Source organism: Archocentrus centrarchus, chromosome 12 (assembly GCF_007364275.1).
Source record: "Archocentrus centrarchus isolate MPI-CPG fArcCen1 chromosome 12, fArcCen1, whole genome shotgun sequence".
Lineage (NCBI taxonomy): Eukaryota > Metazoa > Chordata > Actinopteri > Cichliformes > Cichlidae > Archocentrus > Archocentrus centrarchus.
This window is the reverse complement of record NC_044357.1, coordinates 13473854-13540987: the sequence shown is the minus strand read 5'-3', so window position 1 is coordinate 13540987 and position 67134 is coordinate 13473854. Positions and strand designations below refer to the sequence as shown.

Genomic DNA, 67134 nt, shown 5'->3' with positions numbered 1-67134 from the left:
GAAAAAGACAAAAATAAAAGGTTTTCAACGGTGTATACTGCTTCTGTAAATTTATTCAACTTTTCTCCATCATGGTTTATTCATTATAAACATAGTGGATCTACATATGTAGGATGCTCGAAGTGAAACAGGTAAAATAAAAAGTGAAAATACTGGCTTTAAGAACCCACTGCAAATGGCTTATAGATGACAGGCACATACATCAATATATAAATAAATGCATACAATTTAAACAAAAAAAAAGGTATAGAAAGCATAAGGATTTAAAATCCGTATCAACACCTACTGACATGCAAGGGTGTTTCCATACGCACATATCACAGGCGCTTATAGAAGCAAACACGTAAACAGGCTCCCCCACACACATTCACTTGCATGCACACACACATTTACTGTTTAATCTATTTAATTGAATCTGACTTTGAATAACTAAACAAATGAGGAAATTCACAAGGGGCACTTGATCCCTTCTTGGATAATGGATTGGAGATTCCTTTCCCATAGGGGCATTTGGGCAAACAAGACCCAGTAATCTCTGAATTGATGGGTTGACTGCATCAAATTTCTCCACTAAAGAGCTGTTGAACCCCTGATACAGTGTTGGTAGTTAGCCAGATACTCAATTTGCAGACACAGGCAGAACTGCAGGCTTGCTCTGGTTTCACAGTCACTGTGGCGATATGTACTATAGATATGCTAGATATAAGATAGATGCTGCTGCAGGTAAGATGAATAAAAGGTGATACTTCATTTGTTAGTTCTTATTTCTTTGCTTTGACAATAATTTTTCAAGTGCTTAAAATAACTTAAAATGTGTCCAAAATATAATTAAATTTTATCTTCAGTTTTTTTTTTGTTTTTTTTTTTTAATCTTCCAAATAACCTTTTATACACTTTACTCAGTTACTTTTATGAGCACTCATTATTCTTTTGGTCTCATAATGTATGATGCACCATTTTGTAGAGCAACCAAAAAGGACTGAATTCCATTTTGATTTAGGTGACAAATTTATTAAAGTCCTGTCATTTAATTAGGAATCATCATCATCATCATCATTACCAGACAGAATAAATAAGACATAAAACATTGTTTTTTCCACAGAAACAAACATATACATCAGACCCCGGGTACTACAGTTCTTCCTTGGGGTGTTTTCCAGTAGAATGAAACGAACGAGATACATCTGAGAACACACAAATGCATAGAAGTAATTGGATCCCTAGGTACCATTTAAGACAACATCTACATTTTTGCCTATATCCCTGTTCAAGAATGTACAAAGTCCTCATATGCAGGTTCTTATTCATGTCCAAGAAGGGGTTTGTATAAAAATAAAGTCTCCACAATGATAAACCATTATATATATTTATATAGACATTTGGCAACAACCAGACATTTAAAGACTTTGAATGTCTAACTGAATTCTGCACCTACCACACTGTAGTTATCAAAAAGCAGTGGGAGGAGTGGGAGAGTGGGTAAAGCAAACAAAAGGTTGATGTCTAAATTTTCTGAGTGTGCCTGTGGTCTCTATATTGTTCTTAAAGAGAGATGTATGAAAATGGAGAATTTGTGAACTCCTTACTTTGCATACAGTCTTACTACTGAAGGATAATTGTTAGGCCAAGTGCTTAAAATGAGGGACATTTTCTTCCTTACTTTCATCCAGACAACATACACTGAATCAGCTATTGGTGAGATCCAAGGACAGCGTTCCCTTTCTTCCTTTCCTTACACAATCACTGTCCTGTGTGACTATTTTCCAAATCTTAAAATCCAACAGAAGACACAAAAATGCAGAAAAAAAGCTCAAATTTCTTGTTGTTGACCAATCAAAACTGCCCGTGGTCCACTTCATCTAACCAGGAGGCAGGACTGGCGGGAAAATCTGGGTATCCACCGCTGCTGCCAGTGGAGAGGTCTGAGCTGGGGCCGTTAGCTGCACCCATGGAAACCCTTACAGCAGGGTTGATCCCAGGTCCACTGCCTTGGGTCATGATAGATATGCCAGAGTCAGGGTAGACTAGGTTGGAGATCAGAGGCTGGTGTCTGGGTAGCGCCTGAAGTGACCCCGGCGATTGAGGAAGGCTGTAAGGGCTGTTGGAGCGGATGTCGTGGAACTGGTCCTGAGAGGGGAGGACGCCATGCTCAAGGGGGAAAGAGTTGTGGTTGTTGCCCGCTTGGCGGCCTCCCATAGCTGGAGAGGACTCACTCAGGCTGCTGTAAATGCCATTAGTGTGGCCAAGCTCTGACATGGGTGGTTCATCTGTCCAACATGGAAAAGAAGATAAAGTAGTATTTGAGATTAATATCTTCCATATTTATCCCATAGCAGCCATTACAAGAGTACTTAAAATTTGCAGAGTTGATGTAACAGAGTTGGTGCAGTGCACAAATTAAACTTTGTGCACTGCCTCCTGATTGAGGTAACATTTTTTAGCTTGGTAACTGATCAGCAAGCCTTTCTTGAGTGAAATAATCTACTAAATATACTAAACCCATAAAAAAAAAAAAAAAAATACCAAAGGAGAGAATATACTATATGTCACAGCTCAGCAAAACCTGCAAGTGGCTTGGGGAGGTTATCATAGCAGCTTGTGTTGCACACTTGTTAGCTAATGTGCTTGTTTTCCAATTACAACATCCAGTCAAACTGATGCTTTACTACAGCACTTTCTGATGTGGCTGGACTATTATACATTAGATTCTTACTGAATATCACCACCGCTTGAGGAAGGAAATTTTGAAAAAGCAGATTATTTTAGTACATAAGTAAGTAAATAAAATTTATGGATGGAGCCATCTTTATGTTAGTAGTAACAGCTCTGCTTTTCTTACGTCACATGTAAAACTGGCTGCCTGATCTCTTAATTATTTGGTTGTTGACTCTACCTGTGAAGGACACCTCTGCATCACTGTCCATGCCCTCCTCCTGGATGCTGTCCTTGTCAGATTTGGAGCTTCCCCTTGACCTCTTCATATTGCGGAAGTACTGCCCCCATCTTTGCCGCCCGGCGTCTTTCTTCAGCCTTTTTTCTTTAGCTCGTCTGTTCTGAAACCATACCTGGAGGGAAGAAGAAGAAGAAGAAGAAGAAGAAGAAGAAGAAGAAGAAGAAGAAGAAGAAGAAGAAGAAGAAGAAGAAGAAGAAGAAGAAGAAGAATTTTTAGGCCAAGTTGTGATTATTTATCAGAAATGTATTAGATACAAATAAAGTGTCTGAATAATAAAAAAAACCCTAGAATTAAAAAACAATTATTTTAAATTTATTTTTAGAAGACAGTCTAATAAAAATAAATACATTTCAGCTTGATTTGGTTGCCTAATTTACTTGGTTTTCTCAGTGTAGTGAACTTTAAACAAATAGTGAGCGTTATTTCATCGTTGTGACTCTTACAGAAGTCAAAGTCTCCTACAGCTGATGTCCTCTGCTCCTTACGTGATGCACATACTATGCTTTAAAACATTAAAACAAAATTAATGTTCAAAGACTGTCTGGATACCACTTTGCACCCACTTCAGTGCAAGTGGGAGACTTGAGCAGTGACACCGAACAGTAATCCTGTTCGGTGTCACTGCTAGTGTCCCCTACACCAGATTTATCATGCATTTAATTAACTTCATGACAGCTACAAGTTGTCCTCATCTGAGGGAGCAGACTCACTTGGAACTTCAAATATTTGAAATTTTGTAGGTTTGCTTTTGATCTGGTCTAACGCTGGCTTACAGACTGCAGTATATGTGCAGCTGGTGGTCTTAATTTGTCTGTAATCTCACTGCCTTCTGGTGTCTGTGAAGTCTGATACTAAATGCAAAAATGTATTTTTTTTTTCTCATCAATTTTATCTTGCGCACAAAATTTATTCGTTTTAGCCACAAGCACAGAAAGCAGTTTTACATTCTCTTTAATGAGATGCCACCCTGAGTGAACCCTCTTCACCCTTTCCTTTTCAGTGAATAATGAGGAGCATTTTAGTGGCTTCTGTCTCTACTTTTGTCCTTGCAAATAAAACAATATATATGACCACCACCCAGCAACCAGGATGAGGCTCCTCAGCAGCAGACAATATGTGAGGGGCCCTCTTAGCATTGTTAACGAGCTTGCACTTAAACTACGCTGACTTTCATTTGGACTTCATTTTACTCCATCTAGCCGTAAATCCCCCCCACCCTCCTACGCACATGCACACATACGCACAGTTCGTACAGTACACTTGTGCCAGGTCAGCCACAATTGTGCCTTGATAATGAAGTCAGGACACTAATGGAATAGCCTTTAATGGATAATAATATACTCTACCTGCACAACCCGCATATCCAGGCCCGTCTCTGATGACAGCTGCTCTCGCACGTGGCGGGCAGGTTTGGGAGAGTTATTGTAAGCGTTCTTCAGCGTCTCTAACTGTTTTGCAGTGATGGTCGTTCGTGGCCTTTTTGCAGTAGAATCGGCCTCTGTAAGGATACCCAACATACAATGTCAGCACTAGGTAGACCTTATTGAGATGTTACGTGGACCTGAAAGGTGTTTATTTTTGTTCTCACTATATATGGGCTAAAGACATATAAAGACAAATTAAATAATTAAAAGTGTGTTATGCCAAAGCAACTACTATCAATAAAATTTGTAATAAATGAATAAACTCCAGTATAGTCCATGCAGCAAATTTTTTACAGACATCCTGGGTCACCAACATTTAACTCTTTGATAGAAACATATACTTATTACTTACAGCACATAACCTGCTTTATATACAGTTTCCTAATCTTGCATAAATGGATAAATTCCCTTCAGGTCATAAACCCTAAATCTGGAGTGCTGTGCATAACTGCATCATGCCTGCACATCTGTTTGCCAGCACAGCAAAATACAAAACCATCATCCAAATGGATGCTGCCCAAGTAATTGCACCCTGTCATTAGTAAAATAAACGTGTGTGTTTTTGGTGAAAACTTGTGTTAACTCACTGCATAAATCAGCACAGTAAATTCAAACAAACAGATGGGGAGATAAAAATCGGCCATGCCCAGTCTGCCCTATCAGGAACGAGCCTGCTGGGACTTTCAGCAGTGTGAGGTAAAGCATAAAACAGTATCTGGTGAACATGTTTTGGTCTGTTGGCCTGCACCGCATTATATCATTTCAACTATACTATAAGCCAGCTATCCTTTTGAAAACAGTATACAGGCATTAATCTATAAACATTGCATCTAATAGCTAATGACAAACTTGCTTAGTGCCCCCAATATGCATTTGGTGTTCATTAAACTGCCCTCATTAAAACTTTTTTGAACCTATAGTATGTTTTAAGGATAACAGTTTTGGGGGTAAACAGCTATAACTGCATACTTTTATTTTGAAGCACTTTTAGTGGTCTTGGACCTTAATTCATTTTAATCATAGACCTTTTTTTTCCTATTAAAAACTATTATGTTCAGACTTCAATTACAGATAATACACATGAATAAAAGGAAGAAACTATACCTGCAAAACATAAACAGTGAAATGTTTATTTGCAGCATTTCTAACGTAAAAAATCACCTTTAAAACATGTATATATTGAAATAACTGTGGTAGAAAAAATTCTTGAACCTATAGCATGAATAACCATAATAATATATTATTACCGTGCTGTAAATAATAATGAAGACTGCATACAATCATATTTTTTAAGACACACGCATATACTGCTCTCGCGGTCAGATATACATCCAACTATCTCTTATTACGTCTCTACCCAGCCCACCCCGCCCACTATAATAAGAGTTATTGAAAGCTGATCCTTTCACGTGCAGAGTGCAGATGTAATCCTTCTGACCTGCGCTTTATGCAGTTTAGTATCGATTGGTTTGCGGGCAATGGTGCAATTAGCGCAGGCGGGTCAAAGTTTAAGGATGACGTCTGCCATGGCAGGTAACTTAAAACAAGTCAACACAGAAAGTACAACATATCATAGCTTTGAATTTGACAAATGCAATAATAGCTGCAGTTCACCTCTCTGTTTGGCAGTCTCGTAGTCGGCCTTACAGACCAGCCTGCTGTCCTCCATCAGATAGTATTCGTCACCTGTGGCAAGCTGCCGCTTGCATACGATGCAGGCAAAGCAGTGCAGGTGGTAGACGAAGTCCTGCGCTCTCCTCACCACTTGTGTGGGCGGAATCCCCTGCTGACAAGCTGCGCATTTGGTCCCGAATCTCCTTTTGGAAAAATTTGACGGTTGCAATCAGTACACAACTTTCTCAGGAAGACAAAAATGAGGATTCATCATAAGATAATATTTTTTTTTTTCATATATCTGATTAGCATTGACTTAGTTTTTCTGAAAGCTGCTCACTTGAAGAAATCGTCTTTGCAGTAGACACTGTCGCCCCTGGTGAAGCACTTGTCCGCCAGTTGTGCCTGGCAGTCACTGCACTTTAGGCACTTGCTGTGCCAGTGGCGATCAAGCACTTTGAGGATAAAGCGGTCGACAATGTGTTGATTGCAGCCTGCACACACTGGAATTTCTGAAAGAGACAAGATGGAATCACAACAAACATTTTAGTCTTTTAAACTTGCCGTAAAAATCACGAAGGGAAGCGGCCATAGACGAGCAAAATGACAGCTGAGGACGTTTATTGTGCTTAATATGAGGGCATGGGCCAAACTTGGTATAATTATCTCCTAATGGACACAACTGTTTAATGATGCAGCAAGAAGGCGTCACGCTTAATAGATAAAATAAAGCTCGGCAGTGTGAAAACACCGTAATCATAGTGATTAGGTATTTCACTTCACCTGAACCGTGTTTCTTAGCTTTCCCTCCCTCCTCGGTTTGTGTTTCCTTTTCTGTTTCCCGGGTGAGACTTTTTTTTTTTACTGGCCATTTCATTTTGGGAGCGATTTACTTTAAATACTTACGCTTCGATACCACAAAAAATATTTGCACATACACACAAAAATAAATCAATAAAAATAAGTTATGTTGTGTTCATGCTTAAGAAAACACTGGCCATTATATCGCATGGATTTTATTTATACTTTAAAAAAAAAAATCTATATTATAGTAAAACAAAATGGTCAATACTAAATAAATGAATCAGGTTAAAGTTTAATTTGGTAATTAAGATTTCCAATTCTAGGTGTTTAATAGCTGACCTTTTTTTTTTCTTTTCTTTTTTCAAGTGATTAAAAAAACAAAACAAAACATCAGATTATTGCCTTGGGTCAGCACCACACCACAGGTCTGACTGGCTATAGAATAATGCAGCAACTCTTGACATTATACATTTTGATAGCAGCCACAGGAAGAGTAAAAGAAATTAGACTAAAATTTCTCATGCAATAGGTGCTGAAATCTTAATTGAAACCGAATAATTGGGCACATTTAAAGATGGATCCATGAATAGTTAAATTAAAAAACGCGATGAAATCTAAGCTATTAAATAATAAGAAATAGGGTAAATATTTGCATTCGACCAGCATGTAGGCATTTAAAGTGCCTTTTGACGTATACAGTGACAGCAATAATAAGTAAAACACACTAGGTAGGCATATAAAACTGAAGAAAAAAATAATAAACTGGAGAAAAATAATGATCCGAATGCATAAATGTGACACATTCAGTTGTTCACGCACACTAACAGTGATTCGCTGGTTTTCCTGTAAATTTGTCACAGGCCTTACACGACGTAACGCTATACTTCTTTCTAAGTATTTTAATCAAATTCCCTCAGTGCAGCTTCGACGTATTAAGATAGAAAATTCACCGATTTCTGGGATGTTTTAACTTTTTAATATTAAAACAGAAAAAAAAAGGACAGCTGCAATGACAGGCAAAACATCACGAGTCCCCTTTATTATTAATTAAAAGAAGCTCAACCACTTCATATTCCATCCGTTCAAGGAATCGCATTCCTATTGTTCTTGTTGCGGACGATTCATAAAATATGAACGAACTATTTCTTCTGGTATCACCAGCAAGCTGTGCACAAGTGCGGTGGCAGCCACATCAAGAACAGGTGTATCCAGGTTATCATTAATTCAGCGAGCTCTGTAAAACTAGAAAGCTGCGGCCTGTAGCCTCACTGCACACACCAACACGATGTCCAAACAATTTGCTCACCTTGGAGGGCCCACTTCGAATACTAAAATGATACTCGAAGATCCCAATTGAAATTTCTCGTCAATCTCTAGAGGAGGTGAGGTTGCTCGCATCACTTCATCAATCTGATAACCGATCAATATGAACGGTGTGAAATAGCAGTCGTGTATAAAAATAATAATAAAAAAAACTTCTGAATGTTCACAAGAAGTATTAATACCCCAGTTTATGCCCGACTACAAAATGCGCAAAACATATTTCCCAATTCAAACGGTGGATAAATCTGAGTTAAACCGGATTTACCCCCCAAACAGGGCATCAAACGAAATTTGAAAGACAGTTCAGACAGATCAAAGGTTAAAACCTGGTGCTTACGATTGCTATTGCAGATATCTGGAGCAACGAAAATGACACGTTCTCAGTCCTAGAAGGCTTCATTTTCCAAAATAAAAGACTGCAGCTGTGCAGCATCCGTTAATCCAGATACCAGTTATAATAGCACATGCTCAACAGACTGCAATCAGTCCTACAGCCATACATAAAGGCCCGTGTGTATGAACACATGCTACACACACACACACACATACACAAATATGTGCAAAACCAAGAATGCGATCATATTTTGTCTAGGTTACCTTTTCGCAACTCCTCGCTGTGTGACAGCAGAGCGAGCAGCATCTCCGCGTTATTTGGTGCCTCTTTTGCAGAGTTGAACTCACCATGTCCATCCATTGCTCATGATTAACGCTTGCATTAAATCAAACCTGTTTTGCGTTTGTCTATCCACACACACACACACACACACACGCACACAAACATACGCGCGCGCACTGGAGGTGTTGTCAAATTTGTGCTTGCAGGGGCCCCAGATTGAAACACAAACGCGCGAGAGTGCAGGAGAGCTTGCTTTTATGCTTCTCCGTGCTGAAGCCAGGGCTGGATTACGCTGCGCCGTTTCCTAGGCGACAGGGAGATGGATTAACATCACCTACTGAGTACCTTACCCCGGACAGGAATAAACACGAGGTGAGGGGAGAAGCTAATAGATTTTCAGTACTCAGAGAGGCACTATGATGCTGTGGCCTGTTACTTTTACCAAACATTTACTTGCTTTAATTTATCTTTAAATTGCATCACCCGACTGAAACCTGCTTATGTGTCGACTATAAACAATTTTTTATTTAACTCGGTAGTCCCTTTTTCATATGCAAATATATTTCTGAATGATATGATGACAGTAACTCTTCGATTGATCTGTTGTTCATACGTTTTTATGCATTTGAAAAATACCGTAATTAAAGAAATACCTGGCAACTTTGTTTTCATTAGGTAATTCCAATGACGTAACGTCTCAACTATTTAAACTGCTACAGATGCAAACAAACAAACAATGGTGTCATGTATTTATTTGTTTATTTGTTTGTTTGGTTTATGTCCTGCTAATAACGACCGAAAAAGGGATAAATATCACTGTGATTAAAACCTTCACACAATTATGTTGCTGGTTTATTAAAGAAATGTGGTTTCTCACAAGTGTACGCCTCATTTCACATTCCAAAGATTCCAGACATGCGTAACAGAGACTAACAGCTTTTGACGAAAGCTTTTCAATCTATTCACATATTATTATTATTATTATTATTATTATTATTATTATTATTATTATTATTATTATTATTATTGTTGTTGTTGTTGTTGTTGTTGTTGTTGTTGTTGTTATCATCTTCATGGATGAACGACAAACTATGATTCTGAAAGCTGTCTTCGTATATTCTTTTAATCGGTCAGATTAAAAATGGTTTAACTGTCTTTAAATATCTTACAAACTAACGAATATATGTGCAATATGCGCGCATACCCAATCTCCATTTCATGTTATTTGAATGTGTGCTCAAAGACAAGTGTTTATTCAGTGGAGAGACTGGCTGTTCAATAACATGTTGATCGGGCCAGCACCCCAATGAATTTTATTGACACTGATCTTTGGCACAAAAGAGCGCCTGGGGAAATCTCGGGTAGTGCCACAACCGCCAGGAACCGCTGATGAATCTAAAATCAATGTCCCATTTGCCTGCATTTCAGAAGTATATGAAAGACGTTTTGGAGCAAAGTGTGGGGTTCATGTGTGCCCCTCTTACTTTTCAGCTTTGTAATAATATTTATGTCATATTGATCGCTCACTTTTGAGGGGGTGAGCCGACAGTAATGTGGCAACAAAGCCATAAAATGGCCATCAGAGAACAAGTCAGGTAGTCTGAGAAGTTGCAACGATAGCAAAACAAATCCACGTTTTTCATTTGAGTTTTTAAGCATTATTATTTTTTATTATTATTATTTGGTTTGAAATCTGGTGGGAATCTGATTTTAAAACATTTTCAGATTTCGATTATTTATTTCAGACATATCAGTGGTTTAAAATAACACGAACATAGCTTGTGCTAAGTGACCGCTGGTACAATGTTATTACACAACCTCGCGAAATTAAGAAGGCTAGAACATGCAGCTCCCTCGTTTTGGACACTAAATAACACTTCTAGACTACAAGACAGTCACATTTTAATTTTTTAAATTTTATTTCTCTCTCCAGACTTCATAACCATCCTTCAGTGGTGACCTCAGGTGTCCCACCTGTCGGGTCAGGTATGACACCTGTTGAGCATGTTGTGTTCCTGGGTCCGCGGGTGGGAGCGACTTTGTGCGTGCTGGCAGCCTGTCGGGCTGCTATAGCCACAGCGGGTCCGGTGCTCTCCCCATATCCGCTTCCTGCGCCATGCGCACGGGCGGTGTGAAATGACAGCACGCGCATAACATCTGTTCCTGTGAGTCCCCAACAATGAACACTCATTACGGATTCATAACGTCTCCCTCACGCAGTGCACAAGAGGGGCCTCTAAGTAGTCTGTGTGCAACACCATGGGTTGCTCAACAGTCTTCCTGCAACTTTTTATGCAGTAGCCTAAATGTCATATTTGCCCACAATTTATTTAAGATATTTATTTTAAAAAATCTCCACAAGGCTGCACGTATTTTTTTTTCTTCTTCCAGGCGTGTGTTTGCTTTCCCCGTTAAAGTGACTATTTCATGCTTGTTACAGATCACTCGACTAAATCTTAAGTCCTGCTGTGCTCAGTTGCTGCATGTCTATTTACACCGCACCGTGACCAATTCACAGACCCCAAGACGCCCAATTAACGTGTATTCGATAACTGCGTTTCTCCGAAATCGATGCATAATTTATATTCATTGTAAAAGGAAAAAAAAGAAAAGAAGAAAAAAAAAAGCAGTCAAATTGTCTTCTTACCTTGGCCAGAATTGTACCGGGAGAAATTCCCGGTGTTTTGACAGCTTGATCCCGGGTGTTCAAGCAGCATTTTGAAGATGTTCCAATGGAATAAAGCGGGCGTAGTAAGACACGCGTCTGCGATTCAACAAAAACTCTAACAAGCGACTGAGTATGTGGATTCAAACCCGCACTTTCCTGGCGAATTATCCTCTGGAGAGGGACTTGAGGTTTGTTCGATTGTGGAAGAATTTCGGTAAAAAGTTAAAAAGAACTTCCTTCGACCTTTTCCCCTTCGTCAGCCGCCGAGAACGGAAACTTTGAATATTCATCAAGTTGCTCTTTAACGTCGCGTCGATACCCTTGAAATGAGAGGTGGGGAAGTGAGCCTGCACCCTGCAACCTTACTTCAGCTGAAATAATCGGCGGTCGGCGCTGCCTCTGTCCAGGGTGCTGAAAGGGGAGTTTCTCTAAACAGGCTGGAGGGGTGTGTGCCGCTCAAATATCCCCAGAGGCAATCTTTAAGCGCGCTCTCTCACACACACACGCAGACACACTTGCCCTCCCCTCGCTCTCTCTCAGTGTCTATGTTGTGTTGCACGTGTCTGTCTTTCAAGGCGCACAATGGAGCAATTGGGCAATGCTCGGGACATTGTTGTCATGCGTTTGCATCGTTGTCTCTCTCTTTTGTTTGATTAAAAATAGACCGGCACGGCAGGAAGTGGATGGACTGAACATGCCATTATGTTAGCTTGGTGGTCCTATTAAGTTAAACGGATTTTTTTAAATGCTCGAATTACACACATGATTTCTTTTGGGGCGGTTTTACGGAAATTATATACAAATTGCTTAAAAACATTTAAAAGGGGAAAAACACATTTTATATATTTTAATTAGCCGTTTTCCCCCCAGTATAAAATGGTCAAAGGAGGATTGTTAATATGTGAACTTGGAGACTTGAGTTTGAAATCAAAATAATTTATTTCTTAAAATCTGTAAATAATACATTTAAATTAGTGTAACAATTCTGATTCAGGGCGCTTGACCAAAGCTGCGAGGGTGTTCATAGGGTGCTCTGAGACTGTGCCCATTAGCACCATATCAGGCATAACTACTCTGACCTACTCCTACAGCTTTGATTCAATTTTACTTGCCCAGCACGCCAGCCCCATGAGTGGTGTAAGCCAATTAGAATTGCTATGCTGTTCATTAGTCCACTCAGGGCAATTAGTCCACATATCCAAAGATCCAAATAAATCAACAAGTCCAGCCCCCCACCACTAACCGACCACCCTTCTCATCATAACTGAGCAGCTTCACATCCCCTCTAAAGCCATGCAGGAGTTCCACTATAAACATTGGCATTTCTTATTTCATAACATTTTCAAAAACAATGCTTGCTGGATGCTTGTTTTCATGAATTAATTTTTGTGTTTTTGTGGGCGGTAATCTCTGGTCAACAAGGCTGCACGGATCCCTATACAGATTAAGGGAGAACTGTAAATCTGGAAGGAGCTGAACACAGTAACTGGGCTCCTAAAGCCAACCAAGCATCAAAGAAGCTTAGACTACAAGCACAACAACAGGACTGCTTTCCTTTTGCTCTCATCAGGTCTTCTCAGAGTGTGCTCTGCATATTTAAATTGTGTATTGACATACATATACTTTAGGCTCTAAATAGGATCTAAAATACTTCTGTGTAAAGGTTAATTAATAGTCTACAAAGCAACAAGGGTGACTAATATCCCTATTATTATTCTATTCTAGTATTTTGATATACTTTAATGATATAAGTGCAGAAATTAGTGTATTTATTTGGGGAATGTGAAGGATATAATGAGGAGAAATCAGAAAGCAAACTTACAACTTTTCCATAGGCCCTTTCTTTTCTTCAGTAAATGTTTTGTGTTCTTGTTTCCTCAGCTTCCTTGCATGGATATTATGAAGATTATGATCCAATCTTCTAAAAAATGTCAAGGCTCTTTTCCCTGTTTATTTGTCTGCTGGGAAACCTCAAGTATCATCACAGAAAATTGGTAAAGAGTAACACACCTGGGTCCTACTTAGGAAAGCAGCTGCAATCAGCTACCAATGACTCTACATAAGACTCTACCTTTTACACCTATGAGAACTTGATTTTTTATCTTGAATACGAGCTGCTTCAGGAGGCTCACAAGTGCTGCACAGATGAGGGCTACTTCAAAAGAACAAACAGGATGCTTCATATGAAACCTCTGTTGTCCTTGAAGTGGAGGCACTAACTTGAACACGAGAGTGGCTTATGTGAAGGACACAAATTTTTACTCAGATCTGTTAGGTTTCAAGCATAATATAAAATCATCTTCATTTATATTTGAATTATTTTCTCTAAAATGATTTCAGTTGGAATAGACCCCCCCGGGCTCCTTTACTAATCTCATACCCCATCCTTTTTGTTTTTGTAGCATGAAAGCTAAAATGAAAGAATACCATACTGACGTTCTAGCAACCACTTAGAAACAGGGATAAAATGACCTGTCTTTAGCATTTATGCACCTTTAACACCATATTATATTTATTTCATAGTAGCATCTAATTTATATCCACAAAACATTATTCATCATTCATTTATGCGTGATGTTGATGATATGTTGCCATCAGGTTGCCTGGCATCCTGCTTTTAGCGCATGAAAGCAACCTATAATTTTAATTTCAGAGAATTATGTCTCATTCATATCCACAAAAGCTGAATTAAGCATTGTATATTATAAAGTTATCACGTTGCCTAGAAACCACCCAGCAATGGGCTCAAAAAATGTTTTTGTTTTAATTTCAATAACAGAAACAAGCTCAACAATACTTGGGCATCAATAGCATGGGTATCTAATATTAATGTAAATTTTGATACTATATATTGTAATATTACTACTACTAATTTCATAAAGATAATAATACAAGGAAACTTTATTGATAATTAATTCATGGAAATACAAAAATGAAAAAAAAAATCAAAATACCCATTCTGAATTGTCATGTGACAACTTAATTTATGGGTACTGTGGACGTTTATTTTACAAATAGAATTACACCTCACAACTAAATGGTAACTTCAAAGCAGCAATTTCCATCAGTTTGTTCGTAGTGCTCAAACATTCAACAATAAGAATGATTTAGAAATATTTAAAAGGTTTATTTTTACTTTGGTTCTCATGTCGCTTTGCCCTCATTTCCAAAGATTTATTTTGTGCAACATTAAAATAAAATGTCTGGTAGGCTGCAGCAGAGCTGAAGAGTCAACACTTTAAATGGTAAATTTATGTCTTTCAGGAGCCAAAACTGAAGACTTTGTTGTACGTTGTGTCACAAGTTGGTGGTGTGGAGTAATTGTTTTTGTCCTTTTGTCCTTGTTTGCTTTGTATTTAAGATTGTTTGTCTCTGTTTTGTTTCGTTGTGGCGAAACTATAGAAAATCTCACTATTCTGCCACAGTACCAGCAAACATTTATTACATCATTTCTTTACAGGGTCTGTTTGTCCAGGAGACAACATGTCCCAGAGAACATACTACACAAGACAGAGCAAATATGCATGCCCTCACTGGAGTCACTGGATCACAATTGATATTGTTGCTCTGTGAAGGGCATTTGATCACCCATACCGGCTGAACCAGAAGTCAGAAAAAAACAAAAAAACAAATTCTCAAGAAATGGACAAAAGGATGGAACAAATGTAAAACCAGGAGGAGAAGGAACCAACCAACTATAGCATAGCAACCTGTCACACACACAGAAGTGTTGTCTTTGGGAGGAAAAATAAAGAATTGCAGGTATTTTATCATAAAATAAATAACAGAAATATTTAAAATGGAAGAATAGAAAAAACACTCAGTGCAAATATGCAGAGATGCAGTGTAGGCTCCAAGAAATGGAGAGGCAAAATTCACAACCGTCCTTCTCCATCTGCAATGTATGCTTCGAGAAATGGGAGACATCAAGAGTTCCATGTATAATGGAGTACAGTAAAGAAATAAAGATAGGCATAAGGCGAGGAAAGTGCACAAAGAGAAATATTAATCACTGAAAAAAAATCATGATGAGAAGCAGGAAAATTTAGAAGAATTTGACAAAAAGCAGAAGAAAAGAAGAAAGAAGTGGTGAAAAGGAATAAAAAATCTAGATGCAAACACTGAAGATCTGCAGGAACTCTGGCTGGAAAAAGGAGAAGAAGCACTGAAAGGTTTTCTGGAGGAGGTTGATGACAGGACAGAAAGAACTGGAGAAAAAGCTGAAGAAAAAAGGGAGAAAAGGAAATGAAGGATTTGAAAGAGAGGAGAGGTTTCTGGAGACTGAATTGGAAGTGATCTGATGATCAGAAGATGGAGGAGGCTGCTGCTTGTTTATTTTAGCCTGGATGAGAGTAGCTTTCTTTTCCTGTACACTTTTGTCCCTCTACTTCCATCTACTTAATTTTCACAGCAACCCCCCCCATTACCCCTCTGCCTTTCTCTCCTACTCCACTGATACTTTCTTTCTCCGACCATCACTACCCCTCATTTCAACTCCTCCTTTATCACCCCATCCCTTTCTTCAGTCTTTCCCATACTCACTTCCTTCTCTCCACTCTCCATCCTCTGCATTCCTCCTTCATTAAGCCTCCGTTATTAACTCACTTCCTTTCTGTACATCTTTTTTCCCCCCTCTTATACCTCCTCTTTCAACCCTCTGCTACCCCACTTTCCTCTACTCCTCTTCCTTTCCTCTGCCCCTTCTTGGGCCTTCTATCTTTCTTTTAGCCTCTTCTTTCCTCCTTATTCCCCTCCCTTCCTTTCCTCTATCACCCCCCATCCTCCTTCTTCACCTTTGAGAATGAAGGGTGAGGACAACGGGTGAAGGTACATATCCTTCCGATACCACCAAGGTGCTTTTTTTAGGTTGTGGGTTTTGTCCTACAATCTAAGAACACAAGCATCGCTACTTTGAATTTTTAATTAGATTCAAAAAAATTAATCAGATACAATCATACAATACATTGATAAAGAAAAATATTGCACTGTTAGGTAGACTTGACTCCAATAATCAATGAATGTCTTAAATATGTGTTCCCTGTAATACACTTTGACCCAAAGTATCCATGTAGCTTTATAGCATCGTCACACAACTTTTTAAATTTCCATAGCTTTATACTCCATTACATTCAGCTCATCAACCCCAGGTTATAAAAGCACTGTTCTCTGAAACCCATCTCCAACAGCTTGTCCATCTTGGAAGGGCCATGCCCAGTAGCTTGATCAATGCCTTGCTGGAAAAGACAGAAAAAGAAAATAAAGAGTACCATGGATATAGCTACAGTATGCGGTTGACAAAAAAATTGTTACGAACAATACAAAAATAATCCGTTTCAAGATAAACATTCACACTTAGCTTATTTGTATGTAAGCTTGTGTTTGCTTCAGATTTTTTTTTTTTTTTTTACATTTTTAAAATTTTTTTGCCATCCATAACTCAAAATTTAGACTTATTTAGAAGCTTAAGTGAAGTTGAAATTTTGAGATAATAACTTGAAATTTTTACTTAGTGCTGACTGGCATTTTTATTTTTCAGAAACACGCTTCCATATATTTTCCATAGTGGTTTTCAAGAACACAAAAACAGTTTAAATAAAGGCCTTAATCTAAATTCATTGTTCATTGTAAAAACATTTTGAGAATGAGCTTCTTTAGTCTGCTGTCTGCTGAAGAAGGCTTTTCAGAATTTCTGATTATTATTTTCAAACTTTTATAATTAAAATTGAAGGAAAAATACTTTTTGCTGCCCCCATTACAGCACACAGTCTTGCTATGATCATATATTATATTTTACATGTTTGCATATATCTGTAACCACTGCTCTGTTTCCTTTCTTGTGTGTGTAACTGCTTATGCACAGCTGAGTTGGGCGACTCAGTGTTAATGTTGGGGGTCCGCGTGCACCCATGCCACCCCTCTGACACCAGGCTGCCATTGTGCTCCTGTCATGATCAATCATGTCCTCCAAAGACTGGCCTTGTCCAGGAGGGAGGAGACCAATCACACGCCTCATTACCCAGGCTTGGTTACTCCTATGCAGAGTAGTCCCAAGATACCCCAGCCTGTTGCTGTCTGGAGAGAAGTAGGAAGAGGCCAAATGTATGTGAGGGGTATAGAAAACGAGAGAGAAGGAGAAATTGTCAGCAGGATCATGGCAGGAATGGGAGGAGAATCAAATCTGAATTTGAAAAATAAATCTTCACAGTCAATATCCAAAAAGGTTTCCAATGAACTGAGTAGACCCTAAGAATATCACTACATATTGCAAATAATTATTTCGATAAAGTTCCACTTTCTGTGCCCTCTGAGCAACCATCCTCTGGTTTTCAACCATAGCCAGCAACTCTCATTGTTTTGAAATGGCTCCATCTGGCAAGGTTTCACTGACCAGGCCAGCCGAGGGTCGCTCCCCCAGCAGCTGGCTAAACTGCCCAACCGCTTTTGGGACTAACCGACATTCTCTGGTGGCTTTGCTCCTCAAACTTACACACACACACACACACACACACACACACACACACACACACACACACACACACACACACACACACACACACACACACACACACACACACACAATGCTACACAAGGCTAACTGTCCACTGGCCTGCCAGTCTTGAGGTCAGCTGGCTTGAGCTGAGGAAGGGGAGGGAGGTATGCTTGAGGGGTGGTGTGGGGTAAAATTGGTGAAACCATTTAGCTCTTTATTATATGCCCAAGAGAAAGAGTGTTTAATGTGTACTGCAAGGGATCTGAAATAATCTTTGGAAAAATGACAAGTGCTTTCAGGCTCTACATTTAGATTGATTGTGATCTTTCATTTATGTGGTTAACTCAACAGCTGGCTCTTAAGAACTGAATGCAGGTTTCATTATTTGTGTATGAGGGTCTACTCCGTGCTAAAAAGGCTGCCACTGCTGCCAATCAGCCCCTTTGAATATTGATATGCTAATGACGAACAACACAGAGAACAATGCTCGACTGCTACCACTGGAAAGCAGTACAATGGCACTTCAGTCAGGCTTTGACACTTTTACCACCCAACATGTGTCCCTAGTTTCATGCTCAGACAATAAAGACCAACAACTGTCCGTCCATTTATATGGGGGATTCTGTTACCCAGTTTCGATGCACTGTCTGGGGGTCCTGACTGGTTACATTGTGCTTTACTCGTCTTTGTTCAGGGAGGGAAATATAAGCATTGTAGAGCAATGATAAGTCACCCCAGAGGCAGACATAATGCCTGGAAGGTCAGAGTTCAAATCTTTCAAGCAGAACTGAAGCTTGACCTTGCGTGTCCTTACAGATGTTGACCTGTTTCAGGGCTCTATCTGGTTTATAGGAGGCATACTTTTGTAGTACAACTAAAGAGAGAAAATATGGCATATTAAAGAGCTTACCAGTTAGCTGAGCTTTACATAGGATAAGTTATATAGATCTAATCAGCTTTGGCAGCCCTGATTGGATATTTTATAGTACACACAGTGACATGTTTTGATCAAAAGAAGCATCCTTGCAGCCAAGATTGCTGTCTATAATCTAAAGTTCCTGTAGGTACATTCTTTTGTTCCTACTAGAATCAGATGAAAGAAAATTAACTTGGACTCTTGAGCTTATTGTCTCTGAATCCAGTTTTATTTTACAGAAGAATTGCTCAAAAATGCATTAGACATCTAGACAGTCACTGCACTCATCATGATACCAGTATTTAAAAAGTCCACAAAATATAGCCACTCAGGAGAACTATCATGTGTGTTTTTACTTGCCATAGAAGGAAATGCTGAATCTATTGATCATACACCACCATACTGTGATTATGACCCATATGTGGAAGGCAGTTGTATCAAACATGATGTGATTTGGTGCTAAATAAGCTGTAGTTTGTGCCACACATTTAAAAAAGACAAATATAAACATACCTCAATGTCTATTCTAGTACTGATTTAATATTCATGTGATGCAACTGTTCACTAAACACTGTTCTTCTCGCCTCTCTCTTTACTCCAATGCACAGAGTAGCCTGACTCCTCAATCTGGACCAAAACAATGAGATGACCGGTTGAATTACAGTTTACTCTCTGCAGCATGAAATTATCTTATTGGTCTTTATTTTTTATTTTTAAACTAATAACATGTTAAGATAAATGGACTTGTACTTAAATAGCACTTTTCTACTCTTATTACACTCAATGCACCACATTCACCCATTCATACACATGCAGTTGTTTACTCTTTGCACTTTAAGTCTTTTTACTTATCAGGGGCTAGTTAAGATTCAGTACCTTGCTCAAGGACAGGAGGAGCTGGGATGAGAACCAATTAAATGGCCTGTTCAAATGATACAATGATTTGCAGTTCTTTCCTCAGTCACTGTATGTTTCTTCATATGAGGGAGGATTTGGGCATATGAGTTCAGTTACCTCTGAACTCATGCAAACACCCATACCTGGTGTTTGTATACCTGCAAACACAGGTATACAGACACCCATCTTTAACAAGCTTATGATTAAAGATGGGTGTTTGTATACCTCTTGTCAGTGTAGGACATAATGTGTTTTTCTTTTTTGTTGTCTTTCTTTTCCACTGAAGGGAGGGGGTGGGGTGGGTGCTTGTGGTCTAAACAGTACGGATGAGGGCCCCGGCACACGTCTGCATGATGTTTGGTAATCCTACAGTCTCAGACTCATGACCCACTTTCTTGGAGGAACATGATGGAGCAGCAGCCTCCTCTTACCCAGGAGGAGCCTCCAGACGTGGGGTGGCGGGGTGGAGCAGCCCCCCTGCTCTATCAAGACAAAGGAAAAGACAGACTCCTGTAAAGTCTCCCAAAAGCCAAATAAGAGGTTCAGGAACACTAATACCTAAACCTGATGCTCTTATCAGTTCCATCTAATAAATCATTCAGAGGATGTGCCACTTTGTCCTCAGTGAAAAAAAAAATCTGTTAGTTGGAGATTTTATGTATTCTTGGGTGCATCTACTATTATGCATAAGGGTTTTTTTGTGGATATCATGGTATTTCAGCATACCTTTGACTCTTAAAAATGTGATTTTATGCAGATGATGTTCTATTTTACTTGAAGATTTTACATTTATGTCAGTCAGTGGAACAAAGTGGCAAATACAGCCAGTATGTGAGCTTGGCCTTCATGTCAGACGGTTCTTCTTGAGAAGCTTCTTAATACTTTATACTGTTGTGCCAATTCAGTGCAGTTTTTTTGTTTCCTAAATCAGAAAATGGGGGATACTTTTGAGCAAGGATCTCAACCATTTCCTAATTAAACTACTGAATTAAGCAGAGATCATCCACTAATACAAAGGAAATGAAAAGAACAGCTTCTCCACTATTGTGTCTCATCCCTTGAAAACATGCTGACCGACATCATGGCACGCGCCGTAGGCAAATAGGTCAACAAATGCTGCATTATGCATTAGATCATATCACCACCATACTTCTTATTCTTTTTATGAACCACCACCACCCACCCCTGCTCTTGCTTTTTTGTTGCTGAAAACACGCAGCTCTTACTTCTCTCTTTATCTTAATCCCTGGCAGACTTTAAGTGTCTGGCATCAGGGCAAAATCCCAAACCGGAGAGAAGCGTGTTTGGAGACCTAATCCCCTTACCCATAGACTCGAGTTGCCCTCAATTCACCTCTTCCAAAGTAGGCCAAGAACAAGGAGTCACAACAGAGAGGCAAGCGGCTTCATGAGGCTCAGCATTATCACGCGTCCAGACAGACAGACATGAGTGACACATACGTGGTGCGTGCACACAGACGGATACATAAACGTATGAGCTGATATACATTACTATATAGACACATGTGTGACAAGCTGACATACAGACACACCCAGATGCTAATCTGAAAATTATGACTTGTCTCATGGGCTCCTTACATAGAGACACACGCACAATATCTTCCATTACTTGTTTGTGCCATAGCCTTATTTTATGTTCCTCAACATTCAGATTTCAGTGTTTCAATTATCCAAATTGAACCAGCTCCATATTCTCTGTTTCAACTGATTAGATGATGACTTTCTGTGTACAGCTTACTGAGAGATAACGCCTTGTTTTCGATATGGCATTAGGGGCTGAGTATTAACTGTATTTGCAAATCAATGTTGTTCCAGATCATATTCTTATGTACTTACTATCCACTGCCAAAAAACAAAACTAATAATTTGTATATTTTATATGGTGAAGAGCACAAAATATACAAACTCTGAATCACATTAAGGATGCAAGGGCTGGAGCCTATCCCAGCTGTTCATATAAAGCAAATATATGGCCAATATAAGTTAAACTATCACCATCCTTGAACCACATGACTGCAAACAAATTTGATTCTAAAAATTCCTTTTTAGACCCAGGAGACCTGGAAGAACAGTTATGCAGACTTATGTATGAACATGTAATTAATGCTTTAACATTTCAGGGCTACAGTTTTATTTTTGTCCACTTAATGTGCATTGCAATTTCTACCTTAATAACCCTGAGTAAACTCAGATCAGAGAGGAATGAACAATGCTGCCACCCCTTGGCTCTTTGAAGTAAATTTACTCACATATGTTTAATTAATCTTAGCAGTTGTATAGGCTGTATGTGCGTGCTGTACTGATATCAGTTGGCCAGATGCAGCAACTTAAAGCAAACCCAATGAGTAGATATCCAGCCATGTAAATAGCTGTTGCTACAGTTCATGCATACATGATCTATAAATTTTGTGGTCAAGACGCAGTTGATGGTTAAGTGATTTTGTAGAAATCGTGTCACATATGATAAAAGGAGACATACCTGACTAACATTTTATGAAACCTGAGGAAACAAACTATTCTTCAATAGCAAGAGTGGTGGAGACTAAAGCACTGTCTTGGGGATTGCTACAAGAAAGAGGACATTCAAAGAGGTTTAAACATAGGGCTAAGTGACATCAGGTCAGTTTGGCTTCTTATTTAAAGGCTTATCCATCCCTTTTCTCATTCCTTATACCCCCCCCCCCCCACACACACACACACACGCACACATACACACACACCATTTTCTCTCCAAGTTTCCAGGCTGATTTCAAGAGTAGATTATGTCAGATTTTCCCATTATGCAAATTGTTTTCTCCTTCTCACCCTTCACTTCATATTTATTTTCATTGAGATATTGCTTCATCATTAAAACCGAACTCACTAGAAAATAGGCAGTTTATCACAATGTAGTGTATTTCAGTGGACGATATAGACATGATGCCTGCTTTCAGAAATGAGAGAGCCCCATTGTTTGATGCAAAGCTGAACAAATTATCCTTTTCAAAAGACTCCACTTTTATCATGGTATACTTTAATAAACATTGTCTAAGATGTAAGAAAGTAGAGAGCCAAGAATGTTTCTACAATGTGCCTAATTCAAGAAGAAGAAGAAGAAGAAGAAGAAAAAAAAAACTAACAATATTCAGGAAATATAAATCTGTGTTGTCAAATTTATTACAAATTTCCTTGTATGCAAGCGTACAGAACACAGTCTATGTTACATACTCTCCTCCTGGGCCAACTACACAGGCTGAAAACAGGTCGATTAGCATCATTTTATTAGGTTTCCTCCACAAACAAGGACAGTAGAACAGTGTGTATTACACATTTCTACCAACCCATCAGATTGGATGTGGTAAGATCAACTGTGGCTCAGATGTTAAAGCCAGTTGTCCACTAGTTGCAGGGCTGCCCTGTGTCTCTGTCTTTCCTGCTCTGTATGGCAGCCCTGGTGCCATTGCTGTGAGCGGCTGTGTGGATGGGTAAATGAGAAAACGTGTAAATGGTATAAATAGAGAAGCTAAGGTTAAACAAAGCTTTTTAAGACCATTTAATGTTAGTGCAAAGGCTTTCAGTCGACAGACCCAGATGCACTCCTTCACCGCACCACTATTGTACTGAATTTGCTGAGGGTAACCTCACCAACCTACCACCTGCACCTGAACACAAACTCACTGTGAGGCCACTGACACTCATTCTTGTTCTCTCACATTTGTTGCAACTCAGCATCCTCTCTTTTCCAAATTGTTTCATTCCTGTTTAACCAGGGCCACCACACAGACCATGGGCTGTGTAGCACAAATGACCTGCAAACCTGGAAATTCCCCCACATTTCTTTCCATCAGGGTACTGTAGCTGAGATGGCTGGCAGAAATGCAGAGAACCCAGATTAGGTATCTGTATTAATGAACATGCTCAGCAATGCCTTCTTGGTGTGTCTTGTTCTCCCCAGCTGTCTCTATTTCCCCTGATCACCCTCCTGTGTATTAATTGTCTCAATCTCTCCATGTCCTGTGTCAGAGTGTTGGTTTATCTTCCTGTTAGCCTTCCCAGTGTTCCTCAGTTGCCAGTCCTAGTGAGTTTCTTAGGTCTAGGCTTCTGTAAGTTTATAGTTTAATGTTCCCAGTAGTGCTTTATGTTTCACACTTGAACCTGCCATCATTCATCAATAAATGGCTCGCTTTCCTGCATCTGAGCCCTCACTTCTTCCACACTTCACACATTCTGAAGTGTCTTCAGAACTTGACAAAACACAGTGCCGTCCACTTGATAAATCAGTCTCTGTAAAGGTTTAAACATTCAAATTAGAACTGATGCATGTGTTTAGACACAAACAATGGATTGATATACACTGCTGTGTAAAAGTCTTGAGCCACCCCTCATTTCTTTATATTTTGCTTTCAAGGAGCCAGACTTTACTCCAGTATCCTCCCATGATCATAGACATGCAGCTAGTGGGGTTAGGTTAACTGGTGATTCTAAATTGCCCATAGGTGTGAATGTGAGTGTGATTGGTTGTTTGTCTATCTGTGTTAGCCCTGCAACAGGCTGGTGATCTGTACAGGGTGTACCATGCCTCACACCCTAGGCGGGTGGATGGCTGGAGCCAGACTTTCATGTAATTTTTTAAAAATGGTCTTGAGCAATAGTTCTCCAGGCTTTCTGAAGATCTTTCGTAGTTTTTCTTTGGACATTGGCTACTTTTTCTATTCATTTTCACTCCAGTTCTGAAGTTGTTTTTTTTTTTTTTTGTTAAGTCACTTAACGCTGACCTAAAAATGAGTCAAGCATTAAAAGGCACCTAACTCAGGGGATGAACCAGGGTTGTGTCTACACACAAGATACCAAGGACCAGCTTTAAATTGTATCTTTAGTCACTTTGTTACTAGTTGCCTGTTGCAAAAACATCTTTTTTTTCACATTTCTTTTGCTGAATCTATGAAAAATGCCAAAAATAACAGTGTGACAATCATAAAATTGTAGTTTTGCACCAACAAGGTGATTCTCAAAGAGATATCAGCTGAAAACCTGGCAAATCTCAGCATGGTGTGCAGTGTATCCAAAAAATAGACTAGTACAGGACAAAGGGCTTAAAACTATTGACAGCAGATGAAAAGTATCTGAAAGTCATGTCCTTAAGAAAAAAGGAAAACATGCAAAGACCTGAAACAGGACTTGAGGGCTGCATCTGGCCTTTCAGTTGATCCATCTACCGTTTACTGAAGCTTGATCAAAATGCCCTCAGTGGAAGGGTGGCTGTCAAGAAGCCATTCTTAAGGAAGGAAAATCCTGAGAAAATTCCAAATTACACAAGAACTGGACTGAAAATGAGTGGTAACAGGTCTTATGGAGTTGAATCCAAATTTGAATTTTTTTGGTTCAAATCATCATCAATATGTATGGAGGAGGTCAGGAGAGAGGTACAACAGTGAATGACAGCCATCTGCAAAACATAGTGGAGTCTCTGTCACAGTTTGGGGCTGCATTTCAGCCACTGATATTGGGGATCTTGTCAAAATTTATGGAATCATGAATGCAGAAAAGTGTCATCAGATTTGGATCCGCCTTCCAAAACCATCTGGAAATCATGAGAATGATCCTAACACACTGCCAATGCAGTAAAAGCATACCTGGATGTGGATCTGTATTGAGAATAATATCCAGATGGAGTAAGGAAAAAAGCCCCTTTGGTCCAGATATACAAACTGATTCGACAACCTTGGAAAAAAAAAATAGTACAGAAATATATAGCAGCATGTGGTTTGTTTTTGTAAGATTTGTTGCCTTATAAAAGAGAAACAAACTTAAGTTGCTCCCTTTAAATCTGAAATCAGCTTACCTCAATCTCATTGTGATTTTGTTGCTCCTTTTTGTCTGTAATGAGCTGTTGATTGCGTGGCCTATGGATGAGATCTGAACTGAGGATTAAGGCAAAAACACACTAAAATGTAAAACAAGTGAGAACAGAAGAAAACATGTTTTTTGAGTGGTGAGAAAATGGAAATTAAAAGAGCTGCTTTGGGGAGCTTATTATTCTGAAGGTTCATTAAAATAAGTGGTTTTCACTGTCATAATATCAAACAAAAACAAATAAAGCATAAACACACTCAGAAGATTAGTGGCTTTTCCTTTGTTCTCTAGAATGGTTTGCCAAACTAAGGTTTGGCAAACCAAAAATTAAGAATAATAAAGCTTTTGATATAGAATTGAGATGACATTTGGGGCAAAATCTATGATTTATTTGTACAAAATCATACTGTAAACTGTGTGGTGATACCATATCACTATAATCTTAATCATGAACGTAGGATATTTAAAGAATGAGCGGAATAAAAATGAGCTGAGTAATTAAAAACAATCTAATAGACTTTATATGGAGAAACTGGGCTTTCCCAGCATTGTTCTTTATTATTTTCACACCACTGATTTAACAGTGTTTGCACACACTCAAAGTTAATCACATACAAAATTAAAAAAAAAAAAATATCATAGACTTATTAATGCGCATCTGTCTGTGTTTATGTGGCAGCAATATATTTCTTTCAAAGAGTAACTGTCTCATTATTCTGAAATATCTTCAGTCGAGCCACTGTTTTTTAAATTCATGCATTCTTGGTTCTCTGTGACGCTTGGGGAAATAAATCCAGCTTTAGGCCCTCGTGTTTTTCACCAGTACAATGCTGCCCTCCTATGGTAATATTTGACATGAATCAAATTCACAGCATAAGCTTGGAGTGTTGCGAAATGTATTTTATAAATGCAAAATAAAGCAAGTCTTTGCAACTTTTATAACATTTTGATAATTAGATTATATCGTGTAGATTTTTTCTTGTTTATTGCTGCACTCTAGTGGACCATAAGAAGATTTGCTAAATTTGACAACAAAATGAATCATGGTTATTCTATTTATTTTATTTACTATTCTGTGTATTGGACCAGCAATAAATCAATGTACATTAACTGAATGTTTCTATGTATTAAATGTTTTCCACAAATCATATTTGATAACACAGATGAAGGTGGTCATCCATCCATCCATCCTCTTTTTTTAATGCAGGTTTTGGGTGTAGCAGTCGAAGCAGAGATGCTTTCAGGCTCAGCCCTTTCTTTACCACAGCGGACTGAGTCTGCATCACTGCGGTGCTTGCACCAGTATATCCGTCACTCTCCTGCTCCACTCTTCACCCAGTCAAGACCAAGACTCCAACATACTTTAAGTCCTCCACGTGTTATGTCACCTCATCCATAACCCTTTTTCAGGCTGAAATCTGTGGATTCAGATTTGGAGGATCTAATCCTCTTCCCATTCGCTTTTATCACTACTGCAACCACCACAGGGTGGGCTGGATGTTGCAGCTTGTGGATTTCCATGGGACCACAGAAAGCATGGATGTGCTCCAAGATGCTCATAAAAGCTATGGAGGAGTTCAGTGTCCACCGGAAACAAGTCTAACTTGGGGAGCAATGCTCTTTTACAGGGACCGAGTATCCTGTAAGATTGGGCACATTACCCCACACTCCTGAAGCACCTCCCACAAGACATCTCACACAACATGGTCAAACACATGTAGAATGATTGGACAAACTCCCATGCACCCTCAAGTATCCTTGAATGTGTAAAGAGCGTCCTAGTCCAAACCTCCTGCTTGGATGGGACTTTTTGTGTTCTCCTTGTGCCTGTATGGGTTTCCTACATGTGCTCCAGTTTCCATCCACTGTCCAAAGACATGCTTGTTAGGTTAAATGGTGATTCTAAATTTGTCATAGGTGTGGCGTGTGATGTGGGTGCTATGCAAACTTTGTCATCAGAAGATGAACATGAGGTCTTGCGTGGGCAGCTGTGTGCCTGCCAACTTTTGTGACAGCATGGACTCATGTTGAGTTTACGGACCCACACTGGTGTCTTTTTGCTTAGTTCTGTGTGCGGTCATTGCTTTTAACACTCCGCTGAACATCACTGCAGACTAGATTGCATTGGGGGGCCAAGAGTGCCAAAGTGAAGTAAGTAAGTAAGCACACAGTTTGTACTTGCAGACTTGCTAGCTCCTACTTGGCAAATAGTCCAGCCTTCTGAGGACAAGAGGACACAACTCACAGTGAGACAGCAGCATACTTGATGACATCATCTGAGCTTCACTGTGTACTTTACTGACTTTTTACCTTATGATTAAATATTTAGAATGAAGGTAATGCACAATAGACCTAAAACAGACATATATGTACACACACACACACACACACACACACACACACACACACACACACACACACACACACACACACACACACACACACACACATACACACATACATACATACATACATACCATAAAAGGCTCATTCATTTTCATAAACACTGCACTGATTTGGAAGAAGGTGATAAAGAACTCTGTACCAGTATACTAAGTTAAACATTACTGAGTAATCAACAGAATGTTCAGCAGATCGCACTTATACATGTTTATATAATTCTACTCATCAAAATAAAAACACAGATCAGATGTTATTTAATAATTATTATAGTAGGCTTCCAACACTTGTAACAGATAGCTGGTGGTTAGAATATAGTTGAATTAATATTAAAAACAGATAATTTGATCATTTCTGTAGCAGACTTGACACCAGTCTTCATGATATCCACGAACAGCGTCAACAGTTCAAAATATACCAGCAGTGCTCAGGCTCACTAAAAGATTGCTTGGCAACAAATAAAATGCTGAAATAAACCAAACATTACCCGTTAGATATCAAGTGAATTATGTCTCCTGTTTACCCTCCACTGAGAGGGACAGCAGGGCGTTTTGAAAATAGCATGCTGGGAACAGGCAGTTCACCTTGGGTATCATGAGCTGCAATTACCCAGTCACCTGCTAGCTGGACCTCACATCAACAAAAATGTCCAGGCACTTTTGCAAATGGGCTCTGTCGTGACAAATGAACCAGATATTTGAAGATTACGTCACTACATGCTCACCTAGAGAAATGTTAAAAGTGCATTTGGTGATGCAGAAACAATAGTATTTCAAAACTTTACTTACAGTTTGGGGCACTTTCCACCACCATTGCAGCTGGTGAATTGCCCCAAGTCCGCACCACCAGCAATTCATTTCACTGCGACAGTGGATCAGTTCTTTATCTGAGATTGATCTGTCTTGACTTGTTGTGCAGGGTGACCAGTCAAATGTTTGGGTCTGTTAACGAGCTGCAGCGACAGTTTAAAATATTTCATGATGCACTGCAGCACAGGAACCATGAAATATTTAACTGGTGAAATAATGCAATATATTTTACATCAAATCGATATCTTAATGAATAAATAATACATTTAGCTATTTAATTATGCATTATTATATGTACATGTAGTTATTTAATTTTGTCACGCTTTAGATTTGTTGCACGACTTCTGCTTTCTCCACTGCAGGGGCTTAAGCCAAAGGAAGGAACAGCGCAAACCTAAGAGCAGCCCTACACTGTGAGCCCGTTGACACTGCCCCCTGCTGACAGTATACAACTACAACATGTAGACGCTGATCTGCAAATCTCTGGGTGGCAGTAGGACAAGCCCCATGTTTACGCGTCATCTGTGACACTGCAATGAACCGTGCATGCATGCCTTCTTTCACGGGACTTTCAAGCGGGCTTGAATAAAGCATAACAGGGATAACCACTCAACCGCGGTGTTTGCACACGTGTCTTTTTCTGTGTTAGCTCTGTTGACCCGTCCAGGATGTACCCCACCTTTCCCCCCCGTGTATTTCCAATCTTATTCATATAATTATATTGACTTTGTTTTTTTTGAATAACTGCCTTACAAGGATTAAGGAAATACTTCACTTTTTGCTCGCCTCGCTAACAGTCTAAACAGGATTTGGTAGAATTAATTATTTTTTCAGTGGGGACAAAATTTTAGTTTTATTATCATTCATTACTTAATGTGAAACCAACACTTTGCCCTTGCTGCGGCCACACCAAGAGCGGCTACGCGTGACGTCACTCCAGGGGCGGGGCTGCGCCTTTTTTCTGGTTTATTTGCACAATAACTCACTTCCTCGGCAGCTGCCATTACTGTGGTGAATGAGGAAAGAAGAGTGGGAGAAACAGGGACAGTGGGCAAGAACGAGGGGCAGGGTGGTCTCAAGAAACAAGAAAGCTGCCTCTGGAGTATATAGTGAAGGGCCCTCGTAGCGGGAGCAAGCAAGCTAGGTTATGGCTCAGTCGGCTACTAACGGTGTGGACCAGGATCTGGCCAGCAAGAGGCTGCACTCAAGGTAGGGAAGCCTCCGGGAGTACATCAGCAAACAGGGGGTCAGCCTTGGCTGAAGCACGTTGAATGCCAGAAAAATAGAAAAGTAAGACGATTGAGAGAGGGAGAATAGCTCAGGCTGCCAGCTCACAGCTTTGCTTACTAAGGAGGAGCTGGGCAGGGGGAGCTTGACCAGCCAGCTTTCACAGATTTAAAGAGCTCAAGACCCAGCCACAGCTGCAGCCAGAGCCCAGTTCCAAGCCTCATTCCTGGCTCGGGTCATTGAGCGGCTGTGGCTGGAATGTACAGACTGAGAGGAGCCTCATAAGATGCAGACGGAGTATTAACAAGGGGAGTCTGGCTAAAGGCTGGACAAACTGACAGTGCGCATGGTTTTAAACGTGCCATGTGGGTGCAGAACTTCACCTTGAAGGGTGATGACTTAAACGCAAATGCACATAGAACGGCTTTCAAAGCGTTACTAGTTTTACCCCCGTATTTGCATACATATTTTCACAGCCGCGTGTCATTTGCAATTTTTCTATCTTCTCTCCATCAACAATATGTGTAATAGCACCATTTGCTTCTCCTGTAACACTGATAATCAGCATAACATTTGACTTTGTCCTCCAGGACCAGACAGTAAGAGTATTACTTGGTTTTGCATTAGGAAGTATCCAATATGTTTGAACTTTGGTTAATTTTGACAAAACCAAAGCAGTTGTTACAAATAACTCAAAATATTTTATGTTGTATATGATTAGGGTTGAAGCCATTACTCATATCCACGTTATCATAAAAGAGCAGCTTGGTTATAGGAAATATGGTGTCTCACCATCCAGTCAACTTGCTGATGATGTGTTTGAGCACCACTTATCATATTATTTCGACATTTACTGGTTGCAAAGTGGGACATTTTCTCTTTGGCTTGTTTGTCAAGTCATGCATTGAACAAAACTTGCGCAAAAACCTGTGAAAATTACGTATGACATTTGGACAAATACTAATCACTATTTCAGTGATTTGGGCCCTGATACACTATATTTCCAAAAATATTCACTCGCCCATCCAAATCATTGACAGCAACTCAGCCACGAAGTGGTAGGCCACATAAAATGACAGAGCGGGGTCAGCGAATGCTGAAGTTCATAGTGTACAGAGGTCGCCAACTTTCAGCAGAGTCAATTGCTACAGACCTCCAAACATCATGTGGCTCAAGAGCAGTGCATAGAGAGCTTCATGGAATGGGTTTCCATGGCTGAGGAGCTGCATTGAAGCCTTACATCTCCAAACACACTGCAAAGCGTCAGATACAGTGGTGTAAAGCATGACATATTTAAATGCTATGGATTAAGAATCGGATGTCACTCAAGTTCATGTGTATGTGAAGGCAGATGAGCGAATACTTTTGGTAAAATAGTGTACATCACTATGGATTGTACATAGATATTAGAAAAATGCCGCATTAAATGCTAACAAAGAACCTTGCTGAGTGGACTGGTATGTTTTTGTGTTTAAAGTAAATCCACATGTTTGTTTTCACTCTTTTTCCTGTTCCTAATGTCCTAAGCTGCTGTGAATGTCAGTCTAACTGTAAAAGTGACATTCATAAACCCTGCAAGGTTATCATATGCCCCGCCAACATAAACACAAGAGACACACACAGACAGACAGACAGACACACACACACACACAGGGCAAGTAGAAGTGCTCTCAATGCTGTGATAGCCTTTCCTCTATTTCACAAACAGTTAAGGTCAGTGCATGACCTTTGTACAATGAAGGTTTATATATGTGTGTGTTGTCTTTAGATTGCAAAAAAAATTAGGTGAGCTCAAAGGGGATGTTATTTTTAGGATTTGTTTGTTAACTAACGTGTCCTGTACAATCCTTTTTGTTTTCTTCCCAAAATGAGAACATTTCAGGCTTGTGCTGCACAAGATAACTGATTTTGTTGAATCAAATGGTAATGTATGGACTGAAACCTTAGTCTTATAATATTTGTGCCGATTGAGAAGAGCACCATGATTTTTATATCTTTTTGTTGACAAAAACATAAACATTTATCATTATTCAGTTACACAAACAGAATTTGCCACAAAACATAATCACTAGAAGTCATGAAAGGAGAGCTCTGTGAAAGGATATATATAACAGACCCTAGAAATAGGCATGTTGTTAAATGCACGTCATTATGTTTTGAGGGTTTTCTGGTAGTACCTGTGTTTTTGCTTGGTCCGTGTTTTGTCCACATACACCTGAAGCTCCAGATGTAGAGGCCTTAGCATAGCATGAGGTCGGGCACCACAGTCAAAATCTGAAACTGTCAAAATCTGAAACTGTTTGCTACAATTTTGTTAGCCTTGGAAAAAACTGAATGCTTTTTTACCATAAATTTCACATTTTCCCCTTAAACTGATAAAGTTCAGTTAGTACTCACATTGAATTTCAGCAGAAAAGTGGAAAACACTTAAAAAAATAATTTCATTTTAGACTTTCATAAATTGAAACTTTTTATTAACGGTTAAATAAAAATATCCGACAGCTCTGACTGTGCTCAGGACTCAGGACCTGTTGCTGTGTAACAAATGATTTGAATGTAAAACTGTGACTTTATGTCAGATGACCTGGCTGAGTTGTAGAAAAGTCAGTTACAAAAAGGGATTTACTCTGAAGACTTGAATTTATCCTCTTTTTTGATATTAATCTTAATTATGGATTTAAAAAAGTTACTGCAATTTTACTGTGTGTACAGTGCTGTGAAAAGTTATTTGCTCCTTTCCTGATTTCGTAGTTTCTTAGTTTTAGTTTTAGTTTCTTAGTATCTTTTCAGTCTTTAACCACAAGGAGTTGAGCCATGAAATTTGACATATGTGTTCTTTACTCTTCAAAGATGTGCAACATGAAGTTCATATTCCTGGATGCTTAATAACCTTTGTACACTTTAGCTGTATTTATCTGAAGTGGAGAGTATGGAGGATTTCAGGCTGCTAATGCTACGATAACAATGCAAGGGATATACAGCCTCTTTCTCATGCCTGATTGGCTTAGTGTGATCATGTGATAATATTGTGCTGTGTGATTGGCTATACCTACTATTATTGACTGCAATGGAGAAAGTGTTGATTCCCCATATCTAGCAACTCAACCTAGGTTACTGAACAGCTGGCAGTAGCTAGATGGTGAGAAACTGGGGAATCCCAAATTTCTAGGTAAAGAGCCAGTCTGTTTATGACATCAGTTCTAGACTGCCAGCTTTTGATTGGCTTAGCATTGTCTAACACAGTGGTTCCCAAAGTCAAGAGTGCTGCGGCCCACTTAACCCTTTAACACTGGGTGATCGCTACCAATGCACCTGTTACCTGCTGCTAGCTGCCATGAACAGCTGGTTAACACTGAGTGTATCACCACTGAGATGTCAGATCAAATGTATGTTGAATTACCATAATTAAGTGACTGTTTGTCCTATTGGAAAAATTCAAAGGTTTCTGAAAGCTGAGAAATTGTGCTTCACACCTAACAGAGTTATTACGGTAATTGTTGCTGGAAGTTCTGTTGCCGATGACAGGTTCGGTCATAAAGGGTTAAAAACCATATCTTTACTACCCCAGGGGTGACTAAAAGTATTTGGATAAAATTTTAGGGCACGGCCTCCAAGTTAGGGCAAAATAATGTTACAAAAGGTAATAAGATGTCTGGTGAAGAGTTTTCTGTTATGAAATGGAACTGTAAAGTTATCCTGACATCTACATTTATTTTATATTTTCATTCATCGTGGGAGGATATCCCCATCTGTGATGGGTCTTGTTTGGAAAGCTGAGTTCAGTTTCACTTGCCATATCCAGGCCTAATTACTGCTAGACCTGTTGAATCAAGAAATCACTTAAACAGAACCTGTCTGACTAAATGAAGTAGGCTAAAAGAGCTCAAAAAGCAACACATCATGCCACAATTTAAAGCAAGCTGAGAATCAAAGTCAGACATCTGTCAGTCTGGAAAGTGTTACAAACCGGTTTCTACCCCATTTGGGACTCCAGTGAACCACAGTGAGAGCCATTACCTACTTGGCCCCGTATGAAAACTTGGAACAGTGGTGTGTGGCTGACTTACACTAATTACTCCAAGAGCACATCGACTCATCCAAGAGGTCACAAAAGAACCCAGAACAGCATCTAAAGAACTGCAGGCCTAACTTTCCAGCATCCATGGGAGACTTCCGAGGTGAAAATTACTGCTGACCAAAAAGAACACAAAGGCTCGGCTCACATTTACAAAAAAAAAACCATATTGATGATCCCCGAAACCTTTGGAAAAATATTCTGTGGACTGATTAGACAAAAGTTGAACTTTTTGGAAGGTTTGTGTCCTTTTACATCTGGCATAAAAATAACACAGCATTTCATAAAAAGAACATCATACCAGCAGTCAAACATGGTGGTGGTGGTGTGAAGGTCTGGGCCCGCTTTGGTTCTTCTTTTGGAGTGACCTAGTCAAAGTCTGGACTTTGACTTTGGAGATTATGATGCTTTGGCATGACCATAAATGGGCTGTTCATGCTTAAAAATCCTCCAGTGTGTCTGAATTAAAACAATTCTTCAAAGAAAAGAGGGGCCAAAATTCCTCCCCAGTAATGTGAAAAACTCATCGCCAGCCATCGCAAACACTTGATTGCAGTTCTTGCTGCCAAGGTTGGCACAACCAGTTATTTGATTTACAGGGCAATCACTTTTCATGCAGGGCCAGGTAGGTTTGAATACCTTTTTTCTCTTAATAAATGAAATCATAATTTAAAAACTGCATTTTGTATTTACTTGGGTTGTCTTTGTCTAATATTGTTTGATCTGAAACAGTTTTTTGCGTATTTGTGACACTTGAGAAATCAAGAAAGGGCTCTTTTTCACAGCACTGTAAGTGTCTGAAGGTTGGTACCGTAGTTGGCAACCTCATACAGACCTCAGGGAATCACAGGGAAATGGGGAAGTGGAGGAGACCATAATTCATTTTAGAATTTCAACTAATTGAAATTAGGCTTCATCTTATATTGATTATCATCATTAATGGTAATTGCTCTGTTTTGATGGCCTCTTTCATCACTTGGTTCCTTTCGTAAAGCATGCAGTGTGTGTGTGTGTGTGTGTGTGTGTGTAACACTGTTCAATCTGGCTACATAAAACAGAATCACAGAGAGTAAAAATGCAGCTTTACAAGAGAATTAGACAGAAGAGTGGAGAACAGCACCCTGCTTTAACTGAATGTGACATGCACTGAGGAAGGAAAGCATTCCTAGAGAGTTTCTCTTTGGTTTCCCTGACAACTAGCCATGGCACTCTGTAATTATGGCTGGATTACTGAGTGCATGGTTTCTTAGCTAAACCAAGATTCAAGGTGATAGGAGTATAGACCCTCAAAATGAAATAAGGATCAATTAATTAAATTAAATCAGGAATAACAAAAAACTAATTTTAATGATGAAATAAAATCCAAATAAATGAGAACACAGTATAATCACCTATTACATCACTGGCCTTTAATTGGTTGAAATGTAGTATTCAAGTTGCCATTAAATACTACTCAGAACTGGCCTGCACCTTCATGGGTTTTATAGCTTCCCCAACTATATGCCTGATAAGGATCTTGGATATGGTTTTTATGGTTGTACTGGGAGAGCAGCAGCAAGACCCAACACAGGATAGAAAATGCATCACAGACAACAGATATGACACTGATGAAGTCAGACGCAGCTGAGATGTGGGCACATTCTGGATGTACAGAAGTGTTATCAGCTGAGGTATCATCTGGTGTGGACATAGACTGAGATCAGATGATCTGCTGTGATCGCAGCTGAGCAGTTACCTGAAGTGCTCAATTTGGCCACTGAGACTGAGTTTCTTTGTGTTCATCAAACAGTGACATCTAAAACTGAGCAGATCTTGTTGAATTTGAAGCTAGTAGTAAATGTTGAACACTTACTTTTACTGAATATCATGCAATGAGAAAAAGGGAAAGCTGCCAGATGAGTCTATGCAGAGGTTGGCAGAACTATGAAAAGATGAAAATGGCATATTGGCAGCATAATAGCTATTGTGTATGTGTTATGAGCAAGCTAGGTACAATTACAACCTATTAGGTATTACGTTTTGTTTCACAGAGGCATTACCTTTGTGCAAATCAATATGCTGTGTGTAAATAGCAAATTTAAAGTGGACCAGTCATAGTTGTTACAGTGTGCAGCACTGTGATGTATAGTTTCATTCCTGGTCAGGTGCACATAAAGCTACTGCTTAGGCTATGGCGTAAGGTCTGCAGCTACAGTGCAGCTGCAGTGTACATTTATTGTAGACTTATAAATCAAGCTTAACAGTGCTGTGCATGACTTCAGTAGCTACATCTGAGCTAGTGCGTATTGTCCCAGTCTTTGCAGACACTCCTTATGTTTCACAGGTGTTTCTTGTATAAGTCATACTCGGTTTATGTGTTGAAGGTCACTGGGTATCTGCCATTTATTTCACCGTTGCATAAACTTGCTAAACTTTTGGATGGCCAGCTTGATGCCTCAACTTTGTCCTTTTGAACTTTTTAAATTAGGTTATACTGCAAATGACATTTTCTGTAGTAATCGAACCTTATTTCACATTTATATACATTATAATTAATTATTTGTCAAATGTTTATTATTTACATTATACTGTTTTCCATTGAAAGGACAAATCTTAAACTTAGCTTAGTTATGCTTACACTCAAACCTCACTTCTACTTCTCTTACTTAATTCCTGAAACCTGTCCAGTGTGCTACATGTACTCCCTGATGTCATGGTAACAGCGCTGTGAGTTTGTCTCTCTTAGACCACAAGCAGGCTATTATGAGATGAGTGTCTCCCAAACAGAACAATTAGAGGGGTAATAAGAGGAGAGAATGGCCGAATGTTCTGCACAAATTCTTCTGACTCCAACCACAAAGATGGCAAGAATGAATGTCACTTTGTGAAAATCCTGCCATGGAATTTTGGTCTTTGTTTGCTTCAACTTTTTTTTTTTCCCTTTTCTTTCTTTTTGTCTGTGAGTCATCCCTCAAGCTGCCTCTTGAAGTTTAGTTTGCAGACTTTGATTAAAGTGAGCGAGGATGTGTTGATGTTCAACTTTACAAGTGCAGTGCTTAGAGCTTGCTATAGTTTTTAAAGATGTTGTGAGGTATTCTTCAGGCTACACCCTTTTCCACTGCCACAGTTTTATAATTCAGTTTTATTGTTCAGCTGTGGTTCACAGGCAGAGGCCCCGTCGCCATCTCTGACTTGACTTGGTATGTTTTTGTCTTTCTTCTCATATTCTGGCCTTTCTTTGTAACAACACTTCTGTAGTTCCAGATGCAATTTCAATCCTCATCCACCCACGGGAGCACTGACATTTGCACCCTGTGTTGATCGGGTAGATCAGCTTTTTTTTCTTTTCTCTACTACCTCTTTCCTGAGCCTCATTCACAGTGTCTACGCACAAATTTCTGCATAAACAGTGTGTACGAACAGAATTATGGTTGAATACATAGCAGAAAGACTTTAAATTACATGTTAATAAAGGTTTAACCTTTTAAAAAAAAAAAAAACACACGGCTGTCACGGCTTTCTCCACTTCACCTAGACATAAAATTGTTATCTAGAGCTTGTTGGTTTAGATAGATTCTGATTTAGTAACGTGCATGGTGGTAAGAACATGTGCACATTTCATGAAACCAGCAGTTATTTTGTGCATTTATTTTTTTGTGCAGGGCAAGAACGTTTCTGTGTACATACTGGCAAGCTGCTTGTGCTTGACCAAACACTCGTCCTCATTGGCATTTCCTTAGATAACCTTGCTTATGTCACATTTGACTGTAGGATTCTGAAGGTAAGGCCGTCCACTTTGTCTCTAGTATATGAAACAATGACAAAACATCACACTTGCTTGGTATCTTGTGTAGAACAGTGTAGTATATGCTAGATAATTACTCAGCTTTTAAATGTATTGCCTTTGTATTCTTTTGTATATTCACCAACCTTGTACCTTTCATCCCTCTGACTATGGTTATTAGTCTCTGCTCCACCTTCCTTTGCACTGAAAGGTAGCCTTGGTATAATCTGCAACGGGCCTGTCTTTAAGCAAATTGTTTAGCTCTGGTTAGTGGTAATATAATTTTAGGGCTGAAGGATTATAGAGCTAGCAAGTTATGTGCACTGTTGCAGAAGTAGCAGCTGCTACTGCTATATCACAAAGATAACGTACATTTTCAAGAACTTTTATCTATGGTGGCAAGTAGTATGTAATCTCACAGTTGGACGTCTATTTTTGTTGTTTAAGGCAGCAAACGGCCACTTACTAGTGGGCACCAGGAAAATACCTTAAACTATATATATATATATATATATATATATATATAATCTCATTTGTTTAAGGTATTTTCCTGGTGCCCACTAGAAAGACTTAATGACTATTAAAATATTTGAAACTCCTGACTGTCCTATCACTTGTTGGAGGTTGAGTTACATAAAGATGTTGTAGAAATAAGGCCAACACTTTTGAATCATCTTACGTTTTAGAACACCTCTGAATAAACACTGGGGTTCATTCTTGCTTTAATTTTGGTTTATACTCATCTTTCACTTCCTTTTCCTGTTTTCTTTAATAGTTTGTACAGTTGCAGTGGTTGTTCTGCAAAGGAAATGTTTTCTCTCGGTTCACATTTTTCAAGGAAAGTTTGTATCCAGTGGCAGGTAGAATTGCATATTGAAAGGAAGAGCTCTGGGAAAGTAATTAATTAACCAATTCTGTGTTCATTATATTATGCATTGAGAATTAACATTAACATGTAATGTATTATAGTAATAAGTTGGGGTAAAAAACAACAGTAACAACAGCATTTATTTTATCCATGTAGACTTCCAAAATAACCTAGAAAAAACCCAGAATTTGTATTTGCATTTCAGTGTCACTGTACATATTGATATTTAATAAAGTTAAATTGGACAGTTCCATGGTAAATTCCTTGTAAAAGTGGACTTGACTAGACTTTTTTGTTTTGCACTGACAGTATCTCCTTTGGAGATTCCTGAGTTTGTGACTGCGAATGGCAACAAAAGTGGTTGCTTGCTGCCCCTGTGACACTGTCTTGGCTAACTGGGACACTTGTTAATGTACTGTGCTTTTTCTGCTATGACAGCATTTGGACATGTGACTGACAGTGGCACAATTTTCCTGCAGGAAGTGTTCCTTACGGCCTTGATTGAAAATGCATTTAAAGATTTTTAAAGATTAAAAACAGAAAAGCAAAGTGTTTCCTTTTTAGTGAAAATAAATGTACTTAATTGCCCCCTTACGTCTTATTTACTCACAGTGTTATCTCTCTTGGCTGGCGACCTAATAATGTTTATGCTAGTGTCAGCAGGTCATTGGATTTATTTTTGGCCACTCACTGCGCTGTATTGTCTCTACTGAGGAGGTGCAGGGCATAGGATTAGCGATCCCTGTCTCTCCCACCCTTTCTCTCTGTCTCTCATAGGGGCAGTGATCAAGCTTAGTAGTAAAGTACTCGCTTTGTAATCACTGACTGTTCCTCTGCTCTCGGCCAGGATGGTCCTTCATCATACCCATCCTTCGCTTTTTTAAAACCAACTTTGTAAGGTAGAACAATGGATCTCATGGTCAGAGCTGAAGACAGGTTGAAGAGGATCAGAGACAAGGACAGTTGTCCGTTGGAAAGAGTAGGAACTAAATTACATAACTGGATTAATAAAACATGGCTGTAAACTTTTAAAGTCTTAGGAATTCTGTTTTGTTGGGACTCAAAACTTCTTGTGGAATTTTCTAAAATTTCCTTTTGGACTGTTTTGTCAACAATCTTGAGGACTTGTAATGCAGATGTTTTTCTCGGCGGGCTTTGGACTATGGTTAGAACTTACAGTTGGGGTTTATCCAGGTTTGCTGTAATGTTGCTGTATGGACTTTATAAGGTCACAGTTTGTTAAAGTGTGAAAGGGATAAACTACTAACAGTTGCATTATTAGTGGTAAATGCAGTGCTTAAATGAACTCTACTTAAAAAGGTTTTTTGATAAAGCTAGTCTTGTGTAATAATACCCTCATGGCTTCTGAGCCTTGCCCTCTGACTGGAGCAGAAAGAGCTGTGTGTAGACTGGTCCACTGTGGTGCCCGACCTCATGCTATACTAAGGCCTCTACATCTGGAGCTTCAGGTGTATGTGGACAAAACACGGACCAAGCAAAAACACAGGTACTACCAGAAAACCCTCAAAAGGAACAAGGTTGGCAATCAGGGTTTGACAAACCAAATGACATTGGTGAACACGCTAATTCCAGATTAGGGCAATGTTATGAAATCTGACCAGAACATAGTGTTAGCAATGTCAATTGCTATTAATTGCCACACTTACGTTCAGATCAAGGCCATCCTCTTGGGCTCAAAAAAGGCAGATGCATTTGCATCTTCCATTTTACAACAAATAAGCTGCAGTGCAGAAAACTCTTGGTACGTCTCTTTACCTTTTGAATGGAGCCTTTTGTAAAACAGATTAGATGTAAGGATAATCCTTGCTTAACTCTACATTCTAGTACTTTATCTGGAATTTAGCACTACTACCAAACTGTCTGGTCTCTTGTTTATCCTGGATTATACAATGAATTTAGACTGTATGCTTCTGGATACAATTCACCCATGAAGCCTTATTGTGTGCTCAGAACTGTTTTTCATTGGCCTGAATACTTGTAGAGTCAGCACACAGGGAATTTTTGCCACACACATCCATAATGATGTCAAAAATAGTGACTCTGTCTCTGGAATGTGTGGTTTCTGTTTTAGCTTAGCACCATACTACATCCAACTTCGACCTCTGAACACACATGGATAGCGTTGTTTCAGGCCTAATAGAGATAGGAGTGCTTCAAAGTCAAATTCCATAGAGGGGGAACATGCTAATGCCTTTAGCTGGCCAGAAATACTAGATTTTGATGCATTCCTTCATGCATTAACTCTACAGTGGACTGGCAGTCTGTCCAAAGTGTACCATGGCTCTCACCCTATGACAGCTGGGGTAGGCTTTAAGCTGCCGTGACCCTGAAGTGGATAAACAGTTAAGGAAGTGGATGGATGACATCTTCCCACAATACAAAGTCAGTGGAGAACCATATTATTTTCCCCTCTTGTGTGGGTGGGACACTCTCTATTGTCTGATTTTTGTTTCATGTCCTCATGAAAGTCTTCATGAGCTTAACATAGAACATGCAAGAGAACTGCATTTCTTCAAAAAATCTGGTTATTTACTAGATGATTTGAGCAGTAATGGGCAAAACGTGTATCACCTTTACAAGGTGTTCATCTTAGAGCTTAAACTCAGTTACTAAGGCAACAGTCCACAGAATTTATTACAGACCTTGTTGTCATGGTGATATTGCCTCTCTGTGAAATTAAATTTCACTGCCACTGTAACGGTATCCATATTTACTGTATATCATAATCTCTGATGGATGCTAATGCATTTATAGTTTTATGACTTTATCATTGCTTGTATATGTGTACTTTGCAGGATGGAGGCCTCGTGCTTAGAATTGGCCTTGGAAGGAGAGCGGCTATGCAAAGCTGGGGACTTTAAAGGGGGAACAGCATTTTTTGAAGCAGCCGTGAAGGTTGGCACAGAAGACCTGAAGACCCTCAGTGCCATCTACAGCCAGTTGGGCAATGCATACTTCTACCTTAAGGAATATGGCAAAGCCTTGGAATACCACAAACATGACCTTACCTTAGCCAGGTGAGCACTGTGCCCAAGCTATGAGTAAAATAATGTTCTCAGCTTTCTTCTGCTTCTTTTGAGCTGTTGAAAGGTCTTGTTCTGCAATCTGTTTACTGTACATTAAACAACAGATAAATGTCATGTTTTAAGTCATTTAACACGTGCTTCAAATGAGAAGAGTTGCATCTTTATGATAAAGAAACTTGTACATGGATCGATAGTTATGCTGTTAAACCCTGTATACACATTCCATCCATCACATCAGCACAGGAGAGGTCCTGTTTACCAGTATGTGGGAATGATATGCTATGCTATTATATGATGTACACATAGTTTAAAGGGAGAATGAACCTCCCACAGGTTTTTCTTCACTTGGTTAGATGCACAGAGACCATTTTCATACAAAGAAAATCTCATGAAAAAGTGAGGGGACTTTTATGTAGTAACAGTTGACAAATACCATCTGGGTATTTAGCTTGTGAGTAATCTGGTCTCCTGCAGTTAGTGCAGCTGGTACTCACATAGGGAGCTGATTGAAGACCCCAGGGAGATTTACCTTGTTACATTACAGTCTCACCAGGGCCACTGAGGCTTGGTCCTTGGAAGTAGGTAACTCCTGTTACACTATCTTAATGGTTATTAATTAGCTAAATGGATAACTTGAATGGTAGGAACAGGGTTCCTGTGGGTTATATGGACCACTTGCTAGGGGACGCTAAACTAATAAATTAATGTGGTTTTTAGCAACTTCACACCAGCATTTAGTAACTTCTAGCACTTAGTGCATACCATTTGCTAGTTGCTTGGTTTCAAAGTGTGAAAGGGCAAAACGGAGAAAGAAGCAATGGGGAAATTATTTCTCACTTCCAGCATGAAGAGAAAGTAGGCCATATCAGCCAGAGAGGGACTAATCATGTTGACAAGTTCCGATTCAATGATGCATGATTAAGCCTAAAGTAATTAGAGGACATAGTGCTCTATTTACTGCTTGTTACGCTTCATAATGTATTGTCAGTGACCCGCTAGGGATATGCATAACTCTACATATATAACAAAGATGTGTTTCCCCACCTTTACAGAACAATAGGAGACCGAATTGGAGAAGGAAAAGCCAGCGGCAACCTCGGTAACACTTTAAAAGTATTAGGCCGCTTTGATGAGGCTGCTGTCTGCTGCCAAAGACATCTTGATATTTCTCAAGAACAGGGTGACAAGGTAATATTACATACACATATTTGGATTTCCAAACAAACCAACACAAAAATGAATACCAAAAATAATATGCCAAGATGGTGACAGCCTGTCTTTCTTTACTATCCTGAAGGTTGGAGAGGCCAGAGCACTGTATAACATGGGGAACGTGTTTCATGCAAAGGGCAAACAACAGTTGTGGGGCTGCACCCAGGAACCAGGAGACCTACCTCCTGATGTCAGAGACACACTGCAAAGGGCTACTGGATTTTACGAGTATGTTTTTTTTTTTTTTTTTTGTTGTATGTGTGTGTGTACTGTACAGACAATGAATGTATACAAAAGCATATCAAAATCACATCAGTAGCTTTGAAGGTGAATGTTGCTGTGTTTTGTGGTGCTGTTGACACTTTGTGAGGATTGGGCCTTTCCTTTCTTATCAAGTAGATTCCCAGACGTGGTTTGGCTGCTTACTCACTGTAAATAGAATAACAGTTTAATTGCATTTGCTTCTGAGTCCCTGATGATTGAAAGCAACCCTCACAGCACTCACTGTGCTGCTGTTTTTATGACTGAGGTTAAAATTGATAAGATGAATCACTTTTTAATACAGTCTTAGTACCACCACTGCAATGATAACAGTTGCTTCTACTATTTTAAAAATGTCTTATTACATTAATGTTCCTGTCTTAGACAACTGCATATAGGGTAGCCACCCAAAATGAGTATGCTCGCTGTTTGTCCCAGATTATCTGGTAAAGGTATTTACAGAACCGGTCCTAAAGCTTCCAAACAGAGCTACCGGATGAGATCTCCAGCCAGACTTCTTCTCCAAATATTGTGAGGGTTGAATTGGGGCTAAACTGGCCTAAACATACTGTAATCTGATCCTGTCATAAGTAACCATGCAGGTTTTGCAGCAGAAAGTCACTAATAGGCATTTGATGAACAAAGTGTTGTCTTTCAACACACTGAGTATATTGCCACTCCATCATCTGATTTCTTTCTAAATTGTGGACTGAAATGTTCGTGGGTAGACTGTGAATGGCATTTAAAAGAAACGCAATGCAGTCAGTGCCAATTTGGTGGTCCTAAGATACAAATAGATAGAAATATATGCGGCTCAAAGGAGAACAGCTCATCTTCCTGGGTAATTTTCTGGGCCTAGAATTTTTGTTTTAAATAACACAAACTAATATTTATATTGTTCCTGTCTAACCATAATAACTGCAGTAATTGCTTATATACCAACATCACCCATATTCAACACTTAGAATTAGTGTTTGTCTCGTGTCATACCTTGCATAGTATATTCAATTCTGTTGATTGCACATAAAATTGTGAATGTAAAAACAATGTTTACCAACTAATTACAACTAAATCTTCGTGCTTGCATCTGGAGGATGAACCTGTGTTTGGTCAAAGAGCTTGGTGACCGAGCTGCTCAGGGGAGAGCCTACGGGAACCTGGGCAACACCCATTACCTGCTGGGGAACTTTGTAGAGGCTATCAAGTTCCACCGTCAGGTAAGAAATCCACAGTTTTTAACCAGCATCATGATCACACTACCGAAGTGTAGAGATGGAAGGTGTCAGCCATTATCTTGCATGAGCAGAGATGCAGCTTAAGGCCCGCTTGTGGCACAAGGTCATTCGCTCTGCAGCTGTTCAGCAACAGTGGCCCACCATCTTATAATCTGCAGTTAGCTGTGCAGAAAAAATTCATTTGAATAGAACTCTTTCATTTCATGAATGTATTTCACAACAACATGTAAAAGATGGCGCTAATGTTTTACATATGTTTTGCCTTGCCTGATGTGGTTTTTGTGGCTTATATCCTTACTGTTGCGTCCTTGACATCCTGGATGAGCCTCTTTTGTCTATGAAATGCACCCTGGAAGCAAAGAGGTGGCTACCACAAAATTTGTTTCACTGTTGAGTTGAGATCAAAAACGTTGGCATCACTTGAACTTTGAGCTTACAGGATCAGTCAGACTAGAGTACAGTTCATTTAATTTCAGTCAGTGAACCTGGTGATGTTGCTGAGAGAAGACCTTACCTAGTTTGCCTTGCACAGATGTCAGTCTGGGTTAAATTTTACATGCAAAATAACAAGACTCAACATTGTGTAGTTAGTTTGAGAGCACAGGTTACTGTCCTCTGGTTTAAATATGTTTTGCTTATGTCATTTTAATATATCCCTTTTTTGTAAAATTACAGAATTCAATAGGAAGGTAAACCCTATCTCATACTGTGCATTTTTCTGTGTGAAATGCCAGATGTTAGATAACGGTTTGTGCTGATCTTACCAAAGTAATTTTTTATCTGGCTATGTGTTTCAGTGCTACACTATCTATATAAAGCTGTACAAGCACACAGTCTGCAGCGACGGCTACTCAAACAAAAAAGAAAAAGAAGAAATTGGTTTCTTGGTGAATCAGTGGGAAGTATGGCTTTAGGCTCCCCCCCATGTTTCTATATTGTAAACCTCAAGTGGGAAACTGATTTCTCCCCCTTCTTCCCTGTTAGAAATTTATCAGTGTGCCACAGAGGGGAGCTTGCCTATAGAGAGAGAATCACAGGTGCTGTTTTGATGCAGAAGTGCTGTAGCAGCACCTCTGGTTATGAAATAATGTTTCCAACAGAGCTTGCAATGTGAACTTGTGAAAATCTTTCTTCTTGAGCACCAAGTAAAAACAAATGCACTCAAGTAAAGCAAAATGAAAAGAGGATTTAACTTTTTGTCATTAAGGTTAACTAAAAAAATGTAAAAGTCTTGATTTGTGAACATGCTGCTCTGTCACTTACAGCGATTATCCATTGCCAAAGAATTTGGGGACAAAGCAGCCGAGCGGCGAGCTTACAGTAATCTAGGCAATGCTCTGATATTCCTGGGACAGTTCAACACAGCCACTGAGTACTACAGGTGAGGAAAGAGTGCAGCCTGACATCTAGTGGACTGAAGATGAAGTGAATCTATTTTGACCAAGGAGATAATGTCATAAATACTTAAATACTTATACTGCTGTTTAATTTTCATTCTTACTTATCATCCCTGTTTGTCACATTCTTCCTTTGTTAGCCTCTTTTTTTTTTTTCTTCATTTGTTTCCAACCCTTATTTATCCCTTTATTTTCCTTCCTACAGGAAGACTCTACAGCTGTCCAGGCAGCTGAGGGACCAGGTGATGGAGGCTCAGGCGTGCTACAGCCTGGGAAACACCTATACTCTTTTGCAGCAGTATGAGAGGGCCATAGACTATCACCTCAAGCATCTGTACATAGCCCAGGAGCTTACAGATAGGTATATTTATAAAAAAAAAAAAAAAAAAATCAAATGAATTAGCACAAGAGCAGTTTTTAACGTATGTTCGCTTTTCCGTAGGGTTGGAGAGGGTCGTGCATGTTGGAGTCTGGGAAATGCATATGTGTCTTTAGGGAACCACAAACAAGCTCTCTACTATGCCAGAAAGCACCTGGAAATCTCTAAAGAAGTGAGAAATATTTATAAATAGCAACTTTCATTGCAGTAAGGCCTCCTGCATTTCATGTAATTTGTTCGTCTCTATATCTCTGCCTCATTTAATCCTCAGATTGGAGACAGAAATGGTGAACTGACAGCCAGGATGAATGTGGATCAGCTGATGGAGGCTCTGGGAGTCACTGAGAGCGACCTTTCACCCTCAAGTTCAGAGTTTGAGATGCAAGGTAACATTTTTTTTTTTCTTTTTTGCCTTTTAGATGAGAGGTAATACAAGGATATACTTTATTGATGCCACAAGTTGGGAAATTATTGTCACAGCAGCCAAAACATGAAAAACAATCTGGCTCAATAAGATAAATACAAGATCACAAAATAAAATGTCTCAGAGAGATACAAAAGTTAACGTGGCATGACAGGTTTGGGCCGGTGTGGGCACAGTAACTGGGAAAGAAGTGTGCTTTGTATATAGCCAGGTAAAAGTCTCATTTAGATTAAATCTTTCAACAAAGTATGTTTCCGGGATGTGTCAGAGCACAAACTGTATCATGCAGCTACATGTCAGCTAGCATGCTGTTGTACATGCCTTGTTTTTCTCAGTTGTTTGAAGACAGTGCTTCTTCTTTGCAATGCATGTACAAATGCTAACTTCTCTCACAGATAAATGCACCAATCCAGAGCACAGGACCTTTGTCCTGTATTCACTTTTTTGCTCCTCCCCAAACAAAACTCGCCAAAAAACAAAAGTTACTGTGTGAAACAAGTGGTTTGTGATGCCTTTTGGTTCAGTTGGCAGGAAAAAAACTGAATGGAAACCAAAGCTGGGAGAAAACGCTTTGAGAGAGCCCTTAATGTGCAGTAGTACTGTAAATATTACACATATGCATGCATTGCACAATAAATGTTACAAATGGAATGACAGTGGAAACTGCTTATTATTACTATGGCAGTAAAATATGATATAAAAATTAATGTGATATTAAATAACATCACCAATTTTCTAAGTAAATATATTTCTAAAGGTGCTATTGACATAGAATTTGCACCGGATGTCGGTAACAACCGATCCAATCCACACATGCAAAGAAATCAAACCATAGATGTCCATTTAAGCTCTGTGTAATAATGAGAAATGACACACTGAAAAAGTATTGAACACAGGAAGAAAGGGAGATGTGAAAAGCCATGGAAAATCTTGAAACCAGCTGACATCTGTCAGTAATTAGAAAGCAATCCTGCCACTTTGTGTAACTTAATATCAGCTGGTTCAGTCCCAACTGAGGTGTCTGATTAACAAGGTGTCACACTAGAAATGTCTCATGATGGGTAAAATCAGTGAGCTCTCCCAAGACCTTCGCAACCTTATTGTTGCATCGCATACTGATGGCATTGGTTACAGAAGAATTTCTAAACTACTGAAGGTTCCAGTGAGCACTGTTGGGGCCATAATCCGAAAGTGGGAAAACATCATTTCACCATAAACCAGATGTCAGACAGAAGCGTGAAAAGAATTATCAGGAGAGTTGTCCAAGAGTCAAGGACCACTTGTGTGGAGCTATAAAAAGACCTGGAATCAGCAGGTACAATTGTTTCAAAGAAAACATTAAGTAATGCATTCAACCACCATGGCCTGTATGCACACTCACCACACAAGACTCCATTGCTGAAGAAAAAGCACATTGAAGCACGTTTAAAGTTTGCTGAACAACATTTAGACAAGCCTGTGAAATACTGGTAGAATATAGTCTGGTCAGATGAGACCAAAATTGAACTCTTTGGATGTCATAATACACACCATGTTTGAAGGTCAAAAGGCACTGCATATCACCCCAAAAACACCATATTAACAGTGAATTTTAGAGGTGGGAACATCATGGTGTGGGGTTGTTTTTCACATTCTTGATTAAAAACCTGCTGTCCTCTGCCAGGATGATGAAGATGAAATGAAGGTGGACATTTCAGCAAGACAATGATTCCAAACACACAGCCAAGGAAACTCTCAATTGGTTTCAGAGAAAGAAAATAAAGCTCCTAGAATGGCTCAGCCAACCACCTGACCTGAATCCAAATGAAAACCTATGGAAGGAACAGAGTTCATAGGAGCCCACGGACAGACTCTTATTCAGTTTGTGTGGAAGAATGGGCCAAAATCACACCTGAGCAATGCACGTGACTAGTTTATCCATACAGGAGGTGTCTTGAAACTGTCATCACCAACAAAGGCTTTAGTACAAAGTCCTAAATAAATTTCAGTAAGCGTGTTTTCCCTGTGTCATTTCTCATTTTTACACACAATTAATTTATCTGTGGACATCTATGGTTTGATTTCTTTGTATGTGTGGATTGAATGGGTTATTACATCTGGTGAGAATTCCATGTCAATAGCACCTTTAGAAATATATTTATTTAGAAAATTGGTGACATTTTCAATGTTCTGTTTTTTTTTTTTTTTTTAACCGCTTTATAATCTGAATTCTTTAATGCTGTATAAACAAGTTACTCGGTTTCCTGAATCGTGGAGAGATAAAAACCCATTCTGTGTGGTGTGTGTGTGTGTGTGTGTGTGTGTGTGTGTGTGTGTGTGTGTGTGTGTGTGTGTGTGTGTGTATTTAAAACAGTGGCATCCCTTCTGATTGGCAGTTTCAAACTACTGTGAGAGGAAACTGTCTTGGAGCTGTACATGGCTTCCCATCTCACAGAAATGGGCAAAAGCAAGAATTATCATTGGGGTCAATGATTTAAAAAAAAAACAGAGCTGAAGGGTTTGTAAATGGGCATTTAAATATAACTTCAAAGTTTCATTTCTCAGAATGTTTATATATTCTGTTTGGCATATGTGGGCCTGAGCCAGCCAACTAGAATATTGTGTGGATGTGTGCACGCAAAAGGAGCATATTATAAATGTAAAATAACTCAAAGTGGGACAGTGTCTGTGTTATGTCTGCACTGAGGCTAAATGTTATAGAAAACAAGGGGTGTGTGCATATTTATGGGGTGGGATCTCACTCCCAGTCACAGGAGGATGTGTTGTTTATAAAGCATAGCCTGCTTTCAACATTGTCCTCAAATAACACTGCTTTATGGATTCCCTTCAAATTGTCCACCAGCTCGCATATTCAGACATTAGAGCCTTGTAGTATAATAATGTGCGGGGAAACTAATATCTGAACAGTCTGCCTGGCTTTTGTGTGATGTTTGCTTTCATAAACCATCCTCCAGGCAGAAATTCACACTCATGTCCTACATTTCCCTCTTTGGAGCAGAGCTAGCAAACAGACTCTTATTCAGTTTGGTCTGCCTAAGCCTCATATCCACATCGAACATCATGGGATCACAACCGAGATGACAGTCTGCTACAAAAATAAAAGATAAACAAAGGGCAGCTTGCAAGCTTAAATCAGCTCATAAATGGGAGTCCAAAACCCAAAGTTGCAAAATGTCGTGTAGTGTAGTGTAATGTTTATTTACATATCTATTTTTTCCCCCTTAGGAGCAAGACCCAAATTCACCAAGAGAAACAGCATGGACAGTGTAGAACTGTGGAAATACTCTTCAGATAAGGTGATTTCTCTTATTTCACATGTCTGCAAACCATGCAGGAAAATGTGCCACTGCCTCTTACTAAGCAGTTATCAACCCCACTCTAACAGTATCTTCTGTTACTGCAGAATGGTGAGAACCAAGATTTGGAAAGTATACCAAGGAGATCCAAAAGTCATCTGTCACAGCCTAGCAAAAGAAAAGGCTGTTCTGACAGCCAGTCTTCAGAGGAAAGGCTGTGGTTTGACTCTCCTGTGGACACTGATGACATCACTGTGCAAGTTCCTCCAGTGCCAGTGAGTAGCCTCAGCATTGCTGTTTTTTATTAACTTCTTAAAGTAAAAGATAAATAAATAAATTTGTGTCATCTACTCAGTGAGTCTAGTAGACATTTTTTGTTTATGGGATGATTTGAAATAACAGGAAAATGTAGAGATGTCTGTCAAAAAGTGGCCCAGACTCTCTGCATTTACTGGTCTATTCAGGAAAAACTCAGAATGCGTAACAGCCAGTGTTTAGTTCACTTTCCTCATATTTCTAAGATATGCCGGGCCTTCAAGGCAGTCTCTGACAGCCCATCTGAGATAAGATGGAGAAATTTTTCCTAGAAAGCATTAGGGGCCTGTGAGATAGTGAATGTTTCCCTTAACTTCATTTCATCTCTTTATTTTCTAATCTTTTCTGTTCATCGTGTCTTCTGGGCTTCAGCTTGAAAGAAAGAAAAAATAGGTTACATTCATTTCCTATAAGTCTAATAAAAGATGCCCTCTGCAGGGTAAAAGTGACTTCTCTTTTAAAGCTGACACTGTGCTGTAAACTAGATTCTTAAAGGATGTGTTTTTTTTGGTTTTTTTTCCACAGCTGTTCTATCTGACTCACCACAGCACCTAATCATGCCTTGTTTCTGTGGCACTGCTAATAGTTGTTATTAGTAATCTGACATGGTAAAAAAAAAAAGAAAAGAGAGGGCGAAAATTACATGGCTTTGGGAATACCGGTAGTAGTTTATCACAGGGAAGTAGAAATAGTGTCCAGAAGTAAATGGGGCTGATCCTGATGACACTGAAGCATACCCATTTTCAGATCTGGCAGTCTGTCAAGGCCATTTGTGTATCTGCGAGCTGTAGAAGTTACGACTTTTCTTTGTTTTTCTTACAAGTTAATTGATGGTTTATTTTTGATGTTTGAAACATTAGTTGATAAAGTCCTTGGTTGCTGTTGCTAAACGTTTCATGCTGTATCTGCAGTTTAACAGTTGATTTTGCTCTACCAAGTGTATCTGGGTAGATGAGCTAACTTCAGCTCTATGCGTTGGTTGGAAAAACTGTACCTTGCTTAGTTTTAAATGTTTCCAGCTGACTCATTAGCTCTGCCAGCTGCCTTAGGTTTTTGTAGTTGTTTGCTTGTCTGTCTGTCTGATAGGTGGGATTAACCAAAAACTACCAGGCCAATTATAATGACACTTGAATGGGCAAAAGAAAAGCCATTAGATGTCATTTAAGGCCTGGATCCTGGAAACCGTTTCAAGAATTCAATCCCACCAGTAACTTGTGAACAGCAATGCCAAGCTCCATGCTTGGAGCCTTGTGTTGTTAATGGGCCACTGAGGACTGACAAACTTTACTCCCTCCCTGTTAAACAACCAGCAGAAGATTTGCAATGACATATCAGTAGAAAAACTCCCAAAAAAGGGGCCTTAGGTAGGGGGTGACCGCAATGCACACTAACAGTTTAGAGTACAACAAAGTGTTAGAGACTAGGTCCAATTAGCATTTCAGTGTGGTTTCAGTACATGGCATGTATGTTAATTGGTGGCATGCTGCTTTGGTGCATAAATCACTCCGATATTTGATCTGAATGTTGGCCTTGGGGGGATCTCTGCACTGTCTCTGTCCTTCTAGTCTTTAAAAATCTGAACTATGTGAAATGCTGACAAATGCACTGAAAACTTTAGGCTCAGACTGTATGTCCCAGGCAAAAAGGTAGGATCATCATGAGGTGACGATCCATGTAGAAGACCCAGAAATCATCAAACATTTTTCTTTTTTTTTTTTTTTTTTTTTTTGCATTGTTTGAGATCTGGTGAATGCAAAGGCCACAATTAGCAGTGTTTTCACTCTTAAACTCTCATTGAGTCCCTCTTCATACCCTGTGGATGGAAGAGACCTCTCCCATCAGAATTAGGAAACTTCACCAAAGGCTAAAGGTCGTCATTTCCTTCTAAAGTGACAGGTGGACCCAAACCCATCTACATGGCCACCAGATCCCCTCATCTTAAGGGTCAATGGTTCAGGCCTTTCTTTTGCCACCCATCTATAATATAGGAAAAATTACCTTTTATTTTTTTGCTGTCCTGCTCTAACACACTACTCCCAGTCTCTCTGCGAGCACACACATTTCTCTACCTCTCTCACACTCCTACTCCCTCTTCTCTTTCTCTTACCATCATCACGTGTTCCTTTTTGTCTTGTTCTTTCCTTATGGCCTACTTGATTAATTGGCCAGTACAGAGAGGCAGATGACAGCATCCACACAGAGACCATGAGGCCAAGAACAAAGGACAGAAACTGCTTTAAGTCACAGCGGATTAGTCTGCAAGAAGCAAGCAAATGATAATCACATGGAATTGACTGTAAAGTGTGTGTGTGTTATCAAGCCCTGTCGCGTGAGTTTTTAAGAAATAAGTGATAATATTGGTGGCTCTTGCCATTTGAGAGTAGTTGACTTCAGCTGGAAATGGGTGATCACATGCAGTTGACTCATAACTGTACTCCTCCACCCGCCCCCTTTGTCCACCCCAGCCCTCCCTCTTAGCTGATAATGTGACCTTGATCAGAGAAGCGCTACCCTCCCCATAGGGTCAACCTCCCCAGCTCTCCATAATGAGTTGTTTTCCCACAGTGAGTGAACAGGACAAAAATGGCCTGCCGGAGAGCTGCAGAGAGAGAGGGACACTGGCAGAAAGAGTATGAGAGAGAGAGGGAGAGGAGGCAGTGGTTGGTAGATATTAAAAAAGGCTGGAATAGAAGAATGCAAGGAAATTAGAGGTAGGTAGTTGTGTAGATCAGCAGGAAAGCAGAGAGTGATGTAAAGGGGTGGGTGAAAGTAAGGGGAGAAGGAGGTGTGAGCCAGACGTGTGGACAACACTAGACAGAGAGCTCAGAAAGACGTGAGCGAGTAGGGTAGATAGAGGACAAAGAAGTGCTGCTGGTAAGATGTTTCACTTTTGTTTAATAAGTTGAAAAACTGCTTTGTGCAAAGGTTACTCATTTTCTTTTCATATTTGATACAGAAACGTGACTTTATTTGCGGTTTGTGTGACTGTCTCGTACTGCATGTAAAGATTTTTTTTTTTACTGTTTTCAGCGCAAATACCACATATTTGAAAAAGTTTTTTGTGACATCCAGTAAAAACCCCTCACATATTTTGATCAATGGTTTGACAAACAAGATTCTTATAATAGAGATGCATGAAATCTGGTGTCTGCTGACTTACTTCACATCTTGCTGTAAGGCAAAATTATTTGAACTTTATCCACTAGTTGGTGTTAAAATGCTTTAGTTTGCGATTGTTTGCAGCAAATTTGAGAGGTATATTATATTTGTTAAGGCGTGGGAGAGAAATAGTCAGAAAATTGTTATTAGAGAGGTCCAGTCAGCTTGTGTTGATTTTTTTTTTTTTTTTTTTTTTTTTTTTTTTTGTGGCATTGACCTAGTCTTCCATTAACCTGCACTAGCACTGTGTGTAGATGTTTGGGCATCACAAATTGTTTATATAATGTAGTGGATGTTGTTCATTAGTAGTTGTTCATTCATTGTTGGATATGAAAATAAAAAGGAAGTCCTAATTAAGCTTTACTTTATTAGCTTATCTAAATGAAACCCACTGTATTTAGATTTCACATTGAACTCATGTGTAATACTGCAGTATGTTTCTACATTTCTTTTTGGCTTTTTTGATAGAGTAGATTGTTTCTGTTTTTACTGTAAAAAGTTGCACATATAGTTATTTTGAAGAGCAGCCGTCCGCCCTTTTGCATAGTTCTAGTTTAATATTTTGTGAAATATTCAGCTGAAAGCTTGTTTTTTATTTTAGTGCTTTGGCTTTTTGCCACTTTGCCTGAAAGTTAAGTTTGTTGGCACTTTTATATCTCCAGATGGACTCTCTGGGTCAGCAGCTTAATTTTTATTTTGAGTCAGCAGCTCATTTTATCTGCTGCTGTCCAGCAGATTAGCTCTTGTTCAATATCATTCCAGCCTGAGTGCCACAATATTTAGCAGCGCTGTTCAAACATAATAAATTCCACATCTGCTTTGCTAGCACAGGGTATTTATTATGATAACATCTTTCACACATAAATTATCCACTTCACTTGCAAAGCTTCTGCATATTACATGTACCAAGACTGACTGGATCGCTCAGCACAACATGAGGGAGAGACCCTCTTGGTGTTATCGCAGAATAAACAATAGAAAGCTGCCTGTGGAGGACTGACTGGCAGGGAGGTTGATGTAAAACACAAATGGCATTCATTTTATGCGCTTGTATCACCTTCAGTATCTAGGTCAAGGTAGTCTCATCAGAAGTGCCATCCCTTGTGAGTTAATCAGATTATTTTTCACTTCCATGAGCTGGCTATCTTGAAAATCCTCATTATGCAACTCCTAGTGGCATTGAGGTTAATTAATTCACCTACACGCACACAATGGTTCTTTGATATAGTGATAGTTCAGCATAATCGGGTGCACTTGAAATACTTAAGTTGCCCTACTATCAAGTCTTACCTTTTTCAAGAGAAACAAAAGCAGCAAAAAAAAAGTCCAAGTGAGAAAATAATTTCACAAATAAGGACAAGTGGACAAAAGCTACCAGATACCAATAGCTTTACATTTACTCATAAGCATTTGTGTTGTTAGTAGAGAATATTCTGTTGCCTAAAGATGATCTCTTGGTAGTTGATGCAATAGTAAACACATGACAGGAATTCAGAAGATAAGACAGATAGTCTTTGTACTTAACAGAAAAAAATGAGAGGTGTTGTTTTTGTTGCAGAAACTGGGCCGTGACCCCTCTGATGAAGACTGCTTCTTTGACCTCCTCAGCAAATTCCAGAGCAGCCGCATGGATGACCAGCGCTGCCATCTCGATGAGCCACAGAATGGAGAAAACAGAGAAGGTGCTGCAAACTCCATGTCGTCCCTGAGTGAGATAATAGGTTGGTTGACAACAGTATGCACCCTTTGTGTCCTTTGTGAGCTTATGCTAAAGACAACTGCTTCCTTTTTAGTAACTCTATTGTTGAAAGCTAATCCCTGCAAAAACTTGTCGACCAGAATGTTTGCACTCACTGGGATATTTCCCCCGTTTGTCCTCCTAGATCCTGCAATTACCACATCTCCCCAGACAGAGGAGCTGTTTGATTTGATTGCCAGCTCTCAGAGTCGACGTCTCGATGACCAGCGAGTTAATGTTGGTAACCTTCCAGGCCTGAGGATTACCCATAACAACCTGGGTCACCTGGTGGGAGAGACAGATCATCAAGAGCCCAGTGATGACTTCTTCAACATGCTTATCAAGTGCCAGGTAATGGCACAATTGCCACACACAGAGTTTTGAAATTTGGTTGTTCTATTGGTAAAATAAAGTTGACCAGGTGATTTTCTGCTAAATTTACTGTATCAGTCCTACCTGAAATGATATTGTTAACCTCCATAACCTGTACGCACTTTTTTCCGATACTAGTCATCGAGGATTGATGATCAGCGGTGCTCCCCACCAGAAGCAGGCCCCCATGCCCCTACGGTGCCTGATGAAGACTTCTTCAGTCTAATCCAGAGGGTGCAGGCCAAGCGTATGGACGAGCAGCGCGTCCACCTACCCACTGACGACCAGGACAGCCCTCCATCCCCCAGTCCAGAGCCAGCTAGTGGATTTTCCAGCTAGGATTTGGTGAATGATGCTTCATGTTAAAGAAAAATAGAAGGCAGAAGAATGAAAAGGATGAGCCAACATTTAAGGACAGTACTAAAGGGTGAATTAACAAGCTTTTTAATAACAAGACAAATTCAATGTGCAATAGATGTTGCCCTGTTAAATGTTGCTCGCTGTATTATGTTAAATGTATGTAAATATAATGGTAAACGGGCAGAATTTAACCTCGGTGGTGCAGAGAAGAGGAAGATGCAAGTGTGGGGTGACATGGTTAAGAATATGAAATATGTATTCAATCTAATGCCTTAATTAGCATTTTTTTTTTTTTTAAATCTGACTCAAGATTGTATTCCCTTGTCAGATGTGTTGTTTTTTTTTTTTTTAAGAAGCGCATTGTCGACATACATTATCATATGAATGCTTACAGTATGAGTTGTGGAAGGCACAAAAATGTTTTTATAGAAACAGTGTTGACATTAGAGATTTGCACAAAGATCTTAACAACATAACGGATGATGCTAAATTTTAGACAGATGTATCTGAACTGAATTATGCTCTGATCAATGCTGCTTTTATCACTGAATTTTTGTGCTTCCCACTGCTCATAGAAAAATGGTGTTATTTATGCAGTTACAGTATTAGGGTTTCACCCACCCAGTATTAAAAAAACAAACAAACAAAACACTGCTTTGGTCAATTTGAACGTTTTCCTATTTGATAACTGCACTCCATCCACAGGAAGTGATAATATTTGTTTAAATTAAAAGACTTAAATCTGATTTCCCACAGAAATGTTATTTATGTGAATTCATGCATTTTTCTATTTTGTAGATTCAAAACTAAGAGTGTGTGATAATTTAATCTCCCATTTATGTTTCTGCTTGGCTTTTAAAGTGGTTCTTTCTGCTGCCCTTGATGTTCTAAAAATCTGAGAATGGACTACTACTTACTGCCTTTATTATTACTTAGAAGCAAAAAGATGAGACAGAGGTGTCATATTTTTGGAAACTCTAATGCCACAAGCAGTGCTAACTCTATGTTGCTGGTATATGTTGCCTCTCAGTGGCCAAAATTGAGAATTACCTCTGTGGAATCAAGAGTGCAGTCTGTCAGGGATAACAGGCACTGCCTGTTCTTGAATATTTGAATGATTATATTATAATAATTACCTTCTGTTCTACACAGACTCTGCAAACAAACTTATTCTGACCTGTACCCTAAATGTTAAGGGTTAAGTTTAAAATGCACCGTGAAACCCAGCTACAACCAGGTTAACTTTCCTGTTTGTTACAAAATTCTGAAGAGGTCCAAACTGCAGAAAGGATTATTTTTATTTTATTTTATTTTTGGCTAAGAGCTTGAAATAATTTTATTGTACAAAGTGACTGCATCATGGCACCGAAGATATTTGACCTTACCTAGTGGCTTGCTTTTTTTAAAATTCAAAAGTAGTACCTCAAAGCTTATATGAACCTTAGATATACTGACTTCTGAACCAGGCTGGATCATGTACCATAGTGGATATGTTTGATTCATCTCTCTTTGATAAACAACACATTGGGAGCTACAGTTAAAATTTTCTTGTCATGTTTTTTGTGAATGAACATTTTTTTTGGACAGTACATGGTACGCTTTGATTTGTCTTTGCCATAATTTGTATATATAAAGATATTTTGTATTTATGTTCCTTTTAAGGGCATGAATATGTTCCCTCATGCTTTTAATAAAACGTTTGCAAAGTTTATTTAGCTTTTTTTTTAAAGTTGCTGTAAAGTTTGCATACATTAATTCCTCTTAGCTTAGGAAAATAACATGCATAAGACAGACTTCTGCGATGTATGAGCCACACAGTCAGTTGGATTGGATTTTTCGAGCTGTAATCTTTTGTGGAACAATTCACAAAAGGCTAATCAAACTCTGTTGGCCAACTCAAATATGGTTGCATAACTGTGACTGAGTCGGAATGTGAAGAATTAAATGTAACAAATATGCAGTTTCTGATTTGCATTCACACTATTGCCTGTATCACAAGGCTACATAGTCTCAAGTAAATGTTGCGTAATTACAGATGTATTACACAATATATTGTAATTACAAAGTTCTCCCAAGGTTACCGTGACTGCTACTCCAATGATATGACGTAGTAATACAGACTTTTTAAAAAAGCTATTTTGTGAAATGCCATCACAATGCATCTATTCTCTTGTTCATGGTTACATATCACTTGGCATATCATTTAATGCTTAGCAGCTCTTTAGTCACTTCCTCAAACACTCTGAGCATTCTTGCATGTCATATATCCTTCCTTTCTCATCAGATATTCCCATAACTTGCAAGGACAAATTAGTGATAAATTTTTAAGTTTACAAAGAGGGTGTGCTGAGGTGCAGCTGTCAAACATTCTACCATGCCCATGCCCATTCCCTCCTCTCCCTCTCCCTCCAATTTTACACCACTTCCTCCTGTCCTTCCTCATCCCTTCTTTCCTCTCTCCTACCCAGAATGCAATGCAGGCTGGGCAGGCTTAGCTGAACTATAAAAAGGCATAGGATGGGGGAGGGAGGGCTGCCGTGCAGCAGGAACTGTGCAATCGCACGCACACGGGGATCCAGGGACGGCAGCCCCTTGCACTGGGATCTAAAACCACAGCGCGAAAGAGAGGTCAGTACAGAGGACAAAGGCTCTATAGAGAAAGAACAGGCAGGAAGCGTTTCTGACTAGGGCTGAGTTTGCCAGAGAGAGAGAGAGAAAAAGGACGATCAGAGAAGGAGTGGGCAGGGCCGTTTAACGAGATGGAGAGTGGAAATGACAGAAGCACAGGCTTTAATGGTGAAGTGTCATCTGGTGTCTCAAGGCACCGCTTAGTCACACTTTAACATGGTTTCCTTTTTTTTTCCGCAAAAGGAGACAATTATGCATTTCTGTGTAGTGTAAAGGCATGCGGGGCTTGTCTGTCATTCACAGTGATGCTGCTTATTAATGGATTACATAATTTTTCCTAAAAACTATAATTAGCACGGATTTTAGTTGTTTGTTTTGCTCTGGCTTTTCCTTCCACGGTTTGTTTCCACTTTAATAACATGTCAACAGTCTCCTAAACCTGCAGCCACTGAAAGGGCATTTTCATGCAATCCTGTGCAGCCATTAAAGGCTTTTAGAGCCCGCGAGGGTCATTAACAGCTGATGAGAGCTGAGTGCTATTGATTCCTGACGTTACGTGCAATCTGGAACACAGACACACATTTAACAGCCAAAGCTAACAATTCAATGTCTTATGCTCCATCCTTTCACATGGAATATCTCCCACCGCACTGACGTCAAAGGGTCCCCTGATTTCCCTTAAAGGGACGGTACTGTCAATTAAACCGCAGAGCACCTTGGTAACCAAATGATTTACAGGGAGAATGTACTAATGGATCATATGCTCAATGCTGTGTTTTCATTCCAGATGCTTTCAGGGGCAGTCAGTCAGTCAGAGCTTCATCTCCATGTGCTTTTTGGGAATGGGTGACAGATATCCCTTAACAGCTGCACACCGGCTTGAATCTGTTTTTAGCAGGGCCTCATGTTTAAAAACAGTAATTAGACATGAGGGTGGGACAGACCACATGGACTGTCCCATCTTTCTCAGGGTGGGGGTAATGGTGAGTCTAGAATCTCTGTATGACAATTTGCAGCTAGAATTAAGAATTCCAAAATTGCACATTTGAATAGGTCATCACTGATATATCAGGTTCCCTAAAGTACTTCAGCTCTTCATTGCACTACATTACATTTTTATGTTTTTGCAAAGCTTTACAAAGGACAGTGTGGAGCCAGTGTGGAGATTCAGAGCGGTTTGTCCACGTGTGGTAGAGACCATTTCAAGCATCTTACCACATCTCATTTATGATACAGCCTCTCCTGGGAAACGTAATGGAATAATCATGCTGCAGAAAAAAAAAAAAAACACATATAGTTTCCCTTCCATAATTGCAGGCAGTATTGAAATTCCCACAACTAGAGATCATGTAATCTTTGCAGCATATTAAGAATTAGAATACATCTGAGATGCCAGGGCACAGAAGGTGGAACCATAATAGGCCACACTGAGACTCCCAAACAGGTTCTCTGCTGACTCAGATGTCAGCCTCCAACTGACATTTACACAGACCACGGGGTTAATGACTGCCGACATAAAACTGGACACCCGAGAAGCAACACCAACCAATACTGATGTGTAGCGCAAGTGAGAATCAGAGAACAAGCTGGTTGCATTTGCAGCTTTGGTGTATGCTCTGTTAAAATAAACCTTTACTGCAGACAAGGAAACACATGGTAGATTTAAGAATGTAAGAGTTTTCCTCACTTAAATGTATATCTCTATTTTTTTGTGCTTTAGTGTAGCTACAGTAAAACACCTCATGTCCCATTTCTAACATCCTACAGTTCTGGAAGCTGTTTGAAAGTTTGATTTATGCAAACTTTACTAATTTGAATAGCAAGCACGGACTAAAAGTCAAACAACCACAATGTCACCAGGTCAGTTTTGTTTTATTGAATGTAATGTTACTCCTTCAGTTGTAGCTCTTTTAAAGTATTGCTAATAAAACTTGGAGTGTATACAATTATGCACCAGGAATTAGAAAAAAAAAAAAAAATCTCCACAGAGAAACGGATTCAAGGAAATCTCTGAGGGATATTTATCTTGTTGTTTTACAGTATTCATGCAAATATGTATTCTATAATTAGACTTAAAATATCCAACACTATACCAATGATGATAGTTGTAATCATGTAAAGTTTTTTTTTCTGGTGTGCAGTGTGTCCTTTCTTCTTTGGTGCCCATGCCAAGATACATGGAGCCACCAAGTAACCTTAGCAATACCCCCTTGCCTCTTGACATGCATCTATTTCACATACCAACAGCTTCTCAGGTTACTTAAAGACTATAGCCAGCCCATACGTTTTATGTGCGTAACACAGTAACAAGCACAAAAGCCAAAAGTGGTGTAACTGCAAAGGAGCACAAGTAGCAGAAAGGTGGCATTCTGACCTTAAATTCACATCAGTGCACAGCAGCTGTGTAAGAGAAATCCATTTCATTTAAAACACATAACGTAACAGCTAGTGTGTGTGTGTGTGTGTGTGTGTCCAGACTTTTGACTGGCACTGCATTAAACTATTGTTTTAGCTAAAGGCTCAGACAGACATGCAGCTACTTGAACATGTCGGTTCATGCCGGTGACCCAGCCTTCTTCCTCATTCTTCAGACTTCTGTTTTAAAGTCATCTAAAACAGAAGTGTAAACAGGAAACAAAGTGGGTATTGTCTTTTTTAGATATGCCCAGGACTATTAATACAACACTAAACAGTATTTTTTTGTTAAGTCAAAGGTTCTCTTTGTTATTCAAAATATGCTCATAATAGCTTTTACACCATAGAAGGGAAAAGCAGGGTTGCCTGTAAAAGTAATAAGACATGCTGTTATGTCTGCGTAATAGCGCTCAGTACACTGTACAGGCCCTCAATCAAACAACAGAAAACTGACTTTATCTACACTTATACAAAACACACACAAATAATGTACTTCAGTGATATTTTTGTATAATTGTAAAGCAGAAATAAAGGACAGTGTCTGGAATTAGAGGGGACCCAGTCTACAGATGGCAGGTAAACTCTCAAAGTTAGACGTTAGATTCTGTCAGTGGGATAGTGTCATACAATATTCAAAGCAGCCAATTTGACGTTTAAGAGCAGGTAACTATTACTATGAAGGTTCTGTCCTTTTCAGGCTTAGAGCATTGTCTCTATTTACCTTGTATTTCACATCCAGATGGCTGCTGTGAAAAAGACAGTTTCAAATGCAACAATTTTGAGCCTCTGAACACAAAACTATCCTGAAACACTTAAAGAAATATTGGCGAAAATGAGTCTGTTACACTGAGTACAGCCTAATTCTAATTAGTCATGATCAGAAACATTTTTTGGATGATCCAAAGTTAACATTTGATAAATTGTCAAATAATTAAAAAAATGCTCCAAGACACTTTTTTTCTGAGTGCGATGTGAATCCCAGCCTTAAAAAGCAACCCAGAATGTTAGATTTCTACATTAAAGGACTACTTACCTCGCTTGACCTTGCTTGCTGTATGTCTCTTCTGTGAATATATACTTATATAATATATATATATATATGTGAATATATACTTTTCTGTGTCCTTTTTTCTCTTTCAGTTGAACAGAAACACTCAGACACACCACAATGGCAGGTAATTAATACACCTGTTTAACTATTATTATAAATGTCTTATTACTGATCATTAATGAGGTGGAACATGCTCATTTGTGTGTTTATTATTAATCCAGTGGAGTAAAGCACAGGCCTACTGTTTCTTTTCCGTGGACTCTACTGCCCTCTTTTGGCCTGTTTTGAGAACAGAATGAAGGTTCTTGCTTTTAGATTTTAAAACTACTGCACTTAGATGCACTGTCGTGATATTGCATTTAATGAAACACCCACACATGATCACAACATATGGTTAAGAACAAATGTATATTTCCTCATTGGTTAGATTTGCAATTCAGACTTTGTAATAAATGCCTGGGGACACTGGGCAACAAAACAGCAGGTGACAACAGTTGCCATGCCAACACTATTTAAGTAATAGCACAAACCTAGACATAAACAAGCCCAGTCCAAACAGCCTGTTGCAGCATCTAAAAATGGGAAACTTGTGTTCTTCTTTGTCATGTCTTTCCTCCACATCCAGCTCTCAACGTGGTGTGTTACCCAAACTTTTTCCCAGTGATTTAAATTTTTGGTGTCACGTATGTGTAACCTTGTCTGTCCATGCTCATTTCAGACAAACTCAAAGATGCCAAGATCATCTTTGTTGTGGGTAAGTACACTGAGCCACGCTGAACAGTTTACCAGCAGTGCATTTAACTTGGTATTTATTTTCTTTTTTTTTGTCTTCTTTTTAAAGGTGGGCCTGGCTCTGGAAAGGGCACCCAGTGTGAGAAGATAGTTGCAAAGTACGGCTATACTCACCTGTCATCTGGGGATCTGCTCCGTGCTGAGGTGGCTTCTGGCTCTGAGAGGGGCAAGCAGCTCCAGGCCATCATGCAGAAGGGAGAGCTTGTACCCTTGGTAAGAGAGAGGACTACAATTTAAATATTTATGTAAATGTATAATTTAAAAGAAAATAAAAGGCTTTAGTTTTTGTCCATTACTAAACCAAAAGATAAGATAAAAGTGTCATCGCTTCTAATTCAGTTTTTTTGTCAGTGCCAAATCAAAGTTAAGATTAATAATGATGTTTTGGGACTGCCTTCAGGACACAGTCTTAGACATGATTAAGGAAGCCATGATTGCCAAGGTTGATGTCTCCAAGGGCTTCCTTATTGATGGCTATCCCCGTGAGGTGAAGCAGGGGGAGGAGTTTGAGAAGAAGGTAAGAGTGGACATGGGGGTCGCTGGTTTCTAATTCATTTTCATGGGAAAAAAAAAGGAAGCTCCAAAGAAAAACTTGCCTTTGATCCTAGATCGGCAAACCCTGCTTGCTGCTGTACGTTGACGCAAAAGGAGACACGATGGTCAAAAGGCTTTTGAAACGTGGTGAGACCAGCGGCCGCTCTGATGACAACGAGGAGACCATCAAGAAGCGCCTGGACCTGTATTACAAAGCAACCGAGCCAGTGATCGCATTTTATGAGAGCCGCGGTATTGTCAGGAAGGTGCGTGTGACTTCTGTGATAGTGGCAAACAATTTGTGATTCTGGTGTAAAAATGTTAGCATATCTTCTTACACATCAATGTCACCTTATTTTTGCCTAGGTCGACTCTGAGCTCCCAGTGGATGATGTCTTCGCCCAAGTCGCCAAGGCTATTGATGCACTGCAGTAAAGCAGCATTACTAGATGGGCCTGTGTCTGATTGTTGGTTTATTTTCAATTTTCACAATGTCAGTTTCATGAGGACAAAAAACAAACGCACACACAGAAACGAAACATTTTCCACTCATTTGGAATGGCCATGAAAGCTCAAAGATGTCTTAACTTTAATCCTAATCCAGCAATAAGAACCTAAAGTTTTAAAATCACACAAAAACGAATCTGTGTAAAGCAGCTTTTGGGGAAAAAAAAAAAAAAGCGTCTTGCTTCCATTCTGTACTTCAGGTTTACAGACGTGGATGCAGGTCTGTCTACAACTCAGAGGTGCTGTACACAAGAAATGTTAACCACCTTATAACCTTTAAGGCCTACTCTTGGTCAAACATGCACTTTACGCACCCTTTTTTCCCTTGTAGTGCTGCCGTATTAGAACCAAGAGTTAATGACGTCTTTATACATTGTGCCATTGAATAACTGCAGAGCTCACCCACTGTGGACAAACTGGTGGAACTCTGTTTTCATTTACATTGATAGAAGTTTTAAATTACGGCTGCTGACCGTTTTAAACTTCACACATTCATTTCTATTAATCTATTTACAGCTATATTTAAAGCACAGTGTTCGATTTTTTCTATTTTTTCATTAAGATATACACGTGTAACATGGATAATATATATGTAAAAAAGGAAAATGAAAGATTAAAGTAGACTATAATAAAAAAATGATATTGATTTATTAGTGATGATGTGCTGCCGCTGCCGTGCAATATATAGTAATATTTTTAAAAAAAAATTGTCTTCTTTACAGTGCATAAAACAATATACAAACTCATATTGTGAGCAGTCCTGGACAACAACATGCATACTTTAAAAGGGGACTTTGACAAGGCTTCAAAAAGGAAACAGTGGTGTTGCTGAGGCTTGTAGACACAACAGGATGCAGAACACCGCGAGCATGTCCTCTCCTGTTATAAATTTTTCCTTTAAGACCGTGATGACCACCTGATCGTCATCTGCCTCTCACCTTCCTCTCTGTCTCACACACAAACACATGTTTCCAGCTGGCCGAGCAAACACTGCAGCAGGTATCCGGACTATTCTCAAAGGAGAGCTCTGATCACAACTGTGCGCTGCGGGGACAAGGAAGAGGAAAACGACCTCTGAAGGTGCACAGGATGTGTCTATCGGAAAGTCAATCAGGAGAAGGCATCTGTAAGCACTTTCATAAAGCCATTGAGGATGCTGCTTGAATGCTAGGAATGCTGCTCTTACTTAATAAAGGTGGAAAACAAAGGGAATGATCAGAGGTTGCGGTGTAATTTATCACGTACAGCAGAGAAAGAAAGAGAGAGGTGCATGTCTGCGGGGGTGGGGTGGGGTGGGGGGGCGACTGTAACCCTGTCTGTGCGCTCATGTCTGTTTACCTACAGTCCTGCAAGTTTCAGATCTCCACCCTAGTTAACCTATATAGAACAAGAGCAGTGATTTATTGAAACATGCAAATATAGCTGGAAATAAAGTATATAAAGCTAGAAAGTCAGTATTTGGTATGATCACCTTTATTCTTAAACACAGCCTGAACTTTCTGAGGCAGTTTTCTTGTCATTTCTTTAAGTAGTCTTCAGGAATAGTTCTCCAGGCTTCTCGAAGGACATTCAAAGCTCTTCTTTGGATGCTGGCTGCCTTCTGTCCCACACCGCTTCAACAATTTGCTAAGTTGTCTGTTATCTATAGGCACAACACTGGTTCGTTCCTCGAGTTAGGTGCCTTTTTATGCCTGAATAATTCATAGATCAGTGTAAAGTGGTTAAAAGAAAACCCCAAAACAAATTGGCTTTAGAACAGACTGGAAGCTGTCTTTCCTCCTTAACCCACAGGACATGGTGTCCATGACTTGGATTGGTTGGACCAAAAGACAATTGTCCATTTTGCCTCAGTCCATCTTTAATGAGCCTGGGCCCAAAGAAAACGGTGATGTTTCTGCATCTTGTTTATATGTTTTGGTTATTTTTGTATTTTATTAAAATGCAAGTTTTAATTTGCATTTTCAGACGCACCGATGATGTATGCTCACTGTCAGTAGTTTTTGGAGTGTTGTGATTTCCCCTACAGACTCATCATTTTTAGTGCATTGCTGCCTGAGGGCCTGAAGATCACAGATATTCAATATTGTGTTTTTCTTTTTCTGCAGTTGTCCCTCGGAGATAGAGACTTCTGTAGATTTTTTTTTAATGATCTGCAGTATAGAGAAACATCACCTACTCTACAGCATGAACAGAGAATAATCCCCAGATCCTTTGCAACTTTATCTATATATGAGTGAAAGACTCTTTACTTCCAGCATTTCACAGGTCTTCCAGTCTTTTGTCCTCTATATTCCAGCTTTATTGAAAGCTGTGATAGGGAGTGTTGTTAACATAAAAGTCAAAATAAGATATCAAAACAACACATTTCTGAATTTGATTGGCAGAAATTTAATTTACGTCTTCTTCTTTCGGCTGCTCCCTGTAGGGGTCTTCACTCATTTGATTCTCTGCCACTCCCGACTTCCTCATTCAGTACCACAGTTCTTCTCTTGGCACCCTATCACATGCTTTCTCTAGATCCACAAAGACACAATGCAACTCCTTCTGACCTTCTTAACGCTTATCTATCAACACTCTCAAAGCAAACATTGCAGCTGCAGTGCTCTTTCTCACAGATTGTCACCTCTCTTTTTAACCTACCTTCAACAAATCTTTCCCATATCGTCATGGTATGACTCATCATGTCTACTGCTCGGCACATCACTGTTCTTGAAAACTGGTACCAGTACACTTAACTTCTGCATCCCTCAGTTATCCTCTCACTCTCCAGGATTGTGTTAAACAATCTGTTTAAAAAGTCTGCTGCTGTCTCCCTTAGAAGTCTCCATACCTCCACAGGTATGTCATCTAGCACAACCATTTTATCCTCTTGCCCTCACTTCCTCCTTACTAATCCTCTGCACTTCCTAATTCACCAACTTTCCTCCATCCATCATCCTCTCTCCCATTTTCTTCATTAATCAGCTCCTTAAATTACTCGATCCACCTCTTCAGCACACTCTCTTCACTCTTTGGTACATTTCCATCTCTATCCTTAATCAGCCTAACCTGCTGCACATCCTTTCCAGCACGATTTCTCTGCCTATCCAATTAATACAAGTCTTTTTCTCCATCCTGAAAACTCACTCTATCTTTGCTGTATGCCTAGCCTTCCAGCGTTCCTGTCTGCTTTCTTCACCTCCCACTTTTTCTTTGCTAACCTCTCCCTACAAATACTTGCCTGTGCTCTTTCATTCCACCACAGTGTGTCATTGTTTTCTTTCTTCTGTCCAGAAGGTACACCAAATACCTTCTTGGTAGTTTCTCCCACCAC

The 67134-nt window shown here is 39.4% G+C and overlaps 3 protein-coding genes across 7 annotated transcripts; 2 read left to right on the top strand and 1 right to left on the bottom strand.

Annotated features, from left to right (window-relative positions):
• Positions 1-128: 128 nt before the first annotated feature.
• Positions 129-11843, bottom strand: lhx3 (LIM homeobox 3). Of its 2 annotated transcripts, none has more exons than XM_030743423.1 (6): positions 8716-8940; positions 6332-6503; positions 5992-6194; positions 4300-4451; positions 2894-3065; positions 129-2267 (listed from the first exon to the last, which is right to left on the bottom strand). In XM_030743423.1, the coding sequence occupies exons 1-6, from the start codon at positions 8810-8812 to the stop codon at positions 1834-1836; spliced, it is 1230 nt and encodes a 409-aa protein (XP_030599283.1). In that variant the 5' UTR covers positions 8813-8940; the 3' UTR covers positions 129-1833. The 2 variants fall into 2 exon arrangements, with proteins under 2 accessions (XP_030599283.1, XP_030599282.1); XM_030743422.1 differs by lacking the exon at positions 8716-8940 and adding an exon at positions 11382-11843 and having other exon boundaries at positions 131-2267.
• A 17911-nt stretch (positions 11844-29754) lies between these two features.
• gpsm1b (G protein signaling modulator 1b) lies at positions 29755-57605 on the top strand. Of its 3 annotated transcripts, XM_030742085.1 has the most exons (15): positions 40091-40206; positions 40970-41102; positions 41516-41737; positions 42799-42934; positions 43044-43186; positions 44313-44436; positions 45720-45835; positions 46057-46212; positions 46294-46402; positions 46502-46616; positions 49880-49950; positions 50058-50225; positions 54983-55145; positions 55308-55513; positions 55673-57605. In XM_030742085.1, the coding sequence occupies exons 2-15, from the start codon at positions 41080-41082 to the stop codon at positions 55871-55873; spliced, it is 1953 nt and encodes a 650-aa protein (XP_030597945.1). In that variant the 5' UTR covers positions 40091-40206; positions 40970-41079; the 3' UTR covers positions 55874-57605. The 3 variants fall into 3 exon arrangements, with proteins under 3 accessions (XP_030597943.1, XP_030597942.1, XP_030597945.1); XM_030742083.1 differs by lacking the exons at positions 40091-40206; positions 40970-41102 and adding an exon at positions 29755-29975; XM_030742082.1 differs by lacking the exon at positions 40970-41102 and having other exon boundaries at positions 39291-40206.
• An 808-nt stretch (positions 57606-58413) lies between these two features.
• Positions 58414-63994, top strand: ak1 (adenylate kinase 1). Of its 2 annotated transcripts, XM_030742087.1 has the most exons (7): positions 58414-58522; positions 62078-62112; positions 62707-62742; positions 62830-62993; positions 63181-63297; positions 63389-63580; positions 63681-63994. In XM_030742087.1, the coding sequence occupies exons 2-7, from the start codon at positions 62106-62108 to the stop codon at positions 63747-63749; spliced, it is 585 nt and encodes a 194-aa protein (XP_030597947.1). In that variant the 5' UTR covers positions 58414-58522; positions 62078-62105; the 3' UTR covers positions 63750-63994. The 2 variants fall into 2 exon arrangements, with proteins under 2 accessions (XP_030597947.1, XP_030597946.1); XM_030742086.1 differs by lacking the exons at positions 58414-58522; positions 62078-62112 and adding an exon at positions 62499-62624.
• Positions 63995-67134: the final 3140 nt, after the last annotated feature.

Coding starts and splice junctions, on each gene's coding strand:
- lhx3 (XM_030743423.1), bottom strand. CDS start 8,812: ATGGATGGACATGGTGAGTTCAACTCTGCAAAAGAGGCACCAAATAAC. Junction 6,195..6,331: donor TGCAAAGACGATTTCTTCAA/GTGAGCAGCTTT, acceptor TTTTTCCAAAAG/GAGATTCGGGACCAAATGCG. Junction 3,066..4,299: donor TGGATATGCGGGTTGTGCAG/GTAGAGTATATT, acceptor TCTTCCCTCCAG/GTATGGTTTCAGAACAGACG.
- gpsm1b (XM_030742082.1), top strand. CDS start 40,058: ATGGCTTCTGAGCCTTGCCCTCTGACTGGAGCAGAAAGAGCTGTGTGT. Junction 49,951..50,057: donor GGAAATACTCTTCAGATAAG/GTGATTTCTCTT, acceptor CTGTTACTGCAG/AATGGTGAGAACCAAGATTT. Junction 55,514..55,672: donor ACATGCTTATCAAGTGCCAG/GTAATGGCACAA, acceptor TTCCGATACTAG/TCATCGAGGATTGATGATCA.
- ak1 (XM_030742086.1), top strand. CDS start 62,567: ATGGGAAACTTGTGTTCTTCTTTGTCATGTCTTTCCTCCACATCCAGC. Junction 62,625..62,706: donor CACATCCAGCTCTCAACGTG/GTGTGTTACCCA, acceptor TGCTCATTTCAG/ACAAACTCAAAGATGCCAAG. Junction 62,994..63,180: donor AGGGAGAGCTTGTACCCTTG/GTAAGAGAGAGG, acceptor GACTGCCTTCAG/GACACAGTCTTAGACATGAT.